Source organism: Lissotriton vulgaris, chromosome 1_1, assembly GCF_964263255.1.
Source record: "Lissotriton vulgaris chromosome 1_1, aLisVul1.2, whole genome shotgun sequence".
NCBI lineage: Eukaryota > Metazoa > Chordata > Amphibia > Caudata > Salamandridae > Lissotriton > Lissotriton vulgaris.
This window is the reverse complement of record NC_141685.1, coordinates 956,653,145-956,725,233: the sequence shown is the minus strand read 5'-3', so window position 1 is coordinate 956,725,233 and position 72,089 is coordinate 956,653,145. Positions and strand designations below refer to the sequence as shown.

Here is a 72,089-nt window from a genome sequence, read left to right as displayed (position 1 = left end):
CTAGCTCGAGCCTGCGGTGGCTATGGGCTGAGTAGCGTGGGTGTTGGGCTTAGCTGCTGAAACTGCCGAAGTCCTGGTGGAAAGGACCGAGTGGGCTGCCTGGACCCAGCATGTGCCGGGCCCATGGACAGAAGACGATTCGGGTAGAGAGAGCTATATCTGCCGGAAGAGGTGATCCAGGTACCTCAGGCCTACAGCTGACCAAGGCCCCCTGGCGCGCCTTGGGTGGGGTGCGCTTAATGAAGCTACCGCCCTCCTGTTGCTGTTGAGCGGCCACATGCCTACCGGCCACAGACGGAAGCCAGTGCGCCAGGCAAGTAGGGAGCGTACACCAGGAAAGAAGGCCCTGCAGTGGAGACCTGTGGCAGGGGCCGGACTTGAGCAGTCGCTGCTGTTCGAGCCAGGTGCCTGATCCCCCAGAGCTGGCTGAGACGGGACCCCAGGGCTGGTTGGGATGGGACCCGAGGCCCGTGCCCTGAGTGGTACCTCGCTTCGTGGACTGTACTGACATGGCAGAGGTGAGAGGATGCAGCTGCGGGCCCATAGCCCTTCTTGTTGATGCACGCAGGCTATGAACCGAGACCCTCCCCCTACAACATCTTCTGGGGTGAAGAAAAATGTAAATGTATTTGAGCTTGTAAAGCGCACTACTACCCGTAGGTTTCCTGGTGCAGTAGAACGCTGGGGAACCCGTCCTGGCTTTCCCTATGAGATGGTCCCTATTGGGCACCCCCAAGGTGAAGCCAGGCATCCCCGGCGTTGATGGGGCCGTTTGCGGAGATTAAGCAAGCTATTGCCAGAGTTGCTGAGTGGGACCCATGGTTAGAGTGGCACCGAACACAAGATTTATCAAACCCACTGACATTGGCCCAACACCCTGTAGCGTCGGGAATTGAACCCTGGTCCCGGGCCGGCCTATGCTTTTGGGTCTGCCGCCTCTAACCAGTGAGCCACACTACTCAACTAAGGATCGGACCACCGCGAGTCGACCCATGGTGGCATCAGGTCGACCCTCTTTCTAGCTCAGTGTGAGCTGGTCAGGTCATGCTGCCTTTTGGGGAGCACCCCTGGGCGAGGGTGCGAGTTTGGACCTAGCAGACCTCAGGGGGTAGACACTAGGGAAGGGATGGGACATCGTGCTGAGGGCCTGCCACTGCCTGGTGACTGCACCACAATAGGGACTGCTGAGCACATATGGAATCCCTGGCGACTCTGGTGAGCCTGTCTGGCGAGGACTACGGACAGAACAAAGAAAGAAGGCAGTGTGAAGGAGATACTCTCCAGGCTGGCGGGGAGAACTTCTGGGGATCGCCACCCAGAGCTAACACTCCCTTCTGTGTTACATGAAGAGAATTCAGAGGAACCTGTGACACGCTCCTTCCTAGAGTCCCTGTTTACATCCCTCCAAGAGAACCTACAGGAAGTCAAGAAGGACCTCTGCAGCGATATCAGAGAACTCAGAAGGGATATGAACTCCCTGGGTGATCGTTTAGCAGCTCTGGAGGCCCACGACAACAGCCATGTGGAAGACATTCAGCTGCTGCAACAGGAAATCCTATGTCTCCCTGATCAGCAGTTGGACTTACCAGCACACGTGGAGTATCTCGAAAACCGATCTTGCCAGAATAAAATCCGGATCAAGGGTATTTTTCATCCAAAGCAGAAGGCAGGGACCTCACTGGCTATGTTGCGTATCTCTTCTGTGCGGTCCTTGATGCGCCCCTGGCTTCAGAAATAAAGATTGACCAGGCTCACTGAGTTGGCCCTCCACATGTGGAGACAGTCCGTCCCCCCCTGACAGACATTCAGGTCTGTATACAAAACTTCTACCAGAAGGAGGACATCCTGCGCAAGGCCCGGGAAAAGCATCCCATCGCCTTCCGAGATCAACTATCCACCCTTTTTGCGGGACCTGGCAGCATCCACTTTGCAAAAGAGATGTGCCTTCAGACCAGCGACCTCCCAACTCCGGATCATCGGAGTGCCTTACTCATGGGGGCATCCTTTCTGCCTCATTATCAGCTTGGAAAGGAAGCTTTTTCCGCTGCGGTCACTGGAAGAGACCTGCAAGGTGTTTTGTATCGATCGGTCAGCGATAGCTCAGCATCTCTGACCCGCACCCGGTGGTCGCCATCCTAGTGGCGTTTCCGTGTGTCAGGGAGATCTGCCCATCCAAATCCGTCGACGACACGAGGTACACACTGCAATGGCCAATTCGTAGAGGCACAGCACGATCAACTGCACCACGCAAAGGGCGCCAATGGGGACAGATGTTCGCTCCTCCCTGCCATGCTATGGGGGACACTCCTCTCAGGGTTCTCTCCTTTAATGTGAAGGACCTTAACAGCCCAATTAGGCTTAGGACGGCTAAGTCCTACCTGGAGAACTTGAAGGCCGACCTTTGCCTACTCCAGGAGACACACCTCTTTCCACAGGATTATCATATTCTCCGTTTACGAGCCTTCCCACATCAATTCTTATCCTTGGGACGCACTAAAACAGCGGGGTGGCTCTTTTGGTGGCTCATACTTTCAGGGGGGAGATCAGTTTGAAGGAAGCGGAGGCGAGGGGTCGCCTACTAGCTTACCATCTCACTCTTAATGGGTGGTCCTTTGTGGTGGAATCCATCTATGCCCCAAACGAAGGCCAGGAGGCATTCCTACGGACAACCTTGCCAGACTTTTTCACACTCAGGAACAGAGAATCTTAAGGAGAGAGACCTAAACCTAGTCCTGGACAATGAACTAGACAGGTCGGCGCACGGCAAGGCTGGACCATTAACCAAAGGAGGACAGGGTTGGCTCATGGACCAAGGGCTTTCAGATTTTTGGAGGACACTTCACCCCATACCTGCTACTACTCTTACTTATTTTACACACATAAGACCTATGCTAGATTAGATTGTTTCCCGAGCACGAAAGACATTCCTACTTCCGTAGCAGAGATCTTCCCCGTCATGTTAGCAGACCATGCAGCAATAACTCTGGAGTTGAGGCGTCCCACCATGTGCCGCCCGGCCTGGTCCTGGTGGATGTGTGACACTATTGCAGCACCCTGAGGTGGTACGGTAGGTTCACAAGGCCATCACTGACTACTTGACTCTTAACGATTCCCCTGATGTCTCAGTTGCAACGCTTTGGGAAGCTCTCAAGGCGGTTGTACGCGGGGAACTCATCGCCATTTCAGGCGCGGATAATAAGGCTTGAAGGGAGACAAGGGATCAACTATCTGGGCGGGCAAAAGAATTAGAGGGCATACATCAGCGAACCGGCCCTGATAATTTGCACAACAGAACAACATAAGATTAGCTTATACGCGGAAGACATGCTGGCAACACTGGACAGCCCGATGATGTCCCTCTCGGCATTCATGACTGAGCTAGAGATATTTGGTCTCACCTCGGGATTCAGAGTTAACGTAGCCAAGTCTCAAGCTTTGAATCTACCTATGCCCCCTTCTCTCGAAGCCTGCTTCGCTGCACAATACCCTAAACAGAGGGCAAAATCAGTGATCCCTTACCTAGGGATCAAGATGGCCTCCGCTGTTGAAGAAACCTCACTCCTTAATTACTAATCCCTACACAGTCACCTCAAGTCTGAGTTAGCCCGAGGGAGATCGCACACAATTTCTTGGCTGGATAGAGTCGAAGCCATCAAGATGACCATTTTACACAAATTCCTGTATATCTTTCAAACGCTTCCCCAAAGGAATTATTACCAAATTACAATACGATCTGCATAAATTTGTCTTGGCTGGGAAACGAGCCCGAATTAAGAGAAAGGTTAGCTATCTAGCTCCTAGTGCTGGGGGCCTTGGGATACTGAACCTTCAACTGTACTTTCAGGCAACCCAACTAAGATACCTGGTTGAATGGAAAAGGCACTGGCTCTTTCAGGATCATGCGGTGGCCTTTGGGAGATCCCCTTTCTAAAGAAAGCGCACAGGCCCCGGAATCTATATCTCTCTCCAATCACAGGAGTGACGATGGAGGCTTGGGATCGGTTTGGCACCAGATATGGCCTATCCTCCTTTTCTTCGCCTTTGACGCCTCTACTTGATAACGCAGACTTCCCACTGGGCAACAGCCCCGGGGCATTTTCCAGATGGCGTCAGTCCCCCTGCCGTTCGGCAGGACACATGATGGGCGAGGAAGGGGTGATCCATTTACAAAACTGCACGCGGACTGCGCTATTCCACAGATAGAGTGATTGCACTACTGGCAACTATGTCACTGGCTTTAACATCCTGACAATAAGACAATGGTGCAGACACCTCACCCTGTGCGAAAAATGGCTAATTTTTAAGACACCTTACAAACGATTAACCTCAGCTCTCTACGCCTTCCTCACACAACCCTCCAGACTGGTCTACAAATCTACTCAATGTTGCTGGGAAAAGGAGTTGGGGAGACAATTAAGCAGTAAGGAGTGGGAAGATATACATTATCGGCCCGCTGTACCACCTGCAATACAGCCTTTACCAAAACACTTGCCAAAGTAACTAGCACTGGTACTTGACCCCAGAACGCCTGCACAAGCTCAACCCGAACAAAAGTGCAGCTTGCTGGAGAGGGTGTGATGCGGGGGGGGACACTGGTGCATCTTCTGTGGGATTATCTGCGTATTAAGGCATGCTGGATGACATCGACCGACACCTAGACACACAACTCCCTAGATTGCCTTCGTATACAATCTTGCGGTTACCCAATCCACTCACTTAACCCCCTGAAATCAAGACAGGGAAGGCAGATTGGCTTAGTTCTGGGCTCAGCAATTCAAAATACTTTGTCAAAGTGGGGGACGGCACATTTATCCACACACTTGGGCTGGCTCCAGCGCCTTTGGCTTATTCTAGGTATGGAGAGGATCACCCTCTCTCTCACCAATCAAGGGGTGTCCTTTGGAAAATTATGGCTCCCTTACATATCCCTCCTTACATAAGAATTTTGAGAGCAGACTTGCCCCAAATACCTCCATGTCCTACGACTGTCAGAATTGGCCCCCACCACCGACAGTGAGACTCCCTCATGGACTCAATGTTAGCATTATTTCATTGCACTGTTACCAAAGCAAATTGAGCGCTTTGGGTGGAGACAAGGGTGTATTATGTTTTGATCTTGTTTGTTGCTCCTTTAAACCAAGACTGGTAGGTTCTAAAGTCTGTGTTATCTACACTGTCGCTTTGCACTGTACTTCTTGGTGTTAAAAGAATAAAACAAATTAAACCATAAATTAGACTATTGTAATGGTCTCTTGAATAGGCAACAGCAGTTTGTGAACAAGCTCCAAACTCTCCAAAATGCAGTGCACGCCTGTTGATATGGATTCTTAATTTTCAATCTGTAAAACACAACCTGCGAAAGCTTCATTCATTACCTATCAGACAGAGGATTAGCTTTAAAGCCTTGTCCATAACCTACAAGGCACTTCATGACATTGGGCCCGGAATTACTGACAGCTAGTTTTAATGGTACTACCCCAATGGGCAGCTAAGTTCCATTAGTGCAAAAAATAATGTTGTCCCTAAATTCAAACACTCCTCATAGGGCAGAAGAAGCTTTGCGGTGGGTGCTTTTAATTGTGGAGCACTATTCTTCTGCACATTAAGTCCATGAAAGATCTTTTATCCCTAAGGAAGGCTTTAAATACCTCGCTTTTTAATTATTAGGGTTTTTCAGACCTTTGTGACAATGGCAGCGCCAAGACACCTTCAGGTATTCATGCAAATTAAAAGTACTTATAACCTAACATACAATATGGCATGGCTCGACCAGCATGTAAATACCAGAGACCAATGGTCTTAAGTTTATAAGCAAACAAAATAACAAGCATTTACAATGCAATAGTTTCGCCTTTGGAAAAGTTAGAGCTATTGGCATTGTAAATGACAAAATTTGTATTTATGTGTTGGTTTTGAAAACAGATAAATAAATGGCATTGTCATTTACATTGCCATTGGCTTAATCTCTGCAGTCACTTTGCAGTCACTCTGCACTCCCTAGCAGTCACTCTGCACTCCCTAGCAGTCACTCTGCAGTCCATCACCCACCCCGGATTCGGCCCGGTTTGTCTTTCCGCCTATCTCTCTTGCCACATCTTTGGCATTTTTGGCAAATCTTAAATCAGGGTCGCCGTTAGACCCCTGCCCGGCCAAATTTTTGGCGAGGATGGCGGAGGTGGTAAACCCAATGGTCAATCCACTTTTGAACCGCTCTTTGAGTGAGGAGATGGTCCTGCAGGCTTGGAAGCGGGCAATGGTGATCTCCCTCCTCAAAAAGCCGGGCTTAGACCCCGAGATGTTGGCAAATTACAGGCCTATTTCGCTCCTTCCAGCGTTGGCTAAAATTACGGAAAAGCACGTACATAGCGTGCTATCTGTCTTTCTGGAGACTAACAATCTGCTGCACCCCTCTCAATCTGGCTTCCGGCCTAATTTGAGCACCGAGACGGCGCTTTTAGAAGTGTCTGAGGCCATTAAGGAGGTTCTGGACTCTGGAGGTAAAGCCATGCTTGTCATGCTTGACCTGTCGGCGGCTTTTGACACCGTCCCCCAAGAGGGGCTCCTCGCCAGACTCTATAACATCGGTCTGAGGGGGACGGTGTTCAGCTGGTTTACATCTTTCCTAGCTGGCCGTCGACAAACGGTCTGGGTCCCCCCTAGCTCCGCTGAGATACCGCCACTGGGAGTCGGAGTTCCGCAGGGTTCTGTGTTAAGCCCGACTCTTTTTAACATCTTTATGACCCCTTTGGCGACACTGGCGGAGTCTTTTGGGGCCCAGATAGTTTCCTACGCCGATGACACCCAGCTTCTCTTCACGTGTAGGAAAGGTGAGGACTTTGATGGAGAGAGCATCCGGGATTGTCTCGGGCGGTCTTTAACTGGTTTCAGCAGAACAACCTTAAATGTAACTCTGACAAGTCGGAGGTGCTGTTCTTTGGCTGTACTTCAAACCCTGATAGGCAGGCATGGTGGCCGAATGATATCTTTCCTCCAGCTCAGGCATCCCAGGTGGCAAAAAACCTGGGAGTTAAGATCGACAACAGTCTGACAATGAGATCCCAGATCCTCGGCCTCATGGGCACTTGTTTTGGCATTCTAAGGATGCAGCGGAAGTTCCTCCCTCTGCTCACTGAAGAGCATAGGAAGATCACGGTGCAAGCCCCGATTGGCTCCAGATTGGATTATGCCAATGTTCTTTATTTGGGTCTCCCAGATTATCTTGTGCAGCGACTTCAGGTTGTGCAGAATTCTGCGGCGCGTGCCATTTTTGGCCTCCGCAGGCGAGCCAGAGTGTACGGTCTTTTACAGTCACTCCATTGGCTGCCTATCCGGCAGCGGATAGTTTTTAAGGCGCTGACCCATAAAGCGCTCTTCGGCTTGGGAGCAAAATATCTCCAACGCAGGCTTGCTTTCTATCGCCCTACCAGAGCTCTGCGTTCTGATTCCCTGTCTCTGGCGGTGGTCCCTCGAGTTAGGAAGGCCCGTATTGGAGGGCGCTCCTTTAGTGTGAGGGCGCCCCAGCTATGGAACACTCTGCCACTGGCCCTACGCAGTACCTCTAATCTGCTGTCTTTTAGGAAAGGCTTAAAAACTTGGCTTTTTACCCTTTAGTTATGTAAATGTAAATGTATAGGCATTTATATAGCGCACTACTTACCCGTAGGGTCCCAAGGCGCTTCGACCGCTGCGAAACCCTTCCTGGCTTCCCTGAGAGATGGTCCCTTAATGGGTATCTCCAGGGTGAGACCAGGCATCCCCGGCGGTCTGGTGGGGCCGTTAGTGAAGATGAGGCAAGCTTATGCCCAGAGTTGCCGAGTGTGATCGCTGATCAGAGTGGGCACCGAGGCGAGAGAATTATCGAGTCCGCTGACCCTGGTCCAGAAACCTGCCGCGCCGGGAATCGAACCCTGGTCCCGGGCCGTCCTCTGCTCTCGGGTCTGCCGCCTCTAACCAGTGAGCCACACTACTTCAGTTATGTTATTTTGCTCTTCTGAATGTTTTCATCTGCTATGTTTTCTTCTTATGAGCTGCCAATAGAAAGCGCCGGGACACTCCGTTGGAGTAGCCGTGCGCTATAGAAATAAAATATAACATAACATAACTCTGCAGTCCCTTGCAGTCACTCTGCACTCTGCAGTCACTCTGCAGTCACTCTGCACTCTGCAGTCACTCTGCAGTCACTCTGCACTCTGCAGTCACTCTGCAGTCACTCTGCAGTCACTCTGCAGTCACTCTGCAGTCACTCTGCACACTCCCCAGTCACTCTGCACACTCCCCAGTCACTCTGCACACTCCCCAGTCACTCTGCACACTCCCCAGTCACTCTGCACACTCCCCAGTCACTCTGCACACTCTCGTCACTCTGCACACTCTCGTCACTCTGCACACTCTCGTCACTCTGCACACTCTCGTCACTCTGCACACTCTCGTCACTCTGCACACTCTCGTCACTCTGCACACTCTCGTCACTCTGAACACTCTAGTCACTCTGCACACTCTCTACTCTGCACTCTCTCTACTCTGCACTCTCTCTACTCTGCACTCTCTCTACTCTGCACTCTCTCTACTCTGCACTCTCTCTACTCTGCACTCTCTCTACTCTGCACTCTCTCTACTCTGCACTCTCTCTACTCTGCACTCTCTACTCTGCACCCTCCTTTGCAGCACGTGGAGCCCAAAGAGGAGAAACGAAGCTGTGGCTCTCAAGCTCCTTAGCTCATGAGCTCCGAGCCTGTCCAACCCCCAAGGTGAAGCGGCAGAACGTTCCCCGGACGCTGCAGCCGAGCTGCCTTGGCAGCTCTCCTTTTCAACATGTTCTTTTAGTGATTCGGCCTCCATAACAACCTCTGAAGGCATCTCCGTCTGTCTAATTAAGTGCCTGCCCATCATGGCTGCAGGAATGCCATGATGGGTGCTATAAAGTACAGCATAAAGGCAGGAGGCACACATGGAAGGGATCATCAGAAAGGGCGGACAATAAAACAAACGAACTGCTCTATCTAGGTGCAGCAGCAAAACCGTGTGTTCAGAACGAGCACGACTGAAAAAACTGAAGTGAGATGCGGTGATGAGCCACCTATGTTGGAGTAGGCGATCGATCCAGGCAGTCGTATGTGGCAGCTGTACAGATCGGGAAGAAAATCCAGGAAACAAAGGTCCTCTGAACACTGCTCTCTACAATGCGGAGCTGTTCTGAAAGCTGCCCTTCTTTTATGCAGCTTCACTGATGTTTCCAGAGCACTGCTTCGTGTGTGTGTGCTCCGGGGATCATGGGCTCACACTGGCGGATCTTAAGAAAAGTTTGCCGTAATACCCGAAGACAAAGTACGTTCGCTCTTGCCACAACAGAACCGCTCTTGTACTCAATTGGCACAACAGGCTGTCCCTGGAGTTTCTAGAGCTGATGGTCTAACGTGCCAACTTCCAATACAAAATGACAATAAAATCGCAATTTGTTTCTAGGGTAGTCTGCGTGTATAAACTTCCGATCACTGCTTCTCCTCTTCGAACGTCGCATACAGAGAGCAGAGCTTTACTGTTCTCGCATCACCACAGTGAGCTCTTGTGGATGAATGATTCTATAGCAGAGCCTTCCTTAGCTCCACTCAGACACAGTGAGCTCTCGTGGATGAATGATTCTATAGCAGAGCCTTCCCGAGCTCCACTCAGACACAGTGAGGTCTCGTGGATGAATGATTCTATAGCAGAGCCTTCCTGAGCTCCACTCAGACACAGTGAGCTCTCGTGGATGAATGATTCTATAGCAGAGCCTTCTTGACCTCCACTCAGACACAGTGAGCTAGCGTGTTTTTAGTGCAAACCTTGCCTATCTTATTCGCAAATAGTGTGCTCTAACTATTGTTTATATAACATACCTTATTCAGCACTGACCTAGGCTGTCGCCGACTAGAGCAAATCGTCTCTGTACTCATCTCAGATACAATGAGCTCTAACTCGTCTTTCTAGAGCAGAGTTGCTGCAGTACTCACCCCACTCTCTATGAGCTCAGAGCTCTCGCTGCTGGTTCTAGAACAGTTGTCGCTCACACAGGCCCCGTAGCCAATGAAGTAGAGGAAGGGCGACCCTTCAGGGCCCATAGCCCCACGGGGAGGAGAGGATGGGGATTCAGCCCAATGCCAAAAAAAAGAATCTTTGATGTGTACGAGCAAGTGTTTCTATTGCACCCATTCCAAATATACTAAATTTGTGTGCCTCGAGTAAAACATTCCCTGTGCCCACCTCATGTCAGTCTACTGCTGGGGTGGTTCTATCCAGTGTGCCCGGAGCAGAGCTGTTCTGCTTTTCCAGCGAGAGAGGAGGCTTTCTCAGGATTCACTGCGCACGAGCATCTCAAGAGCAAAGCGTCTGAACTCACCTACCCTCCTCACAGCCATTATTGGTGAAGCCCTCGGTGTCAATCACTCCTATAACTGTAGCTAACTGATGAGCAGTTATTTTCTTAATGTGCCCATCTATGTATGGGGACCTCTCCCACACACCTTGGGAGCCTGGGAAACCTGCTCGTCTCAGTCCTTGCTCCGATGCATTCAAGCGACTAAATCCACTGTCACCAGTGATCCCCAGAAATCTGTCTGTCGAGGAAAATGGTGGCCGCCATGTCTGCCTCTAGGAGGGGCGGCCACAGTGACACCGTCGCCGCTTTTCTACACCTCTCGGACTCTTCGGTCTCTGCTCAAACTGTGATCGTCAACGGATTTTTAAAAACACCACTTCACGGGGAAAAACTCGAGCAAACTCTGCCCGCAGTCTTTTCCAGGCTTCTGGAATGGGCAGCAGCCCAATGACTTACTTACTAATCTTTGTTACCCCGCCGTAGACCTCCTCGTCCCAGTCCTCACTCGTGAGGTGGAGTCGCCTCGGAATTAAGGACTGGAGAAAGGAGGACGAAGATGAGGGGGTTAGGAGAAGGGACTTGGCTGACTGGGTAAAGGGCGTCTGGCGGCTCTGGTGGGATCCCGACAGACAAGGACTAGACGCAGGAGGAGAAGTGGGGTTTTGAGGATGAGGAGAGCTCTGACACTCGGGAGAGAGTAGGGATTGGGGGGAGGGGGAGTTCTGGATTTTGGAGAGGGATGGGGCCAGGGCTTTCAGGGGGAGGTCTCTGGATTTGACGAAGGAAGGGGCATGGGCGTTGAGGTGATGGGTGGGCTCTGTGTCTCAGAGAGGAATGGAAAAGGAGCTTTGAAGAGCCGGTGAAAGGGCTGGTGGGCTCAGGTTGCACCTCCGCTGGGGGGCAGGGCCGGGCCACAGGGTCCAGATATACGCCGGCACCCGGAGGGCGGAGGGGACATATAACTGCGGTGCCTTGGTCCAGAGCAGTCGGGGTGCAGTTCCTGCTGGGGCCGGCACTGGATTCTCCTTTTTTTCCCCGAGGGGTCGGCTGCATGAAGGCTCGATAGCTGCTGGGGAATATCCGCTCCTCCTCCCTCCTTTTCCTCGCAAAGGTCCTGCATGTCTAATATTTAGACATGTTCAGTTTTGTGCACTCACGGACTCTGGTGCTATTCGCACTCACCCAGTTAATTTTATTAGCCATTGTCAAGTGTCAAGATGAAGATATCCGTAAGTAGCCTCGCTGCGCGTTTCTCCTCCGTGGGGGCAGATGTCCTTGGGATATCTCGCAAGACGTAGGAGCGGGTTGCCCTCTGTCGAGGGCCTGAGGGCAGTGGGCTTTGGAGAATAGGGGTAAATGTTGCTGCCAAATGTGAAAAGTGTGAATACATGTTGAAATGTGCAGGCTAGTGTGACACTAGCGGGCGAGTCGATAGCACTGAAGCACAAGCACTCACCTGGGCTTCCTCTGGCGGCCGTGGTCGGCATGGACTGACAAAAACAAACCCAGAAAAAAAAAACGAAACTCCGCCCACCTCCGCGATGACGACATTGCAGAGGCGGAGAGGGAAAAAATCTCGGGAACACCCCCGAATCTGGTCCGGCCTTGACGGACAGATCCGGCTCCCAATGGCTAGCCTCCATTTATGGAGCTAGCCAATGGGAGCCGGGGGACGTTCCTATAGCCCATATAGTAAACATTAGATTTCGCCTGCGCGAACCCTAAAAATGTGCCTAAGGGGAGGCAGTCGTAAAATAAGCCAATAGTCTTCAAGTCATAGGCAAGGCCTCTTATCACTGTAGAACAGTATATGTAAAGGGACTAATCTATGAAATGGATTTTGAAAATGAGAATTTGGAGCAGATCTTCAGTAAGCAGCGCCGGAGTCAAGAAGGAAGTCAACATTTTTACAGCACACATTTGGAAAGCACCATTGGAATTATTTCTTCTCCTATATGGGAAGGAGGGTTGAACTAACATCAGTAACTTTTTTGCAGTTGTAGTGCATGTTTAGGAGCAAATCTATTGCTTTTAGATACTAGGGCACTGTACAGTGTTTATTGTGTCAAAATTAGGGACTGAAATTTAACCCACTGACATTTAGGGTCAATTAATAGATACTAGTTCCCGTTGCAAGTGTAGCTACTGTATCTTGTAGTCACTATAGTTGTTTCCATGTAAAGCCAGGCTGTAGACTGGTGGACCTGTCTAGTCTAGATTGTACCAAGGCCGCGAGGGAAACCAAGTTTTAGTGGAAAAGCAGGACAATCTAGCATCGTTACATTTTGAAATTTCTAGCTGGCTATACCTATTTTAGCAAGGCATTTTTCTTGGAAACCACTTTCAGATTAGCATCTTGTATGTACATAGTGTATTCCCTTTCTTCATTGTCCTACAGGTACAGATTTATCCTGTGGAAAAAACAATGGTTTTGATGCAATAATCTTCTCTAAAATTACTGCAGCAAAAGTGTACACTTTTCACAATACGATGTACAACTTTTGTCATTAGTGCACCAAGTAGCTACTCATAACTGTTCTACCTAACATTGCGATTTCAACTTTCTACAAGCTTTCCAAAAATAAAAAGGTTGAAGTTCATGGTAAACCAGGCACTCCTTGTGGGGTTGCATTCAAAGACTAGACCTAGTCCAAGCCAATTTCTACTACACAATTTATTACTGGCAGTCTGCTCTTAAATAATTATAAAAAAAGACAGATGGAAATCCGACGGTAACAAAACAAACTCTTGAGCTGTTTAGATAAGGCTGGTTATGTGTAGGAAGATGGGGAAGCTTGCAGAGGCAAGCACCAGACAGTTCGAGAACCACAGCGCCTCTGAACAGTCAGAGGCGCCACATTATTCCTTAGTGTCCGACCTCCGCCACGAGTTGAAATTGATTAAAAACCCCAGACAGAACTCGTCAAAACAAAAAACAATTCTAGCTCTATGTAGACGAGTCCAAATGAGTGTTCTGTTCCCCAAATACACACAAGTTCCAGAAACGCCTTGTGGACAAGCACCTTTTGTTCAGAAGTCCCCATGGAAGACCATTGATCCCTACAAACCCAGCTCTAGGTCTTCAAGTTCCTCCTCCAGAGCCTGCCTCCTCCCCAGCTTCTCTTTCTGCTCCTTGGTCAGCTCCTTCAATTCCCCAGAGTCAATTTTTTGCTGCAAGTCCTCCACTTGCCTTAGCTTTTTCCGAAGGTTCTTAATCTTCTTTGCCTGCTCAATGGCAGCAGGATCAGTAGTAGGTACGTGCTGGGCTGCAGCAGGTTTGGCATTCCCTTCTGCAGAATTCTGTAGCGATTTAGCATCGCCGTCAGCACTAGACTGCCGCACACCGACATCTGCCTTGACAGAAGCCCTTCCTATTGCCTGGCAGAGCTCGTCCACATCATCTGGTTCCCCCTTGTCATGCTGCTGCTTTCGTTTCTCCTTCCGCTTCAGGTTCCTCTTTGCTGTCTTGGACAGCCCAGACTCGCTCTCTGCTTTCTGAACTGTCTTGCCAGCAGGAGCTTCATCAGGGCTAAGACCTGGCGGAAGGTCTGGTTTGCTTTTGAAGAACTTCACATATTTGTTCTCGTACCTAAACAAAAGGTCGGAAGAAAAGGAGAACCCATCAAAACCTCACTCGGACATGTGGTCAAATAATCACTAGTATCAGACACATTTAAACCGCAATTTGTTGCATTAGGAAAAAACAGGGCACTACTGGTCTTTCTTAAATAGCAAGCTAGAAATACATGTAGGAAAATAGTTGACATAGAAGATGCTGGCCCAGTTAGTATACGTTTCCTATTATAAAATACACAATGATTGTAGTATCATATACAAGTGGTGAAATAAGGCCTGACAACCCCAATCTATGTGACACAGATGATGGAACAACAAAGGCTGAGCTTCCTTAAGAAAGGATTGTGAACAATGGTATACTATGGAGCAAGTTCCCTGCAGCTATAAGTTAACAGAACCAAACTGGACAAGTATTCTGATGTTACAGCTTTGATCATTATTCAACTGATCTATTCTGGAGATAATTAAATGTAGCTGCCATTTTTTCAGCTTTAATTTGTATTCGGACCGTCATATATATGCTAGATGTGAAACCTCGAACTTTAATTCAGCTAGATCTCTGCTGATTCCAGTTTTATGCCCATCTTTTTTCAAGTTTGATTGTACATGGGTCTTTTTAGTGAGAGTGGATGAGCAAGCATTTGGTGAAATCTCTTTAAGCTTATTATCAACTAAGTTGTTGAGGACAGTCTGCATGGAAGACTGTTGTAACTTCTACATGTTTGTCCGACTTCTCCTTGTGATGTCCTTTCACACTTCTTTGTTTTCAACAATTATATCATTCTGTACCAACCAACTATGTTGGCCGAGAGTGCAGTTACATAAGCATTTCAAGTCTATTCTGCCATCCAAGAACATCTCTCAAAGGCTACATACATTCTTACAAACATCCAATTCCCGGTAGGCCTCCCAACCCTCATTATCTTCCACATTTCTTGTAGTCATGCCTTGGTATTTCGCCTTCGATGTTACTTGTCGTTTATTGTCCTTCCTCTTCTGACAATATTGATTCTCCATCCACCCGCATCTTTTCAAACTTTCTTGGGGAGCCCTCCCTTCATAGACTATGTTTTGGTGTCTAGGCACGCCAATTCCTGCTCGCCATTTTGCTTCTGCAGGTGTCCTTCGCCTCACTCATTCTTGCATGGCTATGACCAAACCAAGCATACAAAACATGTGCTTCTTCGTCAGCAAGGTAACATCACTAGGGATGTCTAGTATCACAAACTGGGGTGTGTGGGGTATTTGACAGTCCAATATAACATTTCCAATTCACTTATTAATTTCCAAAAATATCTGTATGTTATCATATCCCCAAAAGAGTGTGCAGAAAGGTGCATTCTTCAAACTTGCATTTTGTACAGTTGGGAGTCTGGGCTCGTCCTATTTTACACAGCCTGCTTTTTTAATAGTATGGCCTGTGTACGTTTCTTAGTTGGATCAACTGAAACCTAGCTTTAATCACAACTTCCCTTTCAAGCTAAACCATGATGCTACCTTCCAGTTCATGTCTTCGAGAGTACCATCTTCCCAGGTTACCTTTAGTTTCTTTTAACGGTCTGGCTTATTATATATAAAGGTTGTTTATACAGATACTACTACTCCTCTGCCCAAGTCCCCTTGTAGTGGTCAACTTTGTACCAGTGTGGATTCAGCAACATCTGACCAGTTAATCACCTATGCATGTATGGATTGTCCGAGTTGGGTATGTTTATTTATCAGTGTTTGTGTAAGTTCATATTCTTCTTGCAGTTTCAGAAAGGTTTAAAGCTCTCCCCCTCTACAAAGTCTTTTATTTACAAATCCATAGGAGGTTCAAATGCTGAAACTCATCTAATCTCTGCAACCCTTTTAGCAAGCTCCCTGTCCACTCTGATCTTATCTTTTAACCCCAGCTATTTGCTTGGCCCATCCCAGCCTGTTAAGTTTACTGGTGTCACTATCAGGAATCAGTGTGCAGGCGTGACCATGAAGTTTCTATCTAAAATCATTGCTGGATCATCTTTCGAATGTAAATCAAACCATCTATAACTTGGGGTTCAGTAGCCCAATAGTAAGCATTTATGTCTGGTAGTGCTATTCCTCCGTTGTACACTGTTCAGCACAGCATTTTCAAAGCTATCATGGGGGTACCCCAACCCATAAAAAGATACACAACTTCTATTGTAGTCTAAGAAAGAAGGATTCAGGTATTGTAGATGGTTTATTTTGCATCAAATAGAGAAACTTTGAGAGAGTAATCATTTCAAAGATTCCTGCTTTACCCAATATTGAAAGGTAGAGTGCTCTCAATCGGCATATATTTGTATCAAACCTTTTCAAAGGTGGTTCTCTATTCTTTTATTCTTTATTGCTTATATGTATGCCTAGGTATTTATACCCTTCTTCTGTCATTTCAATAGCTTAATAAACTATTAGTAATAGCTGGGGTGTGCGCTCACCCAACTGCTGACTACATATTAGAAGTCCACCAATTAGACATTTAGCCACAACCTTTTTCAAGTTTCCAATTTGGTTTGGAATCAATTATTACTTCTAAATATATTATATTTCAATTGGAAATTGGGAGGAGTGCTCAAGTACATACTTTACTATTGGCATGGTTCACAACCAAAACATTATGGTCACAATAATATTCCTGCAGATTTAGCATACCGAGTACACCCACAGAAGTGCATTTAAGTAGATTCAAGTCATCAGCATATGCCAGTGCCAAGAAATGCAAGATTACCAATGTGCATGGGCAGCCATTTCTTTCAAACATTGATTGACACAGATCGGAAATATATTAAAGAAAAGATGGCCTAATTAACAACCTTATTTTGCATCCCTTGAGTTACTATTTCCAGATTGCAGTTAGTGCCTTTCAGGTCCCAGGTTGAATATTTCCCAAGTACTTACCTAAAGTTGCAAGATGACACAATCTACTCTGAATAATCATGAACATTATAATAAAATGGCCGACATCTGTCAAATGTGCCAAATTTACCTTTTAAATCAATAATCCAGAATTGTTCTTCTGAAGTTGACAAGGGTAAGATGCAGATTAATACAGTTTGATTTTTACAGAACCTTGTTTGCAAAATCTGAAGTACTGCATTCTCCTCTACCCAGAAAACTGATAGTGCACCATGTATAATAGTTGAGAGCATGTTACTGCTTGGGCACATAATCACTGAAAGGATAAACATTTCAGGGGCTGTTTGCTCACCCCTTTTTAATACAGGCACCATCACCACCTGTTCCCGGGGTTCTGGGTGGCGCTGGTATACAGCACTGCATTAAATATCTTGTAGGGCACCAACTGGAGTAGGATCTAAGATCTTAAGTTGGTTTTATCGCTTTGGTAATATCATTCAATTTCCTTATTGGGAAATCGTAGACAATCCTAATTTTTATTTTCAATTAAGGTAACCAACTTGAGTTTCATAAGACCCCAACATGTTACTTTCAGACCAGCTGAAGGTAGTCAACTAACCTTATTGTTTGGTTCCAACACAGTAGTGCTTACTTTATGGGCCATAACAAACAAGAGTTATTCCTTTGCATTTCTTTATATCAATAACAATTACATTAGAAAGTGTTGTTGCTAATAATGTATATGATGAGGTTGGCTTCCCAGAAAAAAAAATTGATCATTTCTTTAATGTAGGTCCGACGTAATTGTGTCCACGTTTAAGTGGCCCTCGGAGGCACAGCACTTCATATATTCCATGTTTAACTGCCCTGTCACTATTATTTTCCTACAGCGCTAAACTTGGTAGGAACTAGGCTGTGCAAGAGTATTTTCATGTAGCTGGTGGGTAAGCAAACTGACAAACGGCTCTATGACAAAGCACCAATCCCTCCAAACACTTGTTTGCCCAGAATATTAATGAAAAAATATGGGCTGGAATGCTACTCTGAGCCATTGCCAGTGGATAGACTTTTGTAAGCATTCCTCCCATATCCTTTTGTATGATCCATGTTATATCAGGAGTGCTCAATGGTATGCCCATATGTCGGGTCCCTTGCTTACTGTGCCATAGTATCCAAGTTATACCTCACCTGGAGAGGCCTAACAAGGCCGTAATCTGTCTGGGGTTGCTTGGGTTCCCTTTTGGAGAAGGTCTAATCTGGTAGTTGGGCAGATGGCCTGTTCCCGTGAGGAGCAGGGTAAGTACTGATTTGCATAAGGTGAGCCTTTGTCTAGAGTAGCAAAATGGGCGAAAAACAATGGGCTGCAGTACTACCTCGAGCAATTGCCAGGGGTAGACTTTCTGCAAGCACTTCTCCCATCTCCTTTGGTGTGATTAATGAAAACGATCCCGACCCCCTGGCGTCACTTTTAGCGGTCTCGTGGCTTGTGTTAAGCACTTTATATAACAGTAACTGGAGAACAAAGGTTGTTTAATAAGAAGAGTTCCATTTCACAGGGAACCATTTTAACACAGATCATTTGTTAGAATCACCAGTGCCTAGAATCCATAAGAAAAAGTAAATTCCACTGTTTTGGGTTTTTGAGCAAACAGAGATCGACAGAGAGAGATTGAGTGAGAGAAAGAGAGAGAGCTTGTGGAGAGAGTTAATGTTTTTTTTACCCAAGAGTAAAATGACAGAATAGGATTTACTGTGGTTGCCTACAGAGTGATTTCTCCTATATTGATTATGTATACGTTTTTAACTGATGGATCCATTTGAAATAAACGTAACTATAAGATTGGAAAACTATAAATAAAATTTACTAATAGGATTTAACAAAAATACTGTTCCCTGAGAATTGTTTAACAGAGCGTGCTGAAAGCCATGTGTTACAAATGAATGTCTGGGTTACCAGTTTTTGTTGTTGTTGTTATACCAGATATTAATCACTCCCTGCTACCACTTATTTGTGTTTTGGGGTACCCTTGAATACCATTTGTCTTATGCCGGTGTTATGGGAGAGCCACTTATAACAGAAAACTCACAATGAAATGTAATGCATCAAAAACTGGAACCGAATAGAGACTGAAGTAGCTATCCTGTTGTGATGCTAAAAAGATATGTGTATCACCTCAAGACTCGGAGGTTTCTTAGCACTTCAGAAGAAAAGCAGAGTATGCAGGATATAAAAAAGCCAGGTTTAAGTAAGTGTGATAGAAAAAAAAACAGACTATACCAAGTATATAACCTTGCTGTCAATGACATGTGGAATTTAAGATAGTCGCAGGTACGGCAAAGGATTATGAGGGACAACTAGTAAATCCATTCACCCATTCCCCAAAACCCACCTTCTTCAAGCATCCCAGCACTTATGTTAAAACCACCTGGGTTTGCAACAACTTTAAGGTGAGCACCCAGGTTAGAGTCCAAAAGTGCTTCTTCACAAAGAGATTCTGCTGGATAACACTCATATATTCCTCTAATTGTCTATGGGGTAACTCATACTTTCTCTGCTGTGGTCAACCCTCCTATGAAAGTAAGTATAGGCTATGCCGTGCACTCTGATATCCTCAGGGAGCAGAAGATGTACATCCAACTGAAGGAACAGAATGCTGTTGCCATACAATGTCATGTTGACTGATGTTACCGACTCCACACAAAAACCAAGAGGCATACCAGCTGAGAGAATCTCCTCATATGGCACTTGAGGCATCCCCAAAAGAGCAGACTTCTGGAGACTGGTCAGATCAGCATCCAAAAAGTGACCCACAGAAAGTGTTCCTCCTTCTAGGCCCATTCCATAACAGCTCGAACCACGCAGAACCTCTTCAACAGACATCCACGAAGCTAAGAAAGATGCTTTGAGATGCCCATACAGAAATGCACTTTTGCAGCTCATATCCTACAAACCACTATACCTAAAAAAAATCATACATTATTTTAAATTGTAAATATTTGAGTGAAGCCCTTAGGTGACCCAGCGGTGGAACTGGTGAATGAAATCCAGAGAAAGGTTTTATACTAAGGTGAATGTAAATTTTGAATTTATGATTCAATTAGCCCACCCAAACCTATTCCATCATGCAAGTCTTTCTATGTTCAGCATCATCAACTTTGCAGGTATTACTCTTGATGCCCAGTCTTTCGCTGAGAATGAGACACAACTGCTGCGTTAATATGTTAAAACACCAAGACTAACAGTTTTGGGAAAGGAGAAAAATGTATTTCACGTACGAGTGACTTAATGCGTTCTCTATATAGTTAGTACTAGTGATTTTCCTATGGAAGAAGGCAAATACTCATAATATTCAGTTACGTCAATTACTAGTTCCATCAGCACTAATATTTTTAATTAAAACAATTCTTTACACATAAGCATTCTAAAGATAAGGCGAGAAACGGTACTATAATATCAGCTTTCTCCATCTCATAAAACAATATGGAATAAAGTGCAATGTACGTACACCGGCACCTCCTCCTGTGGGACGTAGCCATCCTTCACCTTCCGCGGCTTCCTCCAGGTCCCATCAGGACGCTGCGTTGCGGCGATGTACTTCCCTGAAATGTGACAATCTTAGGGGTAAAACATGGACTTTGGTCATTTATAAAGAAATGAATGTTTTTCAGATATATGTACTTCAATTTTAACAGACGGCATGCCCATCACCACCAGTGTGTTGCGTCAAAATCACAGGTTTTGCAGATCACAGAAGCGGATTAGTGAAGGCATTAGTAAGCAGTGAAGCAGCTTCATCGGAGACGGGCAACCTCAGATCACCAGTGTGCTTTGGATATTCTGTGAATACTAGGGGAGAAGGGGACAATGAATAAAAGAATGACCTATAACTTATTACATAAGGTGAACAACCCTCCACTGTGTAGTCAGGTTCGAAACTATAGTGTGTCCTCAAGGAGTCAGATTCTGCAGGGTCCTGTAAACAGAAGGTATGATGCCCTAAAAATTTGAAAAACTTAATCTTCTCGCACTCTAGGGGCATGTGATGAGAGGTCAAAGATTCAGTAGAATGAGATCTCATTTTATGGATTCAGCAAGTCTGCCAGTCTCCGAAAGCCGCAAACCCAAGAATTGATTTTTAGTAATATAGCAGAATCAACAAGGAAAAAAAAATACACAGCAGACAATAGAATCCAAGAAATATTAGATTGCATTATGAAGGAAAAAACAAACCCATCAAAAATTACTAAAATAAGTAACCACGACAAAATCCCAGGTCACACAATTGAGGATGTGATTAGAGCTCGTCTCGCGTCACTTAGGAATTGAAATCAGCAAAGCCACAGTTTTAGGAAAGATTCAGTTTCAGGGTTAGAAACCACGCGCATGCTATCGCAAACCTGAATCAGAAGAGGAAAAAAAACAATTAAACACACAGGCAAAAGAACACCTTAAAATCAAGGCGAACGCCGGTTCACTTTGCTAACTAAAACACTATTAAAAAGGAAGTGCATACAAGCTAACTGCATGTTAAACTCAAATAAACGAGGGTATTCCTTTTGGTTTACAGATGCAAAACAGAACTATTTGTCATAGTTCATGAGATTCTAAGGCGGCGGCATACTTCAGTGCCCTAGACGTGCTGGCAGAAGACAGGGTACTTCTCTGGTGCAGCCTTCATGAGATCCTGCCAGAAACTGGGTGAGAGTTCCCATTGAGGGTGCTTTTAGAGAGTTCCGGGATACAACCCTGTGTCACCGTTCCGCACTGGGGGACTCGGGCTGCACCCCGCAAGAACCAGCCCTGTATTAAGATGGCGCACTCTCTGGGTGAAGGGGTGTGCGGAGATCTAACCCCCTCCTCACTCGCGGTCTTCTTTTTTTCACCAGAACTCGCTCCGCAGAGGTGGGCGTGAAATTCTCTTTTAATAAATCAAATCAGCGACAGAGAACAGAGTGTTTTTCAAGAGCACATTTGTGCAGTGTTGTACTGCCATATATTTTCCATGCTAAGAGATATGTTTAGTCCAAGGCTACGGTAAAAAAAAACTTTCCCACAATGTATATGTACTCAATTATCTACCAACATATGAGTAAACGGGAACTGTGGGATACCACTCAAGGAGCCCTCTGCATGCAACTAGGAACAGCTATTTTACAGAAATTCAGTGAAACCTTCGCACTCCAACGAACACAGCACCGAAGTTTAACGATTTCTCCTGAGCAGAGCATTTTCAGTGAGAACACACATATTTGGAGTACAGCGCCTGCCACACCTTGGCTGCCTTCTGGGCAGAAAATGTATGTCCGTTCATCAAAATTATGTACCAGGAAAGCAGACAGCCTATGGCATCGCGTGATATGGGATTTTACCTCCTGCGAGAGTCTGACCTTTGTGAATGACTATAGAAATTTACCATGTGTGAAAATGAAAGTGCTGGTAATGACTGGACCTCATGTCACTACATCGAACACTGAGCCAGTGATTTGATTTAATCATTGAAAAACGAGTAACCTGTTCTTTACATTATGTCTAAATACATTTGTGGCGAGGAATTTCCAGATGATGTAAAACTTTGCTTATCAATAAAATCAGTCTCTGTAGTATCTACAATCAGCCTTCCTTTTTCGGCATGTGAAATCTCGAGGTCTACACCAAACACAGCAGAATGCGTCTTCATGAGGCCAATGAACTTCTAGAAAATACACCAAATAAAGAGAGACTTCTACAAATAAGTATCAATTGTCGGATATGTCCTTCAGAACTGGCTACTATAATCCAGATGTTATTTAGAATAATGTAAATGTCCTTTACTTTGTCTACATACCCTCTACTCTAGGTGAGATCTATTAGCAAGTGCAATACTCCAGGTGTGCCTCCCAGTACTTGACGCAATACCCAGCACAAAGTCAGAAATCTGGACAATCCCACAGAGGAAGTTTCCACACCTGATAACAATTGAATAATTGACTTTGATATAATAATGCAGATGTGGCCATCAGAAGTGAGCACTATCCTAATACAGATGAGGCCACCAGAACTGGAGACACTCAGGAAGACAAAGCTTCTTTCAGAGGCGATATTCCAAATCAATATTTTGCTGGATACAGTTCACCTCGTGCAACTCCACTTCTCCCGTCTGCCGCAACATATTGTTTCACCACTTGAAGACAGCACATAACCCTGACATCGGTGTCCTTATGATGTCTCAAACTCCTTTTTTCATATTTGTTGCTTCTCCTTTATTGGTCTGCGTCCTAGGAGCTTGATGTCACACACAGATGCCCTGAGCCTAAGCTTTCACCTGCAAAGATACTCTTTCAGCTTTTCAAAATCATCTATCATGTGGTATTCTCTGTGTGTTCAGGAAACAAGCATGCATTAAGTACAAGTCTCTACCATGTCGCTTCACCATACTTTAAAGAACATTAGGTTGCGGACTGCTGCTAAACTCACTCCACATCATACCTTTATCTTGGAATGTACCTAATTTTCTCTGGGGGTGAAGATCCTTTCCTAATGCCGAAGAACGTGGACGAGAGGTAGGCAAACCCGCTGACTCTGTCTGAAGGAAATGTCCTGAGAACTGATGTACTTCCACATACCTCAAGGGGCCCATTCCTTAGTGCAGGAGGGTCACTACAACTAACTACAACCAACACATAGGTAGTGTAAGTTTGAGAAACGACCAATTCATTGGTGTTCTTCACAGAGGGTGTGGATCATTGGTTTCACAGGGTTAGATAAGAATCTTCTTTGCCAGAGAAGATTAGGTACATTATACCAGTTCCTGATGAAATGCTATGGATCCTTAGGAACAGCAGGCATGAAACATGCTGACTACTCATTTGGGGCCATATGTATCAAGCAAATTAGCATTCGCAAAGGCCGAAATTCGCAGAATTTCGGCCTTTGCGAATGCTAATTGGTATATATGAAACATTTTGGCAGCAAAATAAGGAATCGCAAAATTTGCCATTCCTTATTTTGCGATTGCACTTAAGGAATCGCAAATTGTATGATTCCTTAAATGCAATGTATCAAAGGAACATTAATTCAAAAATGCCCAAAAGGACTCGCAAATTACCACCAACTTCTAGTTGGTGGCAAGTTGCGGATTCTTTTAAAAAAGCAATTTATTTAAAATCCAAAGGTGCCATATGACGCTCATAAGGGCATGTATGTGCGCCATATGCCCACACATGTCATTTTCACGGGTGCAGCAGGGTGTTCTTGTGACACCCTTGCACCCTTGAAAATATTCCTAAATTGCGATTAGCAAATTGCTAATCGCAAATTTCCCCTTCATTCCTCTGGGCCTCCTGGCCCATAGAAATGAATGGGAAATGTGCGATTAGCAATTTGCTGATCGCAATTTAGGAATGTTAAGGAATCGCTAAAAAGAAGCGATTTTCTACATACATACCATTTTGTGATTTCTAAATAGCGATTCCTTAAAAATCGCTATTTAGAAATCGCAAATGGTCATGATGATACATATGGACCTAGATTCATCTTTCACGCATCATGTATCAACTAATGGCTATTTAGAAGAGAACACTAGAACATTCTTTTGTGTGGTTTCTCACTTGTGCTTTAAACCTGGACATAGGTCCTGTATCTAAATAAAAAGGAAACAGTGAGGTATCCATAGGCAACTTTGATCACCCCACACCAATCTTTCAACTCTGCGTGTGGTGTGCACCCAAAAAACCTCTCAAAGAGCCCCCTCAAGGGGCCCGTTGGGAAATGCAGCACCAGCCCAACGAGGAGCAAGGCCCATAATGAAGCATGCCACCCTTGGGTGGGGGAGGGCTTGTACTTCTATGAGCAGACCTTCCTAGCGACTGAGTGGGTTCTGTGTATTTAATATATTATCTTGAACCAATATCAGAATGGAATACGTTATACAATTTGCATCAAGACAGGAGAGCGTATACTGGACTGGAATCTCGCTTTATCCTCCAATGATTAAGGTATACTGAGTATTGCCCTGATACCCCAATGCATTTTGGGTGGAGCCATTCATCATGGCAGAACATGGAAAGCCTTAATACCAAAGGATCTTTTAGGTAACCCTCAAGCAAACTCTAGCCTACTCCAAACAGTGAAGCTCCCACTAACTTCTGCAGACGGGACTGCTCTCCTATCTCAAAGAGACCCTAAAAACAACACACTGCTGAGTCTTCATACTTGCATTAAGGCCAGGTCTTATTTATTTTCTTAAACTTACTGCACATAGCCAAATACCTCTCATAGGATTTTTTAGGAAACGAGAATCCTGACCAGCCCTGGAATGAGTGAGTCCAAGTTAAGTGGTATAGAATGTGAACTTTTCCCTTTGGTAATTCTCAGTAGGGCAGGTGGATCTGGCAACCAGTGTCTGATGCAAGACTGAACTGTCTCTGCACTGTCTATCAAAATTCGGGCTCAACAAGATTGACCTTCTGCAAAGAGGGTTGTCAAAATGCACTACCAGTCCCAGGAAGTTTCATTCGTCCTTTCAGAAATGGCCACAACAAATAAATCCAAAAGACTAAGAAATTCATTTATGGAATACTATTGGATCTGTGAGCTCACGGTCGCCTACAGGTGTGAAGGAGCATGCCATGAAGACAGACCACACTAAAACAACTGCTAAGTAAATCACGTGTCCACATCCTTCAAGAGCTGAAACTGGTGCCTGTATATTCTGTGAACTGGAAGGCAATAATGCATAGAAGAAAACTGCACTTACGGTAGTTAACAAAGAGTGTGCCCAACAAAGTCTTAGTACAAAAGTATTTTAACTTCAGCATAGAACAATTTCTTAAGAAGTATAATATTGTCATTACTGAAGGGTGAGCATACAAGTGTTTTCATAAATAAACCTTTTAATAGCACCTACCATATAAAAAATGTATTTAACCAACCATGTAAAATTAATTATTCTGTACCATTTGCCGTGCAAAAGTAAAAAATTTTTTGCTTTTCAAAATAGTTCTGTACTTGTTGATTTACCTTCAGTATCCTATATCTGTGCAAGTATACAGATACAAACACACACAAGAAAATACTTTTTAGGTTTCGCCTGGCGTCCACTGCGCAGCAGTGTCGCGCAGGCGAAATCTTTTGTTTTTCAGTACGGGGCTTTATTCCGCCTCTCTCTTCCATTGGCTAGCTCCATAAATGGAGGCTAGCCATTGGAAGAGAGATCTGTCAGTAATTCTCCGAGCAGATTCGTGGGCGTTCCGGTGATTTTTTCTCTCTCCGCCCCTTTTAGAACATCATGCGGCGGTGGGCGGTAGTTTTTTTATTTTTTTTACGCCATGTTTTTGTTATTTCCATCGTGTCTTTTGCAGGAGTGGGCTGCGCTTTGTTTCCTGTCGTCTCCGTGTTCCGTTGTCTGTGGCTTCTTTCCCTCTTCTGTTTTTGTTATTTGGTAGGTCTACTCCATGTCCTGTTGCATGTCCGCCTTTATCATTATTTCACTTTTCCTTTCCGAACCTGCAGCTCTCAGACCACGGGTACTTTGTATGGGGTCAATGAAGGCTGCCCCTGTCTCCCCCAGAAATATGGTGTCTCCTACGCCCCTGGTTACTGAGACGGATGATCGGTAGCGAGGAGCTGTACCGTTCGTGCACTGGGGCTACAGAGGAGCAGGGCTGCCGAGGAGGAGCAAAGGTTCCGAGGAGGGACAGGGGGCAGCAAGTGACAACCGGAGGGGAGCCGGCGAGGGGCAGATAGTGTCTAAGATCAGCGTGGCGCAGGCAGGAGCGCTGTGACCCACAGTGCGCTGCTCTGAGGAGGGGCTGGAGCAGAGGGGCGTGGGGAGGAGGGGGCTCCGATCCCACACCCGGAGCCGGCAGCGCCACAGAGAAGTTCTGTCCGAGCCGCGGACTTCACTGCGTTTTGCGGGTGGATTATTGACTGGGCTGTGCGTTTGCCGTTAGATCGGGTTGTCTTCTCTGGATGTGATCTCCTCAAACTGATCTGTTCGTGGTTGCCTGGATTTATTTCTTCTTTGTTTTTATTTTTTTCTGTCCTGGGGATCTCACGTTTCCCAACCCCCTGGTCCTCTGGCGATTTCCCCCCTCCCCTCCCTGTCCTGACTACCTCGCCTCCGACGTGACCTCTTTTCCCAGGATACAATCCGCATTGTGCGCTCCACACCCTTCCCAGGAGTCCCGTTTCCTTCGTAGCTTAAGAAGAGTCCCCCGCCCCTGTCCTATGACCCCAATACTAGCCTTCCCCTGCTCTCCACTCATCACTCAGGGGTACTCCCTGCCAGTCCCTATTTCTCTGACACTTTTTTTATCTGACCTTTCCGACCCTAGAGTGACCCCCTGTTTCCTCCCATACCCGGGGTCAAGATCTTGCCCACTCTTTCCCTTCTCAATCACAGCCGGGCGGGGGCCGGCGGCTGATAGTAGTAACTAATTCTTAGGTTGTGGTCACCGACCGCGCCTTGAAGACTTCCAGCAGCGCTGCTCCCAGCGCAGGGGCCAAGGGTGCGGGGTGATGGTGCATTGCACCCACGTGGGATGGGGGAAGGGAGAGGGCAGGCGAGGAGACTGTACCGCATATGTGTGTGCCAGACACAGCCCCAGCCCTCCCTCCCGTGGTGTGAGGGACCAATAGATCAATCTTTGAATAGACAATTCAGTGAAAGAATGAAGGAATGAACCCAGTCGATCCAAGCGAAGCGCCTCTTGGGCCGTCCGTGCATGCCACGGCACCCCACCACTCCCCTCCCCTCCATTGTTTGCGCCCCAGTGCTCTTGGGTTTGCTCTGATTCACATAGCGCCTCATGAACCAGTCTAGCGCCTCCTGCCCACGGTGTGAGGAGCGCACTTTCAGAGTCATGCCTCCTTTTACCACAGAGGCCCCGGTACCAGCCTAGACCCCCAAAGGGATGTTGTGGCAGTGTGCGGTGTTCACCTGCCTCGCAGCGTGACAGTGTGACGCTGTGACGCGTTTTAAAATGAACCCCTCAAGGGTGGCACCGCCCGGCGGCCCTGCTTCTGCCAGAGGTGTGTGCTTTGTCAGCCGCTTTCTTATGTATATGTGTACCTCACACTCATCTATTAAACAATATCATTATTAACCCCTCCCCTGCTGATGACGGAACCGCTCTGTCATCAGCCGCGGTCGCGCTGTGCTGATGACGGAGCGGTTCCGTCATGGCCCGGCCACCGCGCCTGTGCGGCGCGTTCTATGGAGCGGGCGGGCCGTAACGGAACCGCTCCGTCATGAGCACAGCGCAACCGACGCTAGTGACTGAGCGGTTCCGTCACCAGCATGCGCCCGCCGCTCGGCCGCCCTCCCCCCTTAGCACTGCGGCGGAATAGCCGCCGCAGTGAAGGGGTTAAATGTCGTTCCTGCCTTTGATGAGCAGGATTGCAATTGTTCTGAACGCAGAGCAACGAAGAACCCTCCTTTCAACTTTTCCTGAAGTGACACCGAGCGGGCCAAGGCCTCACTGGAAGCAGTGCCCTCATCCTTTCATCATTCTTTCTCTCCATGTACCCAGCCGTCCGTTCACCCTCCTATCAATCGATCCATTCTATTGGTCCATCCTTTCACTGATTGACCATTTCCCCCTTCGACCACTCCTTTCACCCTTCCATCCCTCCTTTCTCCCTTCCAGGGCAGAGGGCCGCTCAATCGTTCCGCCACAGCATCCTAGGGCATCATTCTTTTAGAGCCCGTGAGAGGCTCTTGGGCAGTTTCTGATTCAGAGTCCCCCGAGCGGGACTCCAACGTTCCAGGCATTCCTTAAAGTTACGAGCCGCGTTGCTCTCTGCCCTCGCAGGTGCCCTCAGCTCTGAATCCTCTGCCATCTGATCTCACCCCGGGCCCACACTCACTTCTTACCCCTGTACTCTCAGCTCTTACCTGTTCCTGCAGCTCTTACCCGAGCCCTCAGCTCTTACCCGTGCCCTCAGCTCTTACCCGTGCCCTCAGCTCTTACCCTGTGCCCTCAGCTCTTACCCTGTGCCCTCAGGTCTTACCCTGTGCCCTCAGGTCTTACCCTGTGCCCTCAGGTCTTACCCTGTGCCCTCAGCTCTTACCCCTCTGCCCTCAGCTCTTACCCTGCCCTGTGCCCTCAGCTCTTCCTAGGCCCTCGCTTCTGACTCCTGGGCCCTTAGCTCTTACCTGTGCCCTCAGCTCTTACCCCCCTGCCCTCGGCTCTTACCCCTCTGCCCTGTGCCCTCAGCTCTTCCTAGGCCCTCGCTTCTGACTCCTGTGCCCTCAGCTCTTACCTGTGCCCTCAGCTCTTACCCCTGTGCCGTCAACTCTTACCCCTGTGCCCTCAGCTCTCACCCCTGTGCCCGCAGCTCTCACCCCTCTGCCCTCAGCTCTCACCCCTCTGCCCTCAGCTCTGACCCCTGTGCCCTCAGCTCTGACCCCTGTGCCCTCAGCTCTGACCCCTGTGCCCTCAGCTCTGACCCCTGTGCCCTCTGCCCTCAACTGTGCCCTCAGCTCTGACACCTGTGCCCTGTGACCCTCGCCGGTGACCATGGCCAGCATGGCGGGGGAGATCGTGGCCTTCCTGCTGGCCCTGTCGGGATGGGTGCTGGTCTGCTCCACGCTGCCCACTGACTACTGGAAGGTGTCGAGCATCGACGGCACGGTCATCACCACAGCCACCTTCTGGTCCAACTTGTGGAAGTAAGCACTTTTTCTAGAGCACTGCACTCATCTCACAATTTATTTTTCCTTGAGCATGACTGTGGCTCAGTGTGCCGCTCTCCACTGTCGCACCGTCACGTAAAGATATGGGCGGTGTATGGAGCGACCACCTATCCCCATATGATGAAATGCCGCCACAAGGGTGGTCTGATGGGAATTTTCTGGCCCAGTGTGACTCAACACACCCTTTGACACATGCACCTGTGACCCTCGTTCACCATTCAGGGCAGCACACCACCTTAGACCTGGTCTACTCTTTCTGTGTATTGATTCTGACCATAGGGGCATGAGTTGACAGGTCTTTAAATTATTTCCCCTTTGACCCTCCTCACATTTGGTTTTTCAGTATTTAGAGCAACTTCCAGTTGCGGGTCTGTATATTCAAGTTGTAAACTCATTGTTTACATCATTAGCTCACCCAATTCAATTGTGTGTGACTCCCTCTGCCTGCCTGCCACCATCTTCCCTCCCTTCTTTCGATTCCTTCTGGCCTGGCATCACAACATTTTTTTGTGCCATGGTTTCCTACCACGCTAGCCCATTGCATTTAGCCTACCTTCCCGGGCTGTCCACGTGCTTCTAGCTCGAGTGTCTACACTTTTCCTCGACCGTACATATTGTTTAAGGATGTCACCTGAAGAATTTGGCCTTAAACTACAAACACTACTTAAAACATTGCCATTAGCAGGAGATCGATCTGACACTGCATAATTGTATAGGGATCATCTCATTCTGTAAAATCCCTTTCATAATACCTTTTGGCTAGCTGGGGGTCCACTGCTGTTTGATCATTTTGAGGTGGCTGACTTGGTTACAGTTGTAACTCATGATTACGAGCTCCATTAGGCTATTTAGACCAGCTGCTTCATACATTTATGATTACTATGGTGTGAGGCACCCCGAAATAGCTCGCCATAAGCGCGAGGGTATAGTGTCTATCAATTCTCTACCCTAGTACTTTGTGCGCAAGCGCAGGATGATTAATGCTAGGTTTATGGGGCCGGGCGCTTTCGTGTTTTCCGTTGCCCGTTTTCTGCCAACGCAGGTGAGCACTCTTGTCTTCCAAACTTACTCAAGATGTGCTGACACGGGCTGACTTATACATTTATAACTTCCATAGTGTGAGGCGCTCCGCAATAGCTAGGCGCACGCGCGAGGATGTAGTATATCTCTGACTTTGCCCGATGATTTTTGCGCATGCGCGTCAAGATTAGTGCCAGGCTTACGGGGTCTGGCGCTTTTGTGAGGTCTGTTGCGCGTTTCCAGTTCACGCAGGTGAGCACACTTGCATTTCAATTCAAACAAGATTTGCTTACTCTGAAGGGCATGGCTGTAATGGACACTACAATTGGCTTCACAATCAAGAAGCCCCGGTACTTAAACGAGGTAGGCGGTACCCTCGGTGCCTCCCCTTCCGCTCGACACAGAGCAACGGGTACCGACGGATAGGTAAGTCTGGTGAGGATGTGATGGTAGAACTGCCCTGTACCAAGTAGTTAACAATCGTCACTTTATCCAGGGCAATGCTCTCAGACTTGGGTCTTTTCTGGCTAGCTGCAGCAATTTGTTTCCTGCAATTTGTTTGCTGCTATATACCATGTGACACGCAGTGATTGTCTTAGTATTATATATGGAGACACATATGGTCGCTTGCGGCATGGATATTATCCTCTCTCTCCCAGGGCCAGGTACCTACCTCAAGTAATCAGTGTCAGTTTAGGGACGGGGTTGGTTTATGGCAGGTCAGAGGGTAGTCTACCATAAGTCTATTGGGTTGTATGTGTAAAACTATTAGGTTGGACACATAAGTATTGTGTGCTAATTGTGTCCTTTTTTCTACACATCAGAGCGGGGCCTCATTCTCCTGAGCGGTTGCCGGGCGAGGTGGGGCTTTCACCCACACAAAGCTGGGTGAGTATCACTAGGAGGAAATGCCTCCATGTGATGAAGCTAGTATGCTTATGTATTATGCGGAACGCAAATTGTTCCTGCAGGTGTGTTTTGTTTTGATGGTGTTTGTGGGGTTAGTTGGTTTCATGTGTGTAATGGGATACATGGTATGTTTTGTATTTTTCTGACAGGAAGAAAATTCCCTTTCTGTCTCCTGTGGACATTGAGGTTCTAAGCTTTGGGGAGATATATGACTTCCTTCAGCACAATGCACGTATTCTACTATCTCTTTTGTATTTGTACACCTAACACACACTGTTGCAGTAGCTTATCACCTATAAGGTCCTGATGAAAGCTGGAGTAACACTCCGTCAAGCTGAAACTAGTTGACCACTCTGCACAGCGCCATAATGTAGTCTCACTCATCTACTACTAGGCGTGTTTTTAATCTTGACACCTACGCTAACCTTTATAGGTACTCCCCTTAGTTTAGGTAGTCAATTTTAGTAAGCACTTTTTCTAGAGCACTGCACTCATCTCACAATTTCTTTTTCCTTGAGCATGACTGTGGCTCAGTGTGCCGCTCTCCACTGTCGCACCGTCACGTAAAGATATGGGCGGTGTATGGAGCGACCACCTATCCCCATATGATGAAATGCCGCCACAAGGGTGGTCTGATGGGAATTTTCTGGTCCAGTGTGACTCAACACACCCTTTGACACATGCACCTGTGACCCTCGTTCACCATTCAGGGCAGCACACCACCTTAGACCTGGTCTACTCTTTCTGTGTATTGATTCCAACTTGTGGAAGACCTGCATCACCGACTCCACCGGCATCTCCAACTGCAAGGACTTCCCGTCCATGCTGGCCCTGGAGGATGCGTCCCGACGGGGGGAGGGGGGGCTGTGTGTGTGTCTGTGTATATGGCTCTGTGTATGTGTGTGTGTGGCTCTGTGTGTGTGTGTGTGGCTCTGTAGGTATGTATGTGTGTGGGACTGTGTGTGGCTGCGTGTTTGTGTGTGGCATTTGCGAGAGATTAAGCTATTGGCATTGTAAATGACAGTGCCATTTATTTATCCGTTTTCAAAACCAACACATACATAAAAATGTTGTCATTTACAATGCCAATAGCCAGGGCCGGACTGGCCATAGCGGGCACCGGGCGTTTCCCCGGTAGGCCGCTAGGGTGGGGGCCGGTTTTGGGCCCCTGGGGGGCCGTTTTTGTTAACGGGGGTCGGCTATATCGGCCTCCGGTAACAAAATCAAATCGGCCGAAAACGGCCCTCGCAAACTGCTCGGCTGCACTCCCCCTCACTCCAGAGGGAGGCAGCTGAGCAGTTTGCCAGGGCCGGTGTCAGTTCCCTGTCCGGCCCTGCCAATAGCTCTAACTTTTTCAAAGGCGAGACCATTGCATTGTAAATGCTTGTTTTTATAATGGAAATATATTTCAGGAAGGAGGAATATTTTGTTGGTCACTACGGATGCGAGAGTTGTGTGCACCTGCATACACATGAAAAGCCACTGATGCATACGTCAACAGGTCTAAGCCATTTGGAAATGGAACATTCTGTGTTACATAAAAAGAGAACCTTAAGAACAAAACAAAACAAGCATTTACAATGCAATGGTCTCGGCAATATTATAGGTAGAGCTATTGGTATTGCTCATTATTTTTTTTATCTTTTTTGTATCACTAAATAAATGGCATTGTCATTTCTATCGGCATTAGCTTTTTTTGCATATGTGATACCTATTGCATTAGCAGAGAGAGAGTGAGGTAGTGAGAGAGAGATAGTGAGGTATTGAAATAGAGAGAGAGTGAGGTAGTGAGAGAGAGTGAGGTAGTGAAAGAGAGTGAAAGTGAGTTATGTTACTCTAAACTTTTTAAGCGCACAGACACCCAGGGGTTTCATGGCGAGTTAGTGAGATAGAAAGAGTGAGGTAGTGAGATAGAGAGTGATTGAGGTAGTGAGTTAGAGAGAGAGAGTGAAGTTGTGAGCTGGAGGGTGAGGTAGTAAGAGAGTGAGGTAGTAAGAGAGTGAGGTAGTGATGTTTTGAGAGAGAGAAGTTGTGAGATAGTGAGGTAGTGAGATAGAGTGGTGTAGTGAGGTAGAGAGAGTTATGTAATGAGAGAGAGGTAGATAGAGTGAGGTAGTGAGAGACAGAGACTGAGGTAGTGAAAGAGTGAGGTAGAGGGATGTTCTGAGGTAGTGAGATAGAAACAGGGAGTGAGTTTGTGAGGTAGTGAGAGAGAGAGTGAGGTAGTGAAAGAGAGTGAAAGTGACTTAGTGAGATAGAAAGAGAGAGTGAGGTAGTGAGATAGAGAGAGAGTGAAGTTGTGAGGTAGTGAGATAGAGTGAGTTAGTGAGGGAGTGATGTAGTGAATTTTTGAGGGAGTGAGTCGTGATATACTGAGGTAGTGAGAGTGAGATTGAGATAGAAATATAGTGAGCTAGTGAGATAGAGAGAGAGTGAGATAGAGAGTAAAGTTGTGAGGTAGTTGTGAGCCAAAAAGAGGGAGGGATAAAGCAGCCCTGGTTGTAATGCAGTGGTTGTAATGCATTCCTATATGAGCCACAGTATTGCCGCCTGATTGTCTGACTTTATATAAACTCTGCAGAAATAATCTGAAAACAAAGGGGAACTTATAGTAACGCATTCGTGGCTCAGTTTGTTCGTCACCAACAGACTGCTTTGTAGATAGATGACAGGGTTAAGGTACCTGTTGCACAGATCTAGTCTAGCTGCAGTAAGCTTCCGGGCACTGTACTGGGGAGGTATGTCCAGCGTTAATGGACTTGCTCTGGTACCACGTTTGAAACAACGTGAAGCAGCTCCGAGTGTTGATGTGCCTGTTGCGGGGGTCGTCTTGTGACCTGCAGGTGACACGTGCCAGGTGTGGTGAAGAAGCTCAGCATGTACGCTAACAATATAGTCTGGAGCACCAGCCAGTTAGGTTAGTAATCCCAGGATAAACGTAGACTCTGTTTATTTTGCCTACAGGTAAACAATGCAACAAAGAATGCAGCCTTCCATCTACACTGCATCCTCTTCCCCCTGCTGATAGAGCACCACACAGAAATGCTTAGACTAGAACGCTAAGTGGAATTTTGGACATGTTTTGAACATCTAGCTCACATTTTCTCAGCATGTATTCCAAACACAATGGAGTGGGAGGCGATCTCTGAGTTCAAGGATACTACGATCAATGAATTACCAATCTTTTGGAATCAGAACAGTAATCAATGGGATATTCTCGGGGTCAGTTGACCCAACATCTAGCTAACAGTTAATCTCATCCAAAAAGTTTAGACACGAACCTCAGAATTCCATTTGATAGCTTCCTCGCATGTACCTTAGCTTCATTTTATCTAAGTACCATGAACATCAGTTAGGCACCATCATCTGAGTGCTGCTTTTTGGGAAACAACCAATATCATAGTTGGTACCATTTTTCGTACATTAAACTGCAGCTTTGACTAGGTCTTTGTCCTGGAATCTGATTTTCATAAGGGGTTAATTCTCTTAGAGTCATGATATGCCTCAACACACTGCTCTGAACATATGCAGATTTATAAAATATTGCGAAAATAGATTTGATTTCTCAATCATTTGTGAACCTTGCCAGTCTGGTGCCTGTCCAGCTATGCCATTTGATTCCTGGACTTGCTTGGATATTCATATGTTTCAGGGGAATTGTTCCTATAATCTTCATTCCAGTGAGAATTCCCTCTAGTGATATATAGATCCCCCAAATCATTAGACTTTCATCCAGGTCTCTGGTGGTCAATACAAGAAGGGTGCTCCTAATTATAAGAAATGCTTCAGTTTCTACCCTCTTGGTCATTACCACTTTCCATACTCTGTCTACTCTACACCATAGGAGGTGAAATCGTCTCTTGCCACAAGACCTAGAAGTTTTCATACATGTGGATCGATTAAGTCGTAGGCATTACAAGTACTATATGATCCAAGACGTTTTCCCTTAAGTAATAAGCCTTACCAACTAGCATGCATTTTCCCTGCAGAAATGCATACCGACTAGCCCGTGTTTTGTTTCTGGTAGAAATAACGGGTCAAGCCTTGGAAACACAGAGTGTATGTCTGGACAAAAGCAAAACAGGATTTCGTTAGTTGTGATCATTTCACACATTCTTTAAGTCGACTGGCTCAGAGAAAGGTACTATCTCTGTGGGGTTCCCAAGTACCGGTCACATTTCCTCTAGTCTTCCAAGGATTAGACTTGTGAAAACTTATTATTGAAGTCTCCTACAACGGTTAGCATACTCCGAGTATTTGAGAGCAGGATCTGTATGGAAGAGAGCTGGAATGTCAATCTTAGGATCTAATCAAGAAATTCTGGTGACAATGGGAGGTATACATGTTTGGAAGCGTAAAGGGCAGATCCTACCATGAGCTTGTCACCTATTGACCCGCTTGATCTTGTGACGCCTAATCAATTGGCAAGAGAAGTGATTTTGTAAAAAAACGTAGCCACGCCCCTTAATCCACTTACGACCCGTGTGTGTTTCTAGAAAGTCACAAATACCTAAGAGATAGTGCTATGAGGTATGGTTTAGGTCGTCAAAGATAGTGAAAATTCCTCCTCTTAGTGTTGTCTCCTGGTTATTTACATTTCAGGTAGGGGCATTAGATCTGGGCACCCTCCCCTGTTCCAGCAGTAACTACCTAGCACTCCAGCGAACCCATCAACCAAGAGTGTGAGGTTTGTCATTTTGAGCTTGAAGCTTAGTAAACCTTGCGTGGATGGAAAATTTACCACCGGCCCTGTACTCACCTGGTTTTGACAATATTTTTGCAACCAAATGAAACAAAATTGATATTTTGACCTCACTTCGGAACACTTTTGTAGGTTCCACTGCCCTATCTTGCAAGATCTCCTTACTTTTATGTAATGCGCTAGTTCACAGTTTTGAGTCATTTTCAAGAGCTGTAAATTACATGTCTTACTATTGCCGCAAGTATTTAAAGCATTTAATTTATGTGCCTTGGAAGGATGAAAGGCCGAGTTGATTATGCCATCTGCAAATCCCAACAACTGTCAATAGCAAGTGCTTAATTTGTGTAATCACTTCTCAGTGTTGGCAACTACTTTCTTGAACGTGTTTAGTTGAGAGCAGCTAGCATGACATTACTCCAAGGGGGGGGCAGAGCAGGACGACGGAGCTGCGGGCGGAGGGAAGGGGGGGCAGAGCAGGACGACGGAGCTGCGGGGGGAGGGAAGGGGGGCAGAGCAGGACGACGGAGCTGCGGGGGGAGGGAAGGGGGGGGCAGAGCAGGACGACGGAGCTGCGGGCGGAGGGAAGGGGGGGCAGAGCAGGACGACGGAGCTGCGGGCGGAGGGAAGGGGGGGGCAGAGCAGGACGACGGAGCTGCGGGCGGAGGGAAGGGGGGGCAGAGCAGGACGACCGAGCTGCGGGCAGAGTGAGGGGGGGGGCAGAGCAGGACGAAGGAGCTGCGGGCGGAGGGAGGGGGGGGAGCGGGACCGGGGCGAAGAAGGGCTGCGGGCGGAGTGATGGGGGGGGGGGGGGGAGGGGGAGGGGGGCAGAGCTGGACGGAGCTGCGTGCGGAGGGAAGGACAGAGCTGGACTGTGAAAACTTATTATTGAAGTCTCCTACAACGGTTAGCATACTCCGAGTATTTGAGAGCAGGATCTGTATGGAAGAGAGCTGGAATGTCAATCTTAGGATCTAATCAAGAAATTCTGGTGACAATGGGAGGCATACATGTTTGGAAGCGTAAAGGGCAGATCCTACCATGAGCTTGTCACCTATTGACCCGCTTGATCTTGTGACGCCTAATCAATTGGCAAGAGAAGTGATTTTGTAAAAAAACGTAGCCACGCCCCTTAATCCACTTACGACCCGTGTGTGTTTCTAGAAAGTCACAAATACCTAAGAGATAGTGCTATGAGGTATGGTTTAGGTCGTCAAAGATAGTGAAAATTCCTCCTCTTAGTGTTGTCTCCTGGTTATTTACATTTCAGGTAGGGGCATTAGATCTGGGCACCCTCCCCTGTTCCAGCAGTAACTACCTAGCACTCCAGCGAACCCATCAACCAAGAGTGTGAGGTTTGTCATTTTGAGCTTGAAGCTTAGTAAACCTTGCGTGGATGGAAAATTTACCACCGGCCCTGTACTCACCTGGTTTTGACAATATTTTTGCAACCAAATGAAACAAAATTGATATTTTGACCTCACTTCGGAACACTTTTGTAGGTTCCACTGCCCTATCTTGCAAGATCTCCTTACTTTTATGTAATGCGCTAGTTCACAGTTTTGAGTCATTTTCAAGAGCTGTAAATGACACGTCTTACTATTGCCGCAAGTATTTAAAGCATTTAATTTATGTGCCTTGGAAGGATGAAAGGCCGAGTTGATTATGCCATCTGCAAATCCCAACAACTGTCAATAGCAAGTGCTTAATTTGTGTAATCACTTCTCAGTGTTGGCAACTACTTTCTTGAACGTGTTTAGTTGAGAGCAGCTACCATGACATTACTCCAAGGGGGGGGCAGAGCAGGACGACGGAGCTGCGGGCAGAGGGAAGGGGGGCAGAGCAGGACGACGGAGCTGTGGGGGGAGGGAAGGGGGGCAGAGCAGGACGACGGAGCTGCGGGGGGAGGGAAGGGGGGGGCAGAGCAGGACGACGGAGCTGCGGGCGGAGGGAAGGGGGGGCAGAGCAGGACGACGGAGCTGCGGGGGGAGGGAAGGGGGGCAGAGCAGGACGACGGAGCTGCGGGGGGAGGGAAGGGGGGGGCAGAGCAGGACGACGGAGCTGCGGGCGGAGGGAAGGGGGGGCAGAGCAGGACGACGGAGCTGCGGGCGGAGGGAAGGGGGGGGCAGAGCAGGACGACGGAGCTGCGGGCGGAGGGAAGGGGGGGCAGAGCAGGACGAGCTGCGGGGGGAGGGAAGGGGGGGGCAGAGCAGGACGACGGAGCTGCGGGCGGAGGGAAGGGGGGGGGGGGCAGAGCAGGACGACGGAGCTGCGGGCGGAGGGAAGGGGGGGCAGAGCAGGACGACGGAGCTGCGGGGGGAGGGAAGGGGGGCAGAGCAGGACGACGGAGCTGCGGGGGGAGGGAAGGGGGGGGCAGAGCAGGACGACGGAGCTGCGGGCGGAGGGAAGGGGGGGGGCAGAGCAGGACGACGGAGCTGCGGGCGGAGGGAAGGGGGGGGGCAGAGCAGGACGACGGAGCTGCGGGCGGAGGGAAGGGGGGGCAGAGCAGGACGACGGAGCTGCGGGCAGAGTGAGGGGGGGGGGGCAGAGCAGGACGAAGGCGCTGCGGGCGGAGGGAGGGGGGGAGCGGGACCGGGGCGAAGAAGGGCTGCGGGCGGAGTGATGGGGGGGGGGGGGGAGGGGGGCAGAGCTGGACGGAGCTGCGTGCGGAGGGAAGGACAGAGCTGGACTGTGAAAACTTATTATTGAAGTCTCCTACAACGGTTAGCATACTCCGAGTATTTGAGAGCAGGATCTGTATGGAAGAGAGCTGGAATGCCAATCTTAGGATCTAATCAAGAAATTCTGGTGACAATGGGAGGCATACATGTTTGGAAGCGTAAAGGGCAGATCCTACCATGAGCTTGTCACCTATTGACCCGCTTGATCTTGTGACGCCTAATCAATTGGCAAGAGAAGTGATTTTGTAAAAAAACGTAGCCACGCCCCTTAATCCACTTACGACCCGTGTGTGTTTCTAGAAAGTCACAAATACCTAAGAGATAGTGCTATGAGGTATGGTTTAGGTCGTCAAAGATAGTGAAAATTCCTCCTCTTAGTGTTGTCTCCTGGTTATTTACATTTCAGGTAGGAGCATTAGATCTGGGCACCCTCCCCTGTTCCAGCAGTAACTACCTAGCACTCCAGCGAACCCATCAACCAAGAGTGTGAGGTTTGTCATTTTGAGCTTGAACCTTGCGTGGATGGAAAATTTACCACCGGCCCTGTACTCACCTGGTTTTGACAATATTTTTGCAACCAAATGAAACAAAATTGATATTTTGACCTCACTTCGGAACACTTTTGTAGGTTCCACTGCCCTATCTTGCAAGATCTCCTTACTTTTATGTAATGCGCTAGTTCACAGTTTTGAGTCATTTTCAAGAGCTGTAAATGACACGTCTTACTATTGCCGCAAGTATTTAAAGCATTTAATTTATGTGCCTTGGAAGGATGAAAGGCCGAGTTGATTATGCCATCTGCAAATCCCAACAACTGTCAATAGCAAGTGCTTAATTTGTGTAATCACTTCTCAGTGTTGGCAACTACTTTCTTGAACGTGTTTAGTTGAGAGCAGCTACCATGACATTACTCCAAGGGGGGGGCAGAGCAGGACGACGGAGCTGCGGGCGGAGGGAAGGGGGGGCAGAGCAGGACGACGGAGCTGCGGGGGGAGGGAAGGGGGGCAGAGCAGGACGACGGAGCTGCGGGGGGAGGGAAGGGGGGGGGCAGAGCAGGACGACGGAGCTGCGGGCGGAGGGAAGGGGGGGGCAGAGCAGGACGACGGAGCTGCGGGCGGAGGGAAGGGGGGGCAGAGCAGGACGACGGAGCTGCGGGCGGAGGGAAGGGGGGGCAGAGCAGGACGACGGAGCTGCGGGCAGAGTGAGGGGGGGCAGAGCAGGACGAAGGAGCTGCGGGCGGAGGGAAGGGGGGGGCAGAGCAGGACGACGGAGCTGCGGGGGGAGGGAGAGGGGGAGCGGGACCGGGGCGAAGAAGGGCTGCGGGCGGAGGGATGGGGGAGGGGGAGGGGGGCAGAGCTGGACGGAGCTGCGTGCGGAGGGAAGGACAGAGCTGGACGAAGGAAAGCGGAGGGAAGGGGGGACGAGCAGAGCAGCTCAGAGCAGCTCTGGAAACCACCACCGTCTTTCTCCGAGGCAAAGCAGAAATGCCTCGGAGAAAGCATGGTCATTTTCGCATTTGGGGGCGTGTTTTGCTGTTCTGAGTGACGGACAACGTCACTGTCTAAAGAACGCAAAAAATCACGCCCCCAAATCCGAAAAGGACGGGGCTACATTGGAGTGACTGATCTCTCCTCCAATGGCTGGCCTCCGTTTAGGAAGCCAGCCAATTGAGGAGAGGTCAAGTACAGAGGCGGGTTCAAGCTCCGTACTCAAAATCATTAATTCTCTGACCAGAAGCTGGCAAGCCAGCTTTTCCGGTCCGAGACCTAAAAATAGGAGCTCCAGGTTTGCTCCATTTTATGTCAACCTCTTCAGGAGATACATGGGACATACCAAGCCTGTAATAAGTTTAATATGTAGAATGAGAAGCCGTGCTTGCAGCTGTTACATCGCTTATGTCATGTGTTTTGGCAAGGGTCGCATGAAGAAATAAAAGAATATCACAAATTGGTAAATATTAAGGGACACAAAAACGTCACAGACTACGGAATTTACTAAGAAAAATAGCTTGATGAGCTATCGATCAAGGATAACATATAAAACAGTAAATTAAATAAGAAAACATCAGTAAATGTATGCTCGAGAAACTCCAAGAAACAAAATACTTTGTATATCATGTAGTGTACTGCTTAGGGCACGAAGATTTTGGAGCCAACCTGATGTGTTTGAACATGGACAAAATACTGTGTGGAACTAGGTACTTGGAGAGGGAGCAGCAATAGCACAATTAGAAAAGTGGTAAATTCGGAAATTATCATTTACTTAAAGACAATGATAACAAGAAACCTATTACAGAGAAACACAAAATACCCTCATAATCTAACTCAGTTATAGTGTTTCTATAACATTAAATAATAAAGAAAACAATAACGGCACTGTCAAAAAAATATATAACTTGGGTGGATACATCCGTTGCCAATATTCTGTAGATACAAAATTCATAAATGCCGAAATGGTTTAAAAAAACGAATTAATCTTTTTACTAACAAACATAGTTTTTTATGTTTGTCTTAGTAACTCTATATACCATCAACAGTGTGAGTGGTGTGGAGTTCAACTATTTGCGCATTGAAAGAGCAGAACAGATTCATCCATAACTTAGACAATAAATTACCAATGGCAAAAACACTTGAAATACATTTTAATGGGGAAAAGATCAGATCACAAATGTATACATTGTGTGCAACCCTTTTAGAGAGGCAAGACTCGGGATCAAAAGTTATATAGGTGTAGAGTTTTCGGTTCAAAGAAACTACTACAGGAAATACCAGTTCTAATTAGGCTTGAGAATTACACAATTTCCTTTAAGCTTGTGTGCTATTCTGGAATGTGCAACCATATCATTTAGTTAAAATAGCACAAAGTGTTACATATGGTGTGTACATTTAAAAAATATCCATAGTAGGTTCTAACCCTTTACAAATATTATTCGGCTTTTAAAAATATGTTCTCATGTGCATTTTAATTTTGAAAAGCGATATTGTGCTAATTAGCATCATTTAAAAAGAAACCATTGATTGTGCACTAGTTTAGTACATCATTCCAACATAACTGCAGCCATTTATCATTTAAACATACATCAACACCTCCGGGTTAACTCATCAGGTATGTAAGTTAGACAACAACAATCTTGTATGGAATTGTATTTGGCTGAAGGAAAGGCAACAAGTACAGAATCACGTATTTTATGAATCAAAAGAAATTATCGTTTCGCACACCAACAAGTCCAGGTTCTTTTACATACATGGTGATATTGACACCTTGAAAGTAGTCGTGCAAGTTCATCTAGTGCTGGACACAATTTATCTTCGAATCCCCAACATTGATACATTATTAATCATCAAACTATTTTTTACTCCATTACATGTTGCAGTTGTTACTGATGGGTAAAAGACTTGAGGCACGCTATGCAGCAATCTGAGCATCCCTGATCATCCTTTAAACAGCCACCACAAGAGATCTAAATCTATCTTTGCCTCATACTACCACAGCATACCCAATGCACCACACAAGTGCTCTTCAACAAATTGCAACTTCTGACAGTCCTGCTTTTCGACAAGGCTTCTGTCTCATTGCCTTTAGACCCCAAGAGACCAACCTGCATTTTTCACACATGTAGCATGTCCTCTACAGCCACGAGAACTATTATCAATCTCTTCACTTACACTGTAAGGGCAGTATTAGTGCAGTGAGGCAGACAGCGCTCCATGGCATTGAGCATGTTGCCAGGATCCATCAGTATAGTAGTCTGAAACAAGTTATTGAGTGAGCTGCATGGGCTTCGTCCACTTAGGCAACTGCCTGCAGTGGAGGCGTGACATCAATACACTTTCCGAGATGGTGATCAATCCCTTAGGAAGGGCTCGAGAAACGTGTAGAGAAGCTAAACATCAGATTTAATCTTCTGGTACTTCAAATGTCTAGAGACAAAGGCAGAAGTTATGTGTGATGATGAACCAACCAATATGGGACTTCGATGGGCCAACATCAGAAAGAAGAGTTCCACTGGTGCAGTTTTGGCTGTCCACGAGGATGAAGTGCGACTCGAGAGTTTTCTTTCTGGGTAGGTGGGGTGAGAAGTTAAGATTTAATCCGGCGAACAGTTTGTTTTTTGGTGTGAAACTGAGAAATATACTCATTTTTAAGCAGGGCTTATTTCATTCAATTATGTCATTTTAGTGATGCTTTCGTCTGAAAGTGTAATGTGACATGTAATAATGATTTTTGAGTCACTCAAAGAAAACAACTATGCAAGGATTACTCTAATGTACAGAACACTCACTCAAACGTTAGCAATCTAACACACTGTTACAGCACTCTTGATGCTTTTGTACGCTGGAGTAACTTGATGTTCTTTTCTTCAGTGCAAGATAAGCACTTCAGTAAAGAACTTTTGTGGGATATCGGCACAATACAAATGAATTGCGATTAAAAGACAATCCGTTTCAGAAATCCACTCTGAATGAAGGAAAAGCAGGAAACTAGTCAAACATCAATCATCCGAAACCATGTAAAACATTAGTTGTGTAATAAAAATTGTGCGCAAAATTAACGTATGCGGCTCTACAACAAAAAAACTCAAACAATGTTTTTGGGGACTGACGAAGCCCAATGGGGTACTCCATTACTCCTAGTAAAGCATTCCAACACTACATGGAGTGTACTACTGAGGAGTAAAGAATCTTGCCATGTCCTAACTTTCATATTCATTGCCTGAGAGATCTGGGTAAAATCGTAGATTTGTGTCAGTCGGTACAGATGGGAGGAGTGGATGGTGCACCATGTTAAATGGACGTTCAGTAGCAGCCGCTACTGGACGGAAGTAGTGGGGCAGAGGGAATGGAAAAAAAAACTTCCCTGGAGAGGCTGGCCGCAGCATCTCCTCCATCCCCGACCTCGACCTCTTCCAGTCCCGGCTGGCAGCAGGAAGCACCCGGCACACAGGCTACCCTGAGCCAATCGCAACGCTAAAACACAGGGTTGTGATTGGTCTGAGCGGCATTGGTTGGGGGCTCAGATAGGAACAGGGAGCCTGTGCATTTGCCTCACCAGGCTGTGTAATGCAGCCTAGTGGGGAACATGCAAAGTGTGCATGACTGGCCAGGCCAAGAGGGCCGGCCAAACACCCATGAACACTTAGGGAGGGCAAACCACTTCTCCCTCTGCTCTGGCCAGCCTCTCCTCGCCACTGACTGCAATAGGAAAAATAAAATTAGAACGTTAAGTTATTATTTTCTTTTGAGCAGTGGGCCAACGCTCCTCCAGCTTACCAGAAGAGTCACCACTGTGGGTATTGCACAACGGCCAGAGCTGCTGACTTTAGAGCTGGGGAACCAGGTTCAAGCCTCTGCTCAACATTCTGTGATTCCGGGCAAATCACTTAATCTTCCTGTGCCTACCAATAACCAATGTGCCCTTGTGTAATGTAACTGGTGCTCATGTAAAACACTCCAATACCTTTGGGTCGGGATTGCACTATATAAAACAACCCAAAAAAAGTCCTTTAAAAGTTCCTGTGTACCCTTATTACGGGAAGGATACACTGCAAATTAGACAACAAGTAGCCGTAAGCTGGTTTGTGGGCAGTAATTATGTTCGTGTCAAGGACAGTCCTTCTGCCTGCCATTAAGTAATGTTGTAGCTGGTTCTTAACAAGCATTGGGTGGATTTCAAAAGGCAACTGAATTAATATTCTACCTATTTTGGGAGCTGTGAAACTACCTAGTACACGCAGTCTGTTGCACGTGACCCCTTCTTATCCTTCCACTATCAATGGTGCGGCTCAAGGATTTCAAAGCGCTGACAATCGGAGGCAAGCATCATTTAGTAATGTAAGGTGTCCCCACAAGAGTGGTCCTACAACATTACTATGTTTGTCACCATCTTGTGGCTTTCAACGCAGTGAAAGTACAAGGCAGTGATAATCTCCAACAGAAGAGCACAATTAGATGTGTAGGCAGGGCTCGAGTCGGGGTACCACGCAGGTGGACGGCGTCCCCCCACCTATTTTACTGGAAGCTCGATAATTATAAACTGCAACTGAGTGCAAGCCATCTTTCGTGATGTCAATCCCTGCTGTGACGTCAGCGTCCCTCCACTTCATTTTTTAGGACTTGTGCCCTGTGTGTAGGGCATTTTTAAAGTTCTTTTGGGGCGGCAATGAGAATTTACACAATGCCCGTAATACGTAGCAGGGAAGGGCTGATAAGTTTTATTCAGACGAGTAGAAAACAGCGGCTCACTTTGGTTTTCTAAAAGAGGCACACCACTTCTGCAGGTTTTCTAAATTGGTGGTGGATTTACAGGTTCCACAATCAGCATTTAACCTAGGTGCGCATATAACACCATTATCTTTTACTTCTCCAGGTATTACATTTAAAATTCCAGTACTGCACTATTCCTTGCCAGGCAAAACCCTCCACACGACTTCACTTTGGCAACTACTTTTTTTTCCTTCTGCTCTTGAAAAAGCTGTGCATTCACCAGTAATGAAGCATAGACAGTGGACTACTCCAGGTCCCTGGTGAAGTCTGGGAACCGGACAATTCCAGAGATGTCTGCCAACACAAGCACAGGCAATTTCACAATAAGTCTCACAGCAGCATTTTGGCCCACTGAGGATGAAATGGCGCCAGAGCGGAATATTTTTTAAACTACATTTGAACTATTGATGCGGTTAACTATGGCTGCAGAATAGAACAAGCATTGGCAAAGCCAACATATCTTACCATTGCGAAAGCTATTTGCTTTGCCAATGTCTTTTAGTCATTTTTAACAATAGCATGGCTAAAAGTGAGGTTACGAATAAAGCGCTGGTGCCGTGTCATAGCACTTTTTATTTTCAGCCAGGCGAGACCAGCAAGCAAAGACTAAGAAAGGGGTTACGGACAAGCAACGAAGACAGGGAGGTATAGAGGGAAGCAGCATCGAGAAGAGTCATCAATGAGGAAGAGGTAGGACCAAAACCACCCTTGATTTAGGCAATCAGAAAATCTACCATCCCAGAATCTTAGAATGACGTATAGTGATTTTTAGGTATATTAGTACCTAGATATGCTAAAGAAATATAACTTGTACATGATAGTGAAGTTCCTGCATTGAAAAAGGAAGTTTGTGCAGATGAGTATGACAAGGAATGTGTCCCACAATAAGTGAAGAAATGCACGGTTCGGCCAAAGAGAGAGCAAACAGATGAGGTAATGCAAGCCTTTTGGAAGATTAAGAGAGAGATAACTAATCATTGAAACAGTGATGAGGGGTGAGAACCTTATACCTCCATTGGTTTTGAGACTATTATGAAGTTGGGTCATGAAGGACATTTTACTATTGTTAGAACAAAACAGGTGGTGAAGATTGTGAACTGAAAGCCTGGTATCGATATTGGAATTAAGAGAGTGGTAGGGAGGGGAATACAAGCAATGTCACTTGATAAAGTTTTGAGATCACAGAGGCCATTCACGTATAAGAAAGTGATGCAGAAGAATCCATGTGAATTGCTGTCACATGGGTGTGTCTCAAAGTTACGTCAAAACCTGGAAAGGCAATCTTCATGTTAGCCAGTGACTCAAGTAGTGAAGAAAGAAGATACTGAGTCCTTCCTGGATGTACTGGATGAGTTATTTATGTATGAAATATTACCTGTGGTGGGGGGGCGCTAGAGGGCGCACAAGCTGAATGGCCGCACCTCCGTGAGGCTCCAGCGGCCTGGCACTAAAATCCGACAGCTGTCCTGTTGATCTTGCTCCCACCCGCCCGTAACTCCCCACAACGGAACAGCAAGCGCAGCTGCACACTCGGTGCAAGTTTGGAGGCTCTACCTCCATTAGTTTCGGAGTTAGCACCACTTGAAGAAACAGCCGGAGAGCGTCCTGCCGCAGTGGTGCCCTGAGGCGGCTCCTGGGACTACGTGACTCCTGGGCTGGCCACGAGGCAGGCGGGCCTACGGAGCTGAGGAGGGCAGCGCTACTCGTCCAGTTGGCGGAAGCGGGCATAGACTGACACCGGGACACATACCGGTGAGAGACTCTGAGCGCGAACGGAGTGCAGAGCCTGGGAGGGCTCTCGGGAGCTGATGACATTGATTCGCCTCGGCGAACTCGAGGTTAGTGTTGCGTGTCAGCCAAGCTCCTGCCTGCTTCCAGTGTGTCCCAGGCCCTGGACTGCAATTTCATATTGTTTTCTGCGCTACGGCCAAGCAATCCGCTACAGACATTACTCCAGGCCGAGTCTGTGCACGCGTGTGCTTCCCCATTGCCAGAGATCCTGGGGGGGGCCCCAGGGAACTACCTGCTGTCCTGTACTGAGGCGGCGCGGTTGACTCGAGCACGCAGAGCCCTACTACAGACACCGGCCTCGGCCCCGGCCCCACGCTCTCTTTCACTGTGATTCTACCCGGCGGACGCCATCCGAACTTTCCCTCCCACCTTGGGACACAGGCGTAGCCGTGCACCTACTGAATAGCGCCACATAGACAGGAAAGGGCCATCTTAACCCCACACTTCACTGGCCGGGGGTGAGAACAGCGCTGGGACAGAACGCTTCTTTTTTTTCCTCCTTGCCGTCATGGGGAAACCAGATAACAGGCAACCCAATCTGCAGTTTGAACCTGCGGCGCAAAAGAAGGTGACTAGGCACACAGGAGACAGCGCGCAACCCCGGAGTCCGTCTTCGGAGGTGTCCACGTCGGCCCCCACAGTTCCGGATATTGCCACGATGCTGCAGGAGATGCGCCAGGGCTTTGCCACTGTGGTCGACAAGGTTGATAGGCTATCCGCCAGAATGGACGGCATAGTCCAGAAGATGGATATCCATGAAGAGCGCATTACAGAAGTGGAGCGCCGAATATCCGAAAATGACGACACCACGGCGGCGCATACCTCGAGACTTTCCAGAATGGACAATATGTTACGAGAGATTGCCGCCAAAAATGAGGAGTTGGAAGCGAGAAGTCGACAAATTAACATCCGCGTCACGGGCATACCGGAGTCGACCAACACGGGGAAGATGGAGCTATATATTGAAAAGCTACTTACAGCAGCAGTGGGGGCGGAGGCCCTCTCAAACCAGTTCATTGTGGAGCGCGCCCATCATTCACTTGGACCCCTACGAGCGGCCTGGGCGAACCAAAACCTTACATATGATGGCGTGTCCTTCTCTATTTATCCTGACTTTACCCCAGTGGTACAAGAGCAGCGGCGGAAGTTCCTTGCTGTTAAGAGGAAGCTTCGAGACTTGAACATTGATTATGCCCTCTTGTACCCGTCCAAATTGCGAGTGACTCACCAAGGCACGCAACATTCCTTTCTCAACCCCCAGCAAGTCGAAGATTATATTAAAGCTCTGCCTAAACGGGGAAGACGACCTGCGGATGCCGAGGGCCAACATGATTCAGGTTCTGAATAGGCGACCAATGGCCCTGTGTTGCTATGATTTCACACTATACTGGACCGTCTTTGCTGCCCCACTGCTGGCAGATACTGGTGCTGTGCTCAAAGGCTACGACTGGTTCCTGGGGTACCATGGACGGGTGCCGGACATGGACGGGTGCCGGACTGCAGGCGGTAATGTATGCCAGGCCCCCACCCCCCTACTCCCTCTCCCCTCCGGATAGAGACACTGAGGGTGGACTTGCACGGAGCGGGAGGACTGGGGGTGGTCGCACGTGCACCTCTGATGACCCCTACTGGGTATACCCCAAGGACCTTGACTCTATTTCTATTGATGTTTGGTTGCTATTTGGGTGGGGGGTGGGCCTGGGATGCTGGCGAGTTGGGCAAGCTTCAGTGGGAGGGGGGTGGCGGATGAGAGACTTTGCATGACAGAAATACAGCTGGCATAATGTGGCTCACTCTAGTGGAGCCGGATAGATTGAGCGGGCAAGGTTGGAAGTCAGATGCTATAGTTATTTCTGCGCGCCTTGTCTTTTTGTTGGGTCTTCTTGAGGGGGGGGGTGGGTAGGGGTTCAATTTGGGGGAACTGTTTGGTTGAAATTCATGACATGTGCATTAGGTATCATAGAATTGCTTCACTGTCTCGGTGGGGGGTGGCTTGTTTGTGGCCGGGAGGTGTGTAGGCCTGTTTCGCGATGTGTGAAATGTGCGTCGCTAGGACATATCGCTGGAGACGGGGGAGTCGCCCCTGGGCTGAGACTCCTGTTCCCCCTGGGGACTATTGGGCGGGCGAGACTTAAGGAAGGCCTGCTGCTTGCTGATTACGGGTACGCCATGCTGGATACCTTGATCTCTAATTTATATGTACAAGTGCACACATGGGGGACACACACCTGAATGTGATCACGTGGAACGTGAGAGGGCTGGGTGATCATCGAAAAAGGAGACAAATACTGAGTTATCTTGATCGCCATAAAGTTCACATTGCTTTCCTACAGGAAACACACTTCGCACCTCATAGACCTAACTCCTTTGGACAGAGATGGGCCTCTTACACAGTTTTCTCATCATACTCCTCATATGCACGGGGTACAGCTATTCTGATCAAAAGGAATACACCTTTCCATCTAGCAGGCTCAAAGACAGACCCACAGGGGAGATATTGCTTAATGTGGGGCAGGTTGGGTCGTATGGCTGTGACACTCGCCTGCTGTTATGGGCCTAACGTGGACGATCCGCAGTACTTTACTGATTTATGGGCAGCGATAGTGGGGACGGGACCACAACACCTCATATGGGGGGGTGATTTCAATGCAACCCTGAATCCCGTCTTGGATAGGTCACATCCCGCCCCCCACCATTATACTAGTGGGAGGGAAGTCCTCCGGGCGACTATTGATGGTAATAATCTCATTGATGCCTGGCGATCTCAGTGTGGGGCGAGGGGGGAAGGTACGCATTTCACTGCACAGGCTAGGTCATGGGCCAGACTTGATTACATACTCCTCACATCGCACCTCTATACATCACTGGTGCACGCGACGCACCTCCCCAGAACATATTCCGACCACTCTCCTGTCCTTATCACATTGAAAGGCACTGAACTGGGGCCCCCGGTCACGGCATGGCGTATGCAACCCTCGATGCTCCTGGACACGGAGTTCCAGGAAGAGCTTCGAGAGGAATGCTTAGACTTCTTTAAACGCAATAAAGTCTCAGTCCAAGATGTCGAAACTATATGGGATGCATTCAAAGCCACGCTCAGGGGTCTCTGCATTTCAAAGGGCTCGGGGGTACTCAGGAGCATTCTAAATAGATTGAAATCTCTGGAATCGGACCTCGGAAACGCGGAAGAGGCCCTCCGAGTGAACCCTGGGAGCACTACCCTAGCTGAGATACGGGAGAAATTGTCAGAATATACTGATGAAGCTGCCCGGGAGGTGAAATTCAGGAACAAACACTGGGTGGCCAGAAAATATGGGGAGGGTGAGAGGCCTGGGAAAGCCTTAGCTGCAACGGTTAAACTCATGCGTTCGCCAACTGTCATACTCGAGTTGGAAACTGCTGAAGGGCTAGTACTCAGGAACACCACACAAATACTGAATGAATTTGTACGACATTATAATACACTATACTCCTCAACCAGGACAGGTGAACTGACGCTAGATGACTACTTGGCAGATGTATCATTGGGATGGCTGAGTGATTCACAAAGGGCTTTTCTGAGTGCCCCGTTCGAACTGGATGAGGTCAGGGAAGGCCATCATGCACATGAAATCGGGTAAGGCCACCGGGCTGGACAGCATTCCTATTGAATTTTACAAGACATTCATAGATTTCATGGCGCCGGTTCTGCGCGGAGTATTTGAGGACGCGCTGGAGGTTGGCCACCTTCCTGCCTCTATGAGAATCGCACTATTCACGTCACTACTCAAGCCGGGGAAGCCCGCTACTCATTGCGATTCATATAGACCCCTATCCTTGTTGAATTGCGACGTGAAGATTCTCGCCAAGTTAATCGCGGCACGCATTAGCCTTCTACTGCCCGATCTAGTACTCCCTGATCAGGCTGGATTTGTCCCAGGTAGAGCGACGTCGCACAATCTCTGCACCTTTTTCTCTGTCTATGACTCCGTTCACGAGGACTTGCCAATGGCAGCCATTTTTTTAGACGCCACTAAGGCGTTTGACTCGCTCAAGTGGGATTATGTGTTCAAAGTGCTCGAGCGGATGGGCTTCCCGATTATTTTTATCTCCTGGATCAGATTATTATATACGCGCCCAGTGGCCAGAGTACTCATCAACGGGAGATTGTCTTCGGAATTCCCTGTATCCAGGGGAACTAGGCAAGGGTGCCCCCTTTCTCCACTCCTGTTTGCCATAGCCACAGAACCCCTTGCAGCTAAACTATGTCAACATCATCGGGATAGTGCATTGCGATGTATTCAAAGGCAGATATTCATTTCAATGTACGCCGATGATATTACACTCTATGTTCGCCACCCGGGTGAGAACCTACACCCCATACTTAGAGAATTCATACGGTTTGGAGCTCTCTCTGGCGTCCAGATTAACTGTAACAAGTCCTGCATTTTCCCACTAACTGCCTCAACACGTCAGTTCCCACTGGAATACCCACTTGCTTGGTGTGAGGGAGATTTTAAATACCTGGGAATACATATAGAAAAGGATAGGGAGGCACTGATTCGTGCTAACTATGGCACAGTGATGGATAAAATCAGTGATAATATTTCCAGATGGGTAACCCTTCCACTGTCCATGGCTGGGAGAGCTTCGTTAGTCAAGATGGTGATACTCCCTCAGCTCCTATATCTCTTTCTGAACATACCATTTCATCCCGGTGCATATTTTTTTCGACTGCTGCGCTCGGAGCTGCTCAAGCTGGTGTGGGGTGGGAAAGCACCTAGACTCAAATGGGAGGTCCTTATCAGACCTTACTCGTGGTTTTGGGATTCCAGATTTCGAACTTTATTACCGGGCTGCCCAGGCCCACTTTGCCTACTTCTGGATTCGACAACCGAGATACATGCCCCAACTGGCAGCTGAGCATTGGCTGGCGCACCCAACACCGATTGAAGGTGCGTTGTACTCCCCGGTAGAAGGTAGAGATAAGACCCCAAACACAGTACTTAGCACTGTGACTGCGTGGAACAATATTGGTTCGCGACTCGATTTACAACTACTATACGCCCCACTATTGCCCTTGACCAATCACCCGCAGCTGCCGCTTTTACAAGAAGCGGGCTTTCAAAAACTGTTGACGAAAATACATGTTCGTACATGGGGGGGGGACTTATACCGTGATGGCACCTTCCATACCAAAGACCAGCTTTATGAAGGAATACAGCCGACACCACTAGAAGTATTTTACTATATAAGACTCCGGCATGGGTTACAGGCAGTTACACCTGACTTCCCACACGAACCTCCTGTACTTCTCCCCCTACAGAACTTACTTCTACATGACAACCCCAACAAACTGGTATCTACGCTATATAAATCGGTCCGTGCAAATATGAACTATACAGATTTGCCTGCCAGAACAAAGTGGGACCAGGAATTGGCCGTGGCCCTTACTGACAGGCAGTGGGAATTCTGTTTACAACAAACTGAGCGAATATCATCTAGCAGTAGATATAGGATCATTCATTATAAATTCCTACACAGATTGTATCACACACCGGCACGTCTGCATAGATTCCAGCTGCGGTCTACTGACACTTGTGACAGGTGTGGGGCTCCAGGGGCTGATTTCTTACACCTTGCATGGGGATGTGCTCAGGTATACCGCTATTGGGATCAGGTTTTTCAGGCAATCTCCAAGATGATACACGTGGCAGTAGATCCATCTCCGATAGTGGCACTGCTGGGCTATGTTGAACCACTTCAAGCGGCCCATCGCAAATATGTGGCACTGGCCATGTTGTTGGCCAAGCGCAGAGTGGCCTGTAGATGGGGGAGGGGAAGAGCACCCAAATTCAAGGATTGAATGCGGGACATGGTGTACTGCCAAGAACAATTGCATACTTACTCTGAATTGTTGCCGTCCAACTCCAGGCCTACTGACATATGGGCTCCAGTGCACTGTTATTTGCTAGCGGAATCTCCAGAAGATGCCAGCGACTGAGGTTGGGATGCTGGGGTGTTGCTATGTTGCTCCTTGGTCTAAGGGGGATGTGAAAACGTGATGGACTAGAGTGGATTTAGATGCTGGTATCATTGCTTCCCCCCCCCCCCCCCTCATCCTTACCAGTGAGCCACCCCTGCTCACAGGGTGTACTTCCCTTTGTATGTCCTGCACGAGCTATGCTACCCATTGATATGGGTCTGCCACCATGCTGGCGCACGAGCCTCTCCCACTAGTGACTGGGATACCGCACATGTTACAGTTAACAAAAATGTAAAAAAGCGAGACAAATTTATCTGGTCAGGTTGAGTATGTACTTGTCACTATGTTGATATGATGCCTATACAGCGATATGTGTACCAGCTTTAGTAGGTCTTTGATCATCCTGCTGATTTGGACCGATAGCGGCCGGCCTCAGGGTTGTAGGCATAACGCTGTGTATCCTTGATAGTACTCAATAAACGTCTTGCACCAAAAAATATATATATATATTACCTGTGGTGTTATTCCGTGACAGTTTTTGTCCAATAACGCAAGGAGTTATTTGGAGAGGTTAGGCACAGTACGTAGGACAACTTTGTTGTACAAACCAAATGGTAACGGGGTCTTGGAAAATCCCATTCAAATAGCGATCCAGAGTAATACAGATTATGAGATCCAGTTAGCCAAAACTGTGTGAATGTCCAGAGTTAACAAATAAAAAATGACTTTCCTTTCCTTTTGATATTACGAAGGGACGCACTCCAAGTACAAAATGGAATCCAGAAAGGGTGCTTAACACAGAGTTTAAGCAATGGCCAGTGGAGATTTTTAGGAACAGCTTTAGGCAGACTCATAGAAAAGCTAAACATCACTATGATTAGAAACGCAATACTGTACCTAGTAAGAGTTGATCAGTGGGTAAGCAAAAAAATCCTGGGAAAGTTTCTAAGAGGGAAAGTTAGTTTTATTGCCCAAACTTATTATTAATTATTTCAGAGTTTGGAATCTGCATTGCAAGAAGTTGCATTTTGGCGATGATTCCCGTGTGCATTTTGACTTACCACACATGGACAACCTTATTCTGGGGAAGAGATTGTGGAGGCTGGTTGTCACGTGAAACATTTGCGGGGTCCCATGGATGTAAGTGGAACAACTCAAGGACGTGGGGAGGATTCAGAGCATGGGAGTGGGGGGGGGGGGAGGGAGGAACTTAGGAGATGTGAAAGGAAACGGAGAGACTTGGGACATGGACCAGAGGATGAGTGTGTTTGTGTAAAAGATGGAAGCCCCAAAAGACTGCAGTCTGGAATTTCCGTGGACTCAAATAGTAGTGGCAAAAGGAGGAATCCGAAACAATTGGAAGAAGGGCTATCTTTTATGGTTTTCCAATGTTCAGACATTCTTCCTACAAGTAATCTGCCCTCCTTCACATCTGGGATGACCTGAAGAACACAGTTGACCAGAACGGGGTTGCTGCACAACTTCTCTTAGACCTCTTAGCTGCCTATGACACGGTTGACCATGCCACGCTAATATAAAGACATTACGAAGCTGGCATAGAAGGGACTGCTCTTGACTGGATCACATCCTACCTTCAAAACAGAACTAAAGTCATCCATACCCCCCCCCCCCCACTTTTCTCGTCAAAACCGTACTTCACAAAAGCAAGGGTCCCTCACGGCTCTATCATCTCCCCATGCTTTTCAACATCTACATGAAGTCATTACCAAAACTGATCAATCAATTTCACCTCACATGCGACAACTATGCAGATGACATACAAATACTCCTTAAACTGGAAAGCCCCAAAGACATTGGAAACTCACATTTTCAGATGCCTTAGAGCCATGAATCAGTGGAAGAAAAGGAGCAATCTCAAACTGAAGGCTTCCAAAACAGAAATTATCACAAGTGACAATTGGAAAAATTACAATCCACTTGCTGCCTGGCCTGACTATTTGGGAACACTACCTAAAGTATCAAAATAAGTAAGAAACTTCTGAATTACCATGAACTCCAAGCTATCAATGAATGTCCAAGTAGACAAACTACCAAGATCAAGCTTTGCTACTATAAAAACTCTGTGACGCACCTTCCCCCACCTGGGATTTCTACACAAGGTCTAGGCTGCTATCTCTCTTCTTCTGTCTAAACTCGATTACGCCAACAGCCTCTACCACTGGTCTTCTTTAACAACTATAAAAAGACTACAACAGATTCTGAACTCTGCTGCCAGATTACTCATATATAAAGCCACAAGCCCACATCTCTGCTTTGAAGGCCCTACATTGGTTACTGGTTGCCAGAAGATCCACATTCAAGCAGCTTTGTATCACACACAAAGCGATACATGGAACAGGACCGCTCTTCATCAGTAATAAAATCACCACATACATTCAACACAGGACCCTACGCTCTAGATTGGCACCTCGCCTCAAAATCCTACCATACATGAAAAAACCCATTGATGGAACATTTTTCTCTGTTCAAGCAGCCAAACTATGGAACTCTTTAACCACAAACATAAGATCCATGGCCAACTACTGTACCTTCAGAACCACACATAACCACCAGACTCAAACATAAATATACAGAATATCTCTCTGTATATATAAGCATTTATTTGGACTACAGATGTGTACCTACATATGTGTATTGTATAAACGTGTATAATAATTATGTTTGTAAATATATAGATATTCGTTAGTCCTGCTTAACAAATGGACATCTTACTAATGGTTATATTATTCTATGTTTAATTTGTATATAGGTGACTGCATAAATAAGTAAATCTTTTATCATAACGATGTATCTACAATTACTTCACTTTTGAATTACTAAAAAACAATTGCCTAAAGTACAATAATACTAGAAAGTCTGAGTTTATTAAATACAACATGAATCTACATAATTACATTCTTATAGATATATACCTTCCATGTACCTATGTATCTTTATATGTATTACATTACTTCTATTTCAGCATCTCTAATGCACTACTGTGTATCTCATCCTATACCTCTCTCAATATATCCTCTACCTCCATTCTCGGACTTATCCCAAACCCCATTCTACTACTGTGATCCCCAAAATTACCCTTCCTAGACTCTTCCCTCCTCTACCCTTCCTTACATCACCTCATACCTTTTTTATTATTCAGATCTCCCAAACAAGCCTTTGGAAACCCTTCCCTCCGACTCTTATCCCGCTCTGCCGACCTCCACCTTTACTCATCCCAAACCTCCTCCTACAAGCATAAAAAAAACATTTTCTAGACCTTCCTTCTTCTATCCCTCCACTATCCTTTTTCAACCCAAATATAACTCACATGTCCACCGCTCTAATTAATTTAATATCTCCTATACTCATTCACCCCTAATCCTGTTTGGGTTCCGGAGTAGCGTGCTACTCGCTTAAAAAGAGCTTTCAAGCTGGCCAAGGGCAGTAAGCGATTTATAAGTGCAATTACAAATGAGGACCAACCTCCTTTGCATGTACATTTAACTTACTTTCAAATAATTTACCATTCATTATTTTCCTCAACTTCCTTGTTTATTGCCATTGTGGTCCCTTCTCCCCCCTTCCCACATTGTAACTTTTAGTTGGCATTCTCTCATTTTGAAAATAAGCATAATTGAACTTTTCCTCGTTTGGTTTGTATAGAAAGGAGGATGTGTAATATGATGCTTTCGCTGAATCTTGCCATGTTCTAACTTCATATTACATGCCAGAGTGCTCCAGGCTGAACCCTTGGTTTATATCAGTCAGCCCTGACAAGCAGATAGGATATATTTAAAGCATTTTTAAGACTCCTGCGTACTGTCATTATTGGAAGAGTGCACTACAAGAGAACCCCGGTTCCAGACTCTGTCACTATTAAATAACCAGAAATACTATGCTCTTCAACAGCAGAAAGGCCCAAAATAAGGGATGAGGAGCAGAGAAACAACAAGCATTTGCAAAGCAATAGGTCTTGCATTTGTGAGAGTGTAAGCTATTGGCATTGTAAAATACGCCTTTTATTTAACTGTTTTGATAACTAACACAAATAAAAGGCATTGTCATTTACAATGCCAATAGCTCAAACTCTTGTAAATGCAAGACCTATTACATTTCGCGTAAGCGGCAGCCATTGTCCTGGGCTGCTTGGAAAGTGAAAGCATGCATGGCGCGCTGAGTGTTGCAGGAAAGCATGTCATGCCTGCAGTAGAAGAAACTCATTAAAGAAAATAGTGCTTATAGACTAAAATGAGACATGCCGTATAACAGAGGTAAAAGGGCCAGTACTCATAGGAGGTTACAAATGAAGACAAGGCGGTACTTAGGAGGAACTAACATGCCTATTAACAAATCAGAAGCCAGCATCAATAAAGGACAATGATACCAACCAATGAAAAATGTGGGCGTAACTTAAAGTCCATACCCAAATATAGCTTGCCTTGCAGAGCATACGCTGCCTAGACTCAACCTAAAAAGGGGGGAAGAACATATCTAGGACAGTGATAACTGCCTAAGGTAAATCTTAGGAAGGTGGGCACTACAAAGATTGGTACAGGTGGTTTAGATAAAGTGATGGGTGAAGCCTGACCTTAACTGTCGGTCATAAAGAGAGTGGGCAAAGAGCTTAAAAAGGGTTGCACGCTTTCAATACAGGTTTTATAAGTCACACAGGAGACACGAAGTTGTAAATTACTGATGAGCACAAAGTCCATGTCAGCAGGAACGCCATGGTCAAGTCCTTAGCGTTTATTTCGATTGAATACTGTTCGAAAACAAAAATCTGGGTCATTCCACATACATAGTTGAAGGACTAGAATTGTGCAAGGGGCACAGAATGACTTATTTGACACTGCTCACCAACATAGAAAACGGACATGGAAGCACGAAGGGGAATTACATGTAATGTTGACATACAGCATCACGCCAGATTAACTAAATTGCTTAATACTGTACAGGAAAACATGAAAAGTCACAGGAACACATGAAATACTGCACATGAACACATGGAAATGTGCCTCTCTGTGTGTTCAGTCAACCCTAACTGAACACAGGGACATTTGTTATATGTAACGTAAATTGAAGACAAAGGACGTGAAACATAAATCCCGAAAAATCCAATAGGCCTGTTCATACTAACTTATTTGCCATCAAGTTCTTCAAGGCGCAGCACTTGCCACAACTCAATTGAGCTAATGCCGATTACAATCAATTTGCTAAAAGTAAAACTGAACCTCTGCCAGATGGCAGGTAAACATGTGGAAACCTCAACAATGGGCAGGAAGAAAACGGACAGACACCAAGGCATGAGGAACGGGTGGACATTGAGACCAGGAGCAGTGTTGGTTGAGAGAGAAGCTAGCTGAATATAAGGTTGGTACAAGGAGGTAATTAGATGGGATCCAGATGTGAGCTGCAAGCTGGATCGGGCACTGGACAGGAAAGGTCAGACTCTATGGTTAATGGGGCAGGCTCTTAATATGGATGGGAAACTAACTCACCGTTCTCATCAGTAACATACGGGGTATTCGCCATCTTGGAATCCCATCCACATCCGGCCGCTGCCTGAGCTCGCCGGAAAAGAGGGCAGAAGGAGGAGGGGCGTGAAGCACTAAGTAACTCAGCCGACATTTCTGAGTGGTGCTTTACGACAGAGAGCCCGGGAGTATACAGGCGAGCACCCAGGAGGACATGCCAAGGGGTCCGGAGAACGAGCCGGACGCGCGACACTGAGGAGGGAAGACCAAAAGAATCCGAACGCTGGAACACTCCAGAACACCCTGCGCGACAAAAGCCATGAACACACGTCTTAAAGGATGGTTGTCATGGTTATTGGGCATACGCCACAATGGTGTTTAAGTCCGTTATTTGTTTCTGTGACTTCAGTCTGATTGGAGCCATTTGACTATTTCAAATCACCGACATTCTGGCGTTTTTGAAAGAAGATGCTTGACTAAGCCTATATTTACACGGACATCCCAGAATGAGATAAGGGACAATCTTAGGCATGCCCAGCTCCAGGATTCTCAACCTGGATGGGCCGTACATATGCATGGGGAAGCAGGCAAAATCAACAAGGGTTTACGAAATACAGGGACATCATACATGCCAACATTTCAAAAGAGCAAAGTGGGAGATATTTAAAAAAAAAATCAGGAGAATGGGGTCTTGAATCGGGTTATTGTCATGTGTGGGCTATGGAAGTGTGCTGCTGCAGGATCAGACATTTCAAACGCAAAAGCACGTCCTTTGTCTTACCTTTCCGAAGCATGAAGCGCAATGGCAGGCAGAGAAAGGGTGATGCAAGTGTTGAACACTACCTGGCCTGGCACGTTGCTGGCAGTGCATTCACCCCCGCCCCCGCCCAGGGATATCTTAAGGACTTAGGGGGCCCAGGGCCAAATGTATTTATGGGGCCCCTGTAGGGAGCAGCTTCGAATTTATGATCCAATTTCATCACTTGAATGCCATTTTTGGCCAGATCATTGACATTGCACAGGCCCACTCATACACATTCTAAATTTTTTCCATCTAATATTCAGGGACAGTGATCTGTTTTCGATATTGTAACACATTGGTAGCTCACTCATATTGCTGCAAATAATTTCTGTGACACCCTCCCATTTTTCACATGTGAGGTCCTGTTTTAAATCTAAAAGAAACTTTGGTATGGATGTTGCATAAAACATAAACACATTTCTCTGCAAAATGTCTGCACTAGACACTTACACATCACTCACATTAAAAATAAATGAAATGAAAACGGTATTGAAAACAATATTTTAAGAATTATTAAAGGTCATCAGGGCAAGACTCTCTGCAGAACATATCGGGCTATATCAGGGGGCCCCCTGAATGACTGGGGCCCTGGGCCAGAGCCTAATTTGCCCATGCCTTAAAACGTCTCTGCCCACGCCCCTGAAACAGGGACCGCACACAGCCGCCCCACTTCACAGGTCTTTAAAATACTATGTGCTTGTTAATGAGGCTTAATTGGTTTTTCACCCCTTCTAGCCCCTGCATCGCCCCTCTGACATTTTCTGGAAGAATTAGCACGTTACACAATACCAAGCCATGTCCGCTGAAACCCCTAAGGAATCGGGTTTTTGCTTGTAGAAATCGTGAGGCGGGAGACTAGCCCTGAAATCGGTAGTCTCACGCCTGAATCGGGAGGGTTGGCATGTCTGGGACATGGGCATTGCCGCGCCCGCTATATGAAACAGCCTCCCGCACAGACCTATCAAACCATTGACATTACTTTATGTTGAAGAGTTGTTACATCAATCACAAACTTGGGTTGCACACCAAAATCTTCTGCCATTCTTTACACAGGCTTCCTTGATGGCACATCAGACTAAATGTTAGCACTGCCTATGATTACAAATATATATATTTTTTTCACAACATAATTTTATTGTTAACAGCCGGTACAGGTCCGGTGCCTCGAAGGGCACCAGTGATATGTTTACATTTCACAAATAATGATGTCAACATTTCCAATGATACAGTAGCATCTTATATAGATGAAACATTATGCTAAATAACTTTGTATAAAAACTAACAGCAGTGCCACATCACGTATGCAGGAGATGCAGGTAAATCTGATATATATGGGTCTAAGCCATTCACAACAATTACAAATATCTAAAGTTTTTGAGTCCCAGCTCGGTACAGTCATGTCAACTGTTCTTCAATAGAATCGCGGTGGGCAGGTTTCCAAATTTTAAAATGCTTCGGAGGGCATCCTGGCGCCTTGAAAACAGGGATTTCTAGGCCCATGATGAAGTCTAGGCCCTTCTTCCATACCGCCACTGATGGCGGAGATTCATCCTTCCACGCCTTGGCGATATCCCTCTCCGCCAATGTGAGGCCAAGGAGCAACAGATGGCGCTTGTATCTGTCACCGCCTAACCCCTCAGTGATATGCAACATAGCCAGTCGTGGAGAAAGTGAAATATCCCACCCCAGAACCTCTGACAAGAATGTTGTCACCCCTCTACAAAACCTCCAGGGCTGGTACTATTGGGACGTGTGAGGGAGAATAACACGTTGTCCGCATACAATGCTATGCGGTCCGAAACATCCGGTGATCACTCGAAGCCAGAGACCTGTGCGTCGATTCTCACCCAGGGCGCCAGTGGCTCCTTGGCCAGCGCAAAAAGATATGGGTAGAGGGGGCATCCCTGACGCGATCCCAGTCCAGTAGTAAAGCATCTTGAAACGGAGGCAGCCACTTGCACCGAGGCCATTATGTCTGTGTACAACAGCCTTATGAGGTTCATTAGGCGGGGGCCAATATTAAGCCGGCCCAACAAGGCGAAAAGGTAAGTCCAGCTGAGGGAATCAAAAGTCTTGTCGATGTCTTCAAGGAGGAGGGCAGCCGGGCCTTCAAGTCGGTCGACTGCAGCTATAGCATTGTGTGTGTGTCGTATATTATGGCCTGTAGCCCGGCCAGGCATGAAGCCGGCCTGGTCCGAGTGGACCAAGTCTGTAATATGAGATTACAAATATTTTAATGCTGGAAAACTACTGTATGCTTGCTTCATGAACAATGCAACAACATTTGTTGGAGTTGATAGGAACTTATTGTTGAATACATTTAATATCTTGGGATTTGCATACTGTTCCAAGCTATCTGGCAGCCATACGGTGGAACCTCAGTTCAAATAAAGCTTAACAGCGCCTTAGCTTTATCCTCTAGGATCTATTTTATAGGTGGTTGAAACAAGGTGGTGAGCTCACCCTTCTCTTTTCAAACTCACTGTAGGAAGCTTAGGGATTGCTTTGGTCAATCTTAAAGCTTGATCCCGAAAGCAGGAGTGGAACTTGACATCAGTATTAGAGTACACAGCTGACATAATCATATTGAGCTGAATTAGTATCGGCCTGTAGCATCAATTAAATGTCCATCACATGTACAGCAAAAATAAGACCACAGTAAAAACAACAAACACAAAGGAGTTAGTATTTGGCAAAAAGGTTTTGAACCCATGGCGGTGGTGTATGAATAGTCATTCATGCATTTCTGATATTACCATCCTACAGATACCCTGGTTTGGTTCAATGAAAAATGCAGTCATCATTATCAACGAGCATCGCTAAACTGAAAGCTGCTTCTTAAATATGTGTTGCACGCATTATATACTCACCTTAAAGGCACAACAGCAAAGCCAATCCTAGACGCAGCAAGGGTTATATTTCTGTGGCCTGTGCTGCAGTGGCATAATATAGGGAAACTCTCAAAAAGGTTGGGCACTGAAACACATAGTTTGCTCTGATTATTTAGGTTAGCTAACTCCCCCTCATAAGAACCGTCTAATCAAGTCTAACCAAGTGCACATGGGAATGAAGCTTGCTTTGTCTTGATTTGACTCCAAACAGACATTTAAACAGCCACATTACATCTCAGCTTTTGTTGGAGTTGCTTGGCTAAAGGGCTTCCCCCATATTCTCATGTTTTACATTCATACTTGCATACTAACATCAATAGCTATACAGGAGGTATGGCGAATTGGATTGGCACATGGTGTATTTAAAAGGATATGTACAAAATATCTACATAACAAATCATACTGAGTAGAGCTAACTAGTTGCTGAAAGAAAACATGATGAGCTAGGGCTGACCACCAACTCCTGCAGTAAGCTGTAGAGATATCTGTAAGACCTGCTTCCTATCTTTTTGTTTTTAGAATTAAGGTTTTGGGTTTTCGGAACAATGGCAAGTGTGCATAAACCCAAACCTAGCAGGTTGCTGTAGATTCTACAATAGCATCAAAGAGCTTCCAATTCATGTAATATATTGTTTCCACGAGCTTCAAAAGAAATGAAGAAGGTATTTAAAATTTCCCTTCACAAGATTAGGCATGCAAACTGTGCTTCTGTAGTAATTTCTTGAATAGGTGGACAAGACCCTCAACTCATAAGCGGTTTGTGAAATGTACTAGCGTCATATTGAAAAGGATTGAATTTTAGAATATTAATTTTTAATGTGTACTAGAAATTACCCATGACTAAAGATTCATTTTAGCTTCTTTAGTGAGGCCAGGTACTGTCAAACTTTTAAATTGTAACTGTGAATATTTATTGTTTACAACATATATATTTATTGCTCACAATCATATATGTATTTATTTGAATGAGTTTGAACCATTTAATCTTCCTGTCGACCTTTTTTGTATTTTATTATTGGGCAAAACAGTACTGCCTCTGTGCCTAGATTAGCGAATTCCTTCTTCTCAGACTTGTAGGTCCTGCCTTTCTTCTTGTGTATCCCTGCAAAAACCAGTAAGGAAAAGTTTCCAATGGTGGAGAAACAATGCTAAAACCAGTCTCCACAAATGTTGTACCTGTCTTCTTGGTGGTCCTGCCAGGACCCCATGCATATATTGATATTTATATAGCGCAAACCTAGCTAGGAAACAACAGAGAGCAGTGCATTATGTGAGGGGTCGGTAGGCGATCTATATTATAGCAGGAAATTACCATTTTTTGGGTGATGTAGCCCAGACTTTTCCCTATCTGCTTTGCTGGCTTAGGGACTCTGTGAACTCTACCCCTGCTTACCAATCGTAAAGTGCCGGTTCTCCCCTTGTAAACGTGGTTAAAGTGGCTTATTTCTAAGGTGTAGAAAGTGTGCCCAGGGCCTGGAAATTAAATGCCATGTTTCGACTGCAGCACCATTGTACCATCCACTACTATATGCGGGCTGAGGTGTCCCTGCAAGATCTCCATTAGGGAAGACTTTGCTGCCATTTTTCTCGGAAAAAAGACTCAACACTTTCATTCGGTAGTTTACAGATTAACATCTTGCCAGGAAAAATCTACCCCTCACTGACAATGAGAGTGCCCCATCCTTGTGAGCACATATGGAAAACACTGAGATTTTTGCAGCAAAAAAGTGTTTTCCCCTTAATTCTCATATGAATGAGACGCAAGGCACAGAAGACATGCTACAGACGCACATCAAACATTTAAAAAAAATGACTGTACCATAGCTGACAAGTTTTCAGTAGATACATGTTTGACAATTGTATATTTGCAGTGTTCATATATGTTACCTTTATATACCTCAAGTGTGATACTTTGAGTAACACTATATAGCAAGAAGTTACTACATCCTCTCCATTTCTTTGGTCTTGGGTACATATTCTGCTGTTAGCCTTGAATACTCCAGACAGAACAGAGCAACAGATGTCTGCGGGATAGAGAGGTGAACCACCCCTATAGGTTCTCTGGTGTGAGTTTTTGTGTCTGTTAATGGTGCAGGTGTTTGTTACATTTTCAAAGAGGCGGTGTGATGGGGGTTGTGCCCTCACTGAAAGGCTTTGCTTGCATTACTGACACTTCTCAAATCTCAAGCCCAGGACTGCTACCTGGTCTTGAATCAGACTGAGGGCCGGAAACATAGGGCTTGTAAGGAAAAAGATTTAAGCAAAAGGGAGAGCGAGCAAAGTGGGTGGAGGGGTAATGGGGAGATCATTTGGAAGAGGAAGAAAGAGCGAAGGGAGGGAAGAAAAGAAAAAGTGTTTGGGAAAGGGCCGACAGCCAACCAGATAGTGAGTGTGACAAACTAAGTGAGATAAAGAGTGGCGCCCGATAGAGTGAGACTGTAGTTGTGTAGAAAGGTTACAGTGGCCCTAATGTTAAGAAAGAGAAAGGATTCCTCCTTTTGCTTTTTGAATAATGAAAAAGACAACCAAAACAGCAGTGTAGTGGGTCCTTCACGCCTCTGGGATCTGGTGCAACTGCTGTTGTATTTGTGTCTTATTCCTTCTTGAGACACCAACCCACCTTCTGTAAGGGCATAAACAAACTGCAGACAATGAGAGCTATTACCACCTTTGCCCAGCCTGAGAAGAGTAACTGACACTATCGCATTACAATTGAGAAATAAAACAAAGGAGGCAGAGCAGGCATCGTCACCCCAGCGCAAGTATATTGAGACAAAACAGTCTACTCAACATAATTGCATGGCAATCTTGGCGGCTTGCAGTTATGCAATGAATTTGCCAAAATGCATTACAGTAACGCATGCGTGGCACTTGGCAGGGCAGACAATGGGCATAATTTGGATTCTGAATGTGCCTTGGGAGGGCCAGTGGGCTCCCATGGGTGGGCCTGGCTCACCCTCCAGATTCTGCCCTGATCTTTGGGCTGATCCGCAAGCATGCAGACACAAAAAGTGCAGTCTGTCTATGGAATCGACTGTCATTTCTTTAGGATGGTATGGCTTGTTATTGTATTGTATTGCCTGTCATACAGTAAGGTATATTATGGCCTATCATTGTATGATTATGGTATAGTATGGCCTAAATCTTATGACATGAGCTGTTATTGTAAGGACCTGTCATTCTATAATATGATATTGCCTGTCATTGCCTGGTATGGTGTATCATTATATGGTGCTGACTGTCATTGTATAGTATAGTCTGCATTGTATGATATGGATTGTATGTCCTGTCGTTGTATAGTATGTTGTGAGAAGCTGGCTTGGTATATGGTGTACACTTATGTAAGTGGGAACCTGCACCAATCCTGACAACCCTTATGGTGATTTTAGTGGTCTTAGACAACCTTAGAAAGCTCTCTAAATGGTAGTTGTGGAGAGCAGCCTCCTGGCTTAGTCCAGAAGGGGTGTAAAGCAGCTTGTTTTACCAGAACATAATCTTAGTGATATAGATTAGGAGAAAAATAACCACACAGTGTATTTATAAAAATATGCATTATTATATAACACTTACTAACACATACAGGTGTCTCCTAGCCGGCCATCTATAGAAATGACAGAACATCCCCAGCATCTTTTGGGCAAGAAGTGTCACTCAAAGCTGAGACCTTTTCAGGGTTCGGCCTCATCCCTTCACCAGAAACAATTTATCCATGGATCTTTAATGTGGATCTAAGAAATTCACTTTTTTCTTTGTTCACAGTCAGATTTGCTTCTAGGAGCACATGGCATATGCGATCTAGTGCATTGGCAGTGGCACCAAACACTAGAATGTCATCACTCTAGTTGATGGTGTTGGGAACATGACAAATGACTCTCCTGATCGTTTCCTGGAAAATCTCAGCTGCAGATGAAATGCTGAAACTAAGCCGTTTGTATCGGAATAAACCTTGATGTGCTGAAAATATGGTGATGTAGTGTGAGCTCTCATGGAGTACCACCGGTAATAGCCCTTGTTAAGGTCCAATTTGGAAAAAATGTTGCTTCATTGAGCAACGTGATTATGTTGCTGATTTGGGGTTCAAGGTGTCTTTCCGTTTCAATGTCAGTATTGGGAGCTCTCTTGTCTACACACTGACGCACCTTCCCTTCCAAACCTCGTTTAGGCGCTACAACCACTGGGGAAACCCACAGAGTGGGTCCAGAAATTCTCTTGATGATGTCCGCTTGGAGAAGATTTCGTAACTCATCCTGTTGAGGGTGAAAGGTATTTTCAAACGATGTTGAGAAAATGGCATCACTTGTTCATTTATTTGTTAGCAAACTTAAAAACTGGTCATTTTACCTAGGCCCAAGAATAACTTTAGAAAACTTTTATGTAATGTTCGGCTCAACATCCACTCGATATAAAATCTCCACTAATTTTAAACGCTCTGTAGTAGGCAGAGTAAGAAGATAAATCTGCTGCGTCCAGCACATCAATAATGTGAATCTATGCTGAAACTGTTTTATCCTTATAGGTGAGAAACGTTTGAAATTGTCCTAGACATGGGAGTGGTTCTTTGTAGATCCATGAGTAGACCCGCACAGCTGCTTTATGAAGTTTTGACTTTGGGTTCATTTTGTTGGACTCTGTGACACAAATGTAATTGAGTGACGCCCCACTATCTAGTACAAATCTAGTTGGGTGCTCTACCATTAGTATGTACTGTATCAGATATTTCTTCACTTTATCCTTATCAACAAGCATGCAAGCATATTCCTCATTGTCTTGAGATATTGGTGTGAGAGATCGTGACACACGAGACACAGCGTCAAGAGCGGTATGTAGCATGCGAATGGAGACTTGATCGAGAGGAGCTGGGGGAGCATTCTCGTTGATCCTATACAACCTTTGCATGATGACGAGAGCTGTAGTCACTTGACTTTCAAGGTAGGTCTTCTTGAGATGCTTGGCATACTTTCTAAAAAACAATTGCCTTTGCCACACCGGAAACATAGCTGACAATCCCTTCTCTTGTCATCCCTTTTAGGACTGCGACGAGCTGTAGGTGGAGTGTGATTTGTGGTTTTGGGCGGCTGCTGACTTTCAGTGGGACGATGGCCATGGTGTTGACTTGGAAGTCGGAAGGATTGTTCACGTTTTACTGACTTTCCTCGCTCCGTTTTCTTTGCATTTCTTCAGCTTGATCGTTGACTCACAAAATTTCTCTATTTCATCCAAAGAATCATTTTTCTTTAGGAGACATCAATGGAGGGACTTCAATTGCCATCCCTCTATGATCTGCAGATGAAGGACATCTTCAGTTGTGAAAGTGTCAAAAGTGCAGCAACGTGCTAAGCCTTTGATACACAAAATGAACCCCTCCATGGATTCATCCTTGTTCTGGGAGGCCATGACTCATGCCAGATGTCTTCTGTGCAATCGGGGTGGCCTCCTGACTCCGCGCTGCCAACGTGGTATAGGCTCACTGCATGGTATTTCCTCTGCACATGGTCCTCGACGCAGGCAGAAATGAGCCGCAGAGTATCATGCCTACTCGTGTTGCCAGTTGTAACTTCGTAGTGGCAACAGCAAGAAGCGACATGCTAATTTGTCGAGAAGAGTTTCTTTATTGTAATTCTTACAGGAGTTCAGCAGGTGTCAACCATTCCGGATCACTCCTGCTCCCTGTCAGTTTCCTCCCTTTCCTGTTCTCTAGCTACTCCCTTTGCTATCAATCTCACCATTCATCCCCCCAGGGTCCTAGTGCTCTGGTGTCACTTATGGGACAAGATTACATGGGCCCGTTCTAAGTTTTACTTCACAAACTGTTGCTCCTGTGCTGGGCAATGAGGTTTTGTGAGCTTTAATATGTGCTCTTTAGAATCACGATGCAAACATCTGCATTTGAAATGCCATCTCTAACCTTTCTCCTTCTTACATATCAAACAAATGATTGGCACCATCTTCAGAGTCCTGTTAGAGCGAGGGCCAGGTTGCACTAAAGAAGAGGATTAGTTGCATAGTAGTCTTGGGGGTTGTCATCAGGAACAATTTTCACTTTTCTTAACAATAATAACAATTAAAAAAAAAAGGTTTTACCTAGATAAAATGTACAAATTAAGAGTTTGGGTATGGCGGAAGAACTCAGATAATGCATTGTATTGGCTTTTCATTCCATTGTCAAGTGGCTCTAAGTCACGTGAGATACCTTCAGCCACCCCTGACAAGTGAGTCGAAAGCATTTTGCATTGTGGGACTTGTAGTTTTCCTGACAAAACCAAAACATGCAAAGTAGCGTTGGCAAATAACCCAGACTGGCTGAAGGTTTCACACATGACATTGAGCCTCTTGGAGGCTGTTTTTTGTACAAAACATTCAACACCAGTTTGAAAACTACGACTGCTTGTTTTCACACCCACAACCAAAAAGCACATTTTGTTCATGTGCTTTGTGTTCACTCTTTCAGTCTCAAAATTAGTATTGTACATTAAGCACTTTTGTTCAAAGGGTAATCTGTTGTCTTCCTTCACACTACATCTGTACTGCGAAGGACATCAATGAACCGTCTTATGTACTCAAAAAGAAAATTAATCTGGAGAAAATAGCGAAACATTTTCTATTCTAAAATCAGTGTCTGGGTGCAAGGGAAGATCTTCCCTCACATCCAGAGTTAGATTTGTTTAGTATTTTTCTGTGATAAGCAGCGCACAGTGAACTCACATCACAGCAAAACAAAAGGGGTCAGAAAGCACATTGCACAACAGGGACAAATGGTGAAAAAAGAAAGGGTGGGGGCCTCCCACCAAGACATCGGGCTGTGCCCCCAATTCTTTATAGACCCACCAGTCGTTCTGCTCCCACAGAGGCACATTAGAAGGGTTTACTCACAATCTGCTCCCTGAAAGAAACAGGGGTGACAGAGAGCTCACCGGATATAATGGAATAAAAAGTGTAGGTGGAAACCCACGCAAACATCAGGATGTACCCTCATTTAAGCAAGGGCCCAACAAGGTTTCCATCCCTGGGGTAAATTAGGGTGGTTTATTCACAATCTATTCTCCGAATAGGTGAAACTCTACTAGGCACCAACAATAAAATGCTAATAAAATAAGATGTGATGGTGTGGTCATTCCAGGTATGTGGCCATGCCCCCACCCCAGAATGCACCCAACTGTCTTTCTACCATCCCTTCGGGGGCAGATGGGGGTGGATTGCAATCGCTTTGCCCCCTGCAGCAGAAAGACCACTAGACACCAAGATATCCCCTAGAATAGCTCATTAGTGTATCTGCCCCTTCAAGACTGGATTCAGGAGTTTACCCCACACAGATCCCCTGGGAAGGGGACACAAAGGCCACTAGGCACAGGAGGAACAATGGTGAAAAAAAATAAGTGGGGTGGGGTGGCCCACCCAGCCTCTCACACCAGAGAGCCATTACAAGCTAATGGGGCAACCCAAGGACCTTGGTGCATGCTCAATACTGTATTTACAACAAACACAATTCCTATGCTAGAGAGAAAGAAAGCACAATTAGACACTGTATCATGAAAATCAATTCAATTGTCTATATTTTTAGACTGAAAAATTAATTTGCATACAATCAATCAATTGCTTTTAGGTTACTATTATAAGTGCATGAGAACGTACTCATAGGTGTGCTCAAATGACGTGAAAGATGTGGAAAAGAAGAATCTAAAAGTTATAGACATCCTGATGAAGCCCGACCTGTCAGATTTGTAATTGCCACACTAGGTTGAACCACAGACAACACTATCATAAAAGCCTGGATAATTGTTTGCATCATGCTGAAGACAGATGTGCCTTGATTAATCTGCCTCTTTTTCTTGTATCAAGACCTTTCGGGGACAGGCTTACCAAAGTGACACAGTTCTGTGCCATTGTTCTTATTGTTGCCTATAACTTTTAGATTCTTCTTTTCCACTTCTTTCATGTCACCTGAGCACTCCTTCAAGCACTTTCTAATGCACTTATCAGATCAACTAAAATCATTTGATTGATAGTATGCAAATGAAGTTTTCAGTCTAAAAATATAAAGAATGGACTTGATTTTCATGATACAGTGTTCTATTGTTTTTTCTTTCTTTATTTCTTGCACATATGAATTGTGTTTTATGTAAATACAGTATTGAGTATTTTTGTGTATCCCAGCCAATAGGACCAATTGTTTTTTGGTACCTCACCCCAGACAGGGTGCAACATTTTTTCTTTAGGATGTGTCAGAACAAGTTAAGGTAGTCACTCTTTTGTATGGAAAAAATCCAATTTATTACTTCCTTATTGGTTTTTAAGATGCTTGACCCTTTGGGAGTTTCTGAGTCATGCAAAGCAGAGGCAGATCAATGGATCTCCGAGACAAAAGGAAAGAGCATTTGACAGCCAACACGTGTTTCCCCCCCTCACATTGGCCTTCCGGCCGGGGGCTTCCTCAGGGCTGTACATTTGTGACAAGCAAAGAGTCAAGCATCTTAAAGACCAATAAGGAAGCAATACATTGGAATTTTTCAGTAAAAAAGAGTGACTACATTAACTTGTTCTGCCACATCCTAATGTTATGTTCTAGTAATGGGGAAGGGGTCTCCCATTGTCAAGAACAAGTAACTTTCACCAGATATGCTCTATTAACGCAGGATTGCTAAGTATCAGGAGCCATTACTCCACCCCCCTCTCTGGCAAAAAAAATTCTGTCACCCCAGGGCAAGATTAAGAGGGAGGTTACCCTCAATATGCCACACACATGGATGCAAAAAGCACACTAGATTCCAGGAAAAATAGTAAGAAAAAAGAAGCGTTCGAGGGCTTTTCCAGCCATTGGGCCGAGCCCACACCCAAGATCAGGAGCACATGTTTTTCTCCTCTTCTGGTGTTTGATAGGAGGGATTAATCACAAAACAGTCGACCAGGGAGCAGAAAGCTCACTTGACATCAGGAAAAAGGGGGGAATGGCCCACCCATGTATGGGGCCTTGCACCCACCCCAGAAAAGGCCTAATAGCCTTCTTGCCTCTGAGGGTAAAATCCCCAATTTCCCTTCTACAATCTGTCACTGGGAAGCCTGATAAACACCAGGGGAAAATGGTTAAAATAAAGAGGACACAAGGGCAGCTCACTCAGGCATGAGTAGAGCTGAGCACAGTAGAGTTGAGTGGAGTGGAGTGGAGTGGAGTGGAGGAGTGTTGGATGGAACAGAGTGGAGTGTCATTGAGTGGAGTGGTCCAGATTGGAGAATGCATGGTGTGGTAGTGCACTGCCATTACTGACAACATGTTCTCAATTGAAATGACCATTATATTTGCAGACATACAATTTTACTGATGAAACTATACAGTGCACAAACGATAATGTTTGGAAATCGGCATCCTTCTAGTGGAATGTCGCAGATTGGAGTGGAGTGGAGCAGACTGTTATGGAGTAGAATGTTATGGAGTGAAGTGGCATAGAATCACAAAGAGTGGAGTAGAAAGTCGCAGAGTAGAGTGCTGTAGAGTGGAGTTGCGTGGAGAGAAATGGCATTGAGTGGATTGACATGGAGTTGAGTGGCGTGTCAAAAAGGGGATTGGTGTAGAGCGAAGTGGAGGGGCACAGAGTAGAGTGGAGTGGCGTGCAATCGAGTAGAGTGGTGTAGATGTTTTGAAGTGGCATAGAGTACAGTATCGTAGAGTGAAGTATAGTGTCATAGAGTGGAGAGGGGAAGAGTGGAATAGAGTAGAGTTTCATAAAATTGAGTAGCATAGAGTGCAGTATGCATGGTGTGGTGCAGACTTCCATTACAAACAACACATTTCAATAGAAATAACCATTACATTTGCAGACATACGGTATCACCTAGTGGGCTGATTTGCTTTGATCATATTCAAATAGTTGTTTCCACCAAACATCCTAAAGCAGCGGTCTTCAATCTGTGGGGCGCGACCCCCAGGGGGGCCGTGGAGTCATGGGCAGGGGATTGCGTATTCCCCACCCATATTGTCTGCACGCAAGGATTGTTGAATGGCATCAAATCGAAGCGGTTGTCCCAGACAGTGCCTCGCACTGGGAGCTGCTCTGAGAAGCAAACCTATTTTGCAAACTTCTCACCAGCTGATGAAGGAGAATGGGTCTTGCTGCGGGTTGTCAAGTACCAGCTTAA

General features: G+C 46.2%; 1 protein-coding gene across 4 annotated transcripts; it reads right to left on the bottom strand.

Moving 5' to 3' along the window:
• Nucleotides 1–13,010: 13,010 nt before the first annotated feature.
• Nucleotides 13,011–58,446, bottom strand: PYM1 (PYM1 exon junction complex associated factor). 4 transcript variants are annotated; one of them, XM_086959644.1, is made up of 4 exons: nucleotides 58,293–58,362; nucleotides 42,441–42,834; nucleotides 20,296–20,404; nucleotides 13,011–13,943 (listed from the first exon to the last, which is right to left on the bottom strand). In XM_086959644.1, exons 2-4 carry the CDS (start codon nucleotides 42,487–42,489, stop codon nucleotides 13,415–13,417), a joined length of 687 nt encoding a protein of 228 aa, XP_086815770.1. In that variant the 5' UTR covers nucleotides 42,490–42,834; nucleotides 58,293–58,362; the 3' UTR covers nucleotides 13,011–13,414. The 4 variants fall into 4 exon arrangements, with proteins under 4 accessions (XP_086815770.1, XP_086815779.1, XP_086815786.1 ...); XM_086959653.1 differs by lacking the exon at nucleotides 42,441–42,834 and adding an exon at nucleotides 21,021–21,187 and having other exon boundaries at nucleotides 58,293–58,347; XM_086959660.1 differs by lacking the exon at nucleotides 42,441–42,834 and having other exon boundaries at nucleotides 58,293–58,446.
• Between the last annotated feature and the right edge of the window lie 13,643 nt (nucleotides 58,447–72,089).

Excerpts from the sequence above, each read along its gene's own strand:
- PYM1 (XM_086959660.1), bottom strand. The coding sequence starts at position 58,422 with ATGTCGGCTGAGTTACTTAGTGCTTCACGCCCCTCCTCCTTCTGCCCT. Across the intron at positions 20,405-58,292 it reads GTATGTTACTGATGAGAACG|ATTGTCACATTTCAGGGAAG; the intron begins GTGAGTTAGTTT and ends TTTACCCCTAAG. Across the intron at positions 13,944-20,295 it reads CCACAGGAGGAGGTGCCGGT|GTACGAGAACAAATATGTGA; the intron begins GTACGTACATTG and ends CCTTTTGTTTAG.